The sequence below is a fragment of the Felis catus genome, chromosome B3, assembly GCF_018350175.1.
Source record: "Felis catus isolate Fca126 chromosome B3, F.catus_Fca126_mat1.0, whole genome shotgun sequence".
In the NCBI taxonomy this organism is placed as follows: domain Eukaryota; kingdom Metazoa; phylum Chordata; class Mammalia; order Carnivora; family Felidae; genus Felis; species Felis catus.
The window spans coordinates 51,438,980-51,500,000 of NC_058373.1; the positions used below are offsets into that span (position 1 = coordinate 51,438,980).

Sequence of the window (61,021 nt, forward strand, 5' to 3'; positions counted from 1 at the left end):
AAATGACCAAACAGAAGAATTCCCCTCAAAAGAATCTCCAGGAAATAACAACAGCTAATGAACTGATCAAAAAGGATTTAAATAATATAACAGAAAGTGAATTTAGAATAATAGTCATAAAATTAATCGCTGGGCTTGAAAACAGTATAGAGGACAACAGAGAATCTCTTGCTACAGATATCAAGGGACTAAGGAACAGTCAGGAGGAGCTGAAAAACGCTTTAAACGACATGCAAAATAAAATGGAAACAACCACGGCTCAGATTGAAGAGGTAGAGGAGAGAATAGGTGAACTAGAAGATAAAATTATGGAAAAAGAGGAAGCTGAGAAAAAGAGAGATAAAAAAATCCATGAATATGAGGGGAAAATTAGAGAACGAAGTGATACGCTAAAAAGAAATAATATACGCACAATTGGTATCCCAGAGGAGGAAGAGCGAGGGAAAGGTGCTGAAGGTGTACTTGAAGAAATAATAGCTGAGAACTTCCCTGAATTGGGGAAGGAAAAAAGCATTGAAATCCAAGAGGCACAGAGAACTCCCTTCAGACGTAACTTGAATCGATCTTCCGCATGACATATCATAGTGAAACTGGCAAAATACAAGGATAAAGAGAAAATTCTGAAAGCAGCAAGGGATAAACGTGCCCTAACGTATAAAGGGAGACCTATAAGACTCCTGACTGATCTCTCTTTTGAAACTTGGCAGGCCAGAAAGGATTGGCACGAGATCTTCAATGTGATGAACAGAAAAAATATGCAGCTGAGAATCCTTTATCCAGCAAGTCTGTCATTCAGAATGGAAGGAGAGATAAAGGTCTTCCCAAACAAACAAAAACTGAAGGATTTCGTCACGACTAAACCAGCCCTACAAGAGATCCTAAGGGGAATCCTGTGAGACAAAGTACCAGGGACATCGCTACAAGCATAAAACATACAGACATCACAATGACTCTAAACCCGTATCTTTCTATAATAACACTGAATGTAAATGGACTAAATGCGTCAACCAAAAGACATAGGGTATCAGAATAGATAAAAAAAACAAGACCCATCTATTTGCTGTCTACAAGAGACTCATTTTAGACCTGAGGACACCTTCAGATTGAGAGTGAGAGGATGGACAACTATTTATCATGCTACTGGAAGCCAAAAGAAAGCTGGAGTAGCGATACTTATATCAGACAAACTAGACTTTAAATTAAAGGCTGTAACAAGAGATGAAGAAGGGCATTGTATAATAATTACAGGATCTATCCATCAGGAAGAGTAACAGTTATAAATGTCTATGCACTGAATACGGGAGCCCCCAAATATATAAAACAATTACTCATAAACATAAGCAACCTTATTGATAAGAATGTGGTCATTGCAGGGGACTTTAACACTCCACTTACAGAAATGGATAGATCATCTAGACACACGGTCAATAAAGAAACAAAGGCCCTGAATAATACATTGGATCAGATGGACTTGACAGATATATTTAGAACTCTGCATCCCAAAGCAACAGAATATACTTTCTTCTCGAGTGCACATGGAACATTCTCCAAGATAGATCATATACTGGGTCACAAAACAGACCTTCATAAGTATATAAGAATTGAAATTATACCATGCATACTTTCAGACCACAATGCTATGAAGCTTGAAATCAACCACAGGAAAAAGTCTGGAAAACCTCCAAAAGCATGGAGGTTAAAGAACACCCTACTAAAGAATGAGTGGGTCAACCAGGCAATTAGAGAAGAAATCAAAAAATATATGGAAACAAACGAAAATGAAAATAGAACAATCCAAACACTTTGGGATGCAGCGAAGGCAGTCCTGAGAGGAAAATACATTGGAATCCAGGCCTATCTCAAGAAACAAGAAAAATCCCAAATACAAAATCTAACAGCACACCTAAAGGAAATAGAAGCAGACAGCAAAGGCAGCCTAAACCCAGCAGAAGAAGAGAAATAATAAAGATCAGAGCAGAAATAAACAATATAGAATGTAAAAAAACTGTAGAGCAGATCAACGAAACCAAGAGTTGGTTTTTTGAAAAAATAAACAAAATTGACAACCTCTAGCCAGGCTTCTCAAAAAGAAAAGGGAGATGACCCAAATAGATAAAATCATGAATGAAAATGGAATTATTACAACCAATCCCTCAGAGATACAAACAATTATCAGGGAATACTATGAAAAATTATATGCCAACAAATTGGACAACCTGGAAGAAATGGACAAATTCCTAAACACCCACACTCTTCCAAAACTCAATCAGGAGGAAATAGAAAGTTTGACCAGACCCATAACAAGCGAAGAAATTGAATCAGTTATCAAAAATCTCCCAACAAATAAGAGTCCAGTACCAGATGGCTTCCCAAGGGAGTTCTACCAGACGCTTAAAGCAGAAATAATACCTATCCTTCTCAAGCTATTCCAAGAAATAGAAAGGGAAGGAAAACTTCCAGACTCATTCTATGAAGCCAGTATTACTTTGATTCCTAAACCAGACAGAGACCCAGTAAAAAAAGAGAACTACAGGCCAATATCCCTGGTGAATATGGATGCAAAAATTCTCAATAAGATACTAGCAAATCGAACTCAACAGCATTTAAAAGAATTATTCACCATGATCAAGTGGGATTCATTCCTGGGATGCAGGGCTGGTTCAACATTTGCAAATCAATCAACGTGATACATCACATTAATACAAGAAAAGATAAGAACCATATGATCCTGTCAATCGATGCAGAAAAGGCCTTTGACAAAATTCAGCACCTTTCTTAATAAAAACCCTTGAGAAAGTCGGGATAGAAGGAACATACTTAAACATCATAAAAGCCATTTATGAAAAGCCCACAGCTAACATCATCCTTAATGGGGAAAAACTGAGAGCTTTTTCCCTGAGATCAGGAACACGACAGGGATGCCCACTCTCACTGCTGTTGTTTAACATAGTGTTGGAAGTGCTAGCATCAGCAATCAGACAACAAAAGGAAATCAAAGGCATCAAAATTGGCAAAGATGAAGTCAAGCTTTCGCTTTTTGCAGATGACATGATAATATACATGGAAAATCCGATAGACTCCACCAAAAGTCTGCTAGAACTGATACATGAATTCAGCAAAGTTGCAGGATACAAAATCAATGTACAGAAATCAGTTGCATTCTTATACACTAACAATGAAGCAACAGAAAGACACATAAAGAAACTGATCCCATTCACAATTGCACCAAGAAGCATAAAATACCTAGGGATAAATCTAACCAAAGATGTAAAAGATCTGTATGCTGAAAACTATAGACAGCTTATGAAGGAAATTGAAGAAGATATAAAGAAATGGAAAAACATTCCGTGCTCATGGATTGGAAGAATAAATATTGTCAAAATGTCAATACTACCCAAAGCTATCTACACATTCAATGCAATCCCAATCAAAATTGCACCAGCATTCTTCTCGAAACTAGAACAAGCAATCCTAAAATTCATATGGAACCACAAAAGGCCCCGAATAGCCAAAGGAATTTTGAAGAAGAAGACCAAAGCAGGAGGCATCACAATCCCAGACTTTAGCCTCTACTACAAAGCTGTCATCATCAAGACAGCATGGTATTGGCACAAAAACAGACACATAGACCCATGGAATAGAATAGAAACCCCAGAACTAGACCCACAAACATATGGCCAACTAATCTTTGGCAAAGCAGGAAAGAACATCCAATGGAAAAAAGACAGTCTCTTTAACAAATGGTGCTGGGAGAACTGGACAGCAACATGCAGAAGGTTGAAACTAGACCACTTTCTCACACCATTCACAAAAATAAACTCAAAATGGATAAAGGACCTGAATGTGAGACAGGAAACCATCAAAACCCTAGAGGAGAAAGCAGGAAAAGACCTCTCTGACCTCAGCCGTAGCAATCTCTTACTCGACACATCCCCAAAGGCAAGGGAATTAAAAGCAAAAACGAATTACTGGAACCTTATGAAGATAAAAAGCTTCTGCACAGCAAAGGAAACAACCAACAAAACTAAAAGGCAACCAACGGAATGGGAAAAGATATTTGCAAATGACATATCCGACAAAGGGCTAGTATCCAAAACCTATAAAGAGTTCACCAAACTCCACACCTGAAAAGCAAATAACCCAGTGAAGAAATGGGCAGAAAACATGAATAGACACTTCTCTAAAGAAGACATCCAGATGGCCAACAGGCACATGAAAAGATGCTCAACGTCGCTCCTCATCAGGGAAATACAAATCAAAACCACACTCAGATATCACCTCACGCCAGTCAGAGTGGCCAAAATGAACAAATCAGGAGACTATAGATGCTGGAGAGGATGTGGAGAAACGGGAACCCTCTTGCACTGTTGGTGGGAATGCAAATTGGTGCAGCCACTCTGGAAAACAGTGTGGAGGTTCCTCAGAAAATTAAAACTAGACCTACCCTATGACCCAGCAATAGCACTGCTAGGAATTTACCCAAGGGATACAGGAGTACTGATGCATAGGGGCACTTGTACCCCAATGTTTATAGCAGCACTCTCAACAATAGCCAAATTATGGAAAGAGGCTAAATGTCCATCAACTGATGAATGGATAAAGAAATTGTGGTTTATATACACAATGGAGTACTACAGGGCAATGAGAAAGAACGAAATATGGCCCTTTGTAGCAACGTGGATGGAACTGGAGAGTGTGATGCTAAGTGAAATAAGCCATACAGAGAAAGACAGATACCATATGTTTTCACTCTTATGTGGATCCTGAGAAACTTAACAGAAACCCATGGGGGAAGGGAAGGAGAAAAAAAAAGAGGTTAGAGTGGGAGAGAGCCAAAGCATAAGAGACTCTTAAAAACTGAGAACAAACTGAGGGTTGATGGGGGGTGGGAGTGAGGGGAGGGTGGGTGATGGGTATTGAGGAGGGCACTTTTTGGGATGAGCACTGGGTGTTGTATGAAAACCAATTTGACAATAAATTTCATATATTGAATAAAACAAAATAAAATAAAAAAAGAAACTTTTAAAAGCAGCAAGAAGAAAGAAAACACACACAAGGGAAACGCCATAAGACCATCAGATGGTTTTTCAGCAGAAACTTTGCAGGCCAGAAGGGAATGGCAGGATATATTCAAAGTTTTGAAAGAAGAAAAAAATAAAAAACCTGCAACCAAGAATACCATATCCAGCAAGGTTATCATTCAGAACAGAAGGAGAGATAAAGAGTTTCTCAGACAAATGTAAGTAAAAGGAATTCATCACCAGTAAACCGGTCTTACAAGAAATATTAAAGGGAACTATCTAAGTAGAAAAGAAAGATCATAAGCAGGAAGTCAAAAAGTAGTAAAATTAAGTATATCTATAAAAATCAGTCAAGGGTTTCACAAAATAAAAGGACGTAAAGTATGACACCATATACCTAAAAGTCGGGGCGGGGGGAGGGCAGGGAGTAAGAATTTAGTGCTTTTGCAATGGATTCAAACTTAAGCAACCATCAACTTATGATATACTGTTATATGCATAAGATGTCATATATAAACCTAATGGTAATCACAAATCAAAAACCAGTAACAGATATGCAAAAAATAAAGAGAAAGCAATCCAAGTATATCACTAAAGAAAGCTAGGAAACCACGAGAGAAGAGAGGAAGAGAAGAAAGGAACACAGGAGGACTACAAAAACAACTATAAAACAAGTAACAAAATGACAATAAGCACATACCATCAATAATTACTTTAAATTGAAATGGCCTAAATGCTCCAGTCAAAAACCTAGGGTGACAGAAGGGTTAACAAGGCAAGACCCATCTATATGCTGCCTAAAAGAGATTTATTTCAGACCTAAAGACACATGCAGATTGAAAGTGAAGGGATGGAAAGCATTTATCATGCAAAGGGAAGTGAAAACAAAGCCAGGGTGTGAATACTTATATAAGACAAAATAGACTTTTTAAAAAGACTGTAACAGAAAAGGAGTGCCTGGGTGGCTCAGTTGGTTAAACACCTGACCACAGCTCAGGTCATGATCTCACAGTTCGTGAGTTTGGGCCCCGTGTCAGTCTCTCTGCTGACAGCTCAGAGCCTAGAGCCTGCCTAGAATTCTGTGTGTGTCTTTCTCTCTCTGCCCCTCCCCTGCTCACACTGTCTTTCTCTGTCACAAATATAAGCACTAAAAAAAAAAAAAGGACCATAACAAAAGATAAAGAGGTAAAGAAGGACCCTATATAATCATAAAAATAACAATCAAACAAGCAAGAAGGTATAACAGTTGTAAATATTTATGCACCTAACATGGCAATACCCAAATATGTAAAGCATCTAGTAACAAACATAAGGGAAATAATGAATATAATAATAGTATGGGACTTTCCTACCTAACTTGATCAATAGTAGATCATTCAAACACAAAATCGACAAGGAAACAGTAGCTTTGAATGATACATTGGACCAGATAGATCTCACAGATAGGTTCAGAACATTCCATCCAAAAACAGAGGAGTATACATTCTTTTCAAGGGCACAGGAAACATTCTCCAGAATAGATCACATATGTGGCCACAAAACAAGTCTCAACAAATTCAAAAAGACTGAAAGCATACCATGCATCTTTTCTGATCACAACACTATTAAACTAGATAGAAATCAACCACAAGAAAAAAATACATGGAGGTTAACCAACATGCTACTAAACAATAAATGATTCAACCAAGAAATCAGAGGAAATCAAAAAAACATGGAGACAAATGAAAATGAAAACAATGTGAGGTGCCTAGGTGGCTCAGTCAGCTAAGCGTCCAACTTTGGTTCAGGTCATGATCTTGTGGTGGGTGAGTTTGAGCCCTGCATCAGGCTCTCTGCTGTCAGCACAGAACCTGCTTCAGATTCTCTGTTCCCCTCTTCCTCTGCCCCTCCTGCACTCATTCCCCCCTCCTCTCAAAAATAAATAATCATTTTTAAAACAAGAAAAGAAAATGGGGGCTCCTGGGTCACTTAGTCAGTTAAGCATTCGACTTCAGCTCAGGCCATGATCTCACAGTTCGTAAGTTCGAGCCCCGCTTTGGACTCTGTGCTGACAACTCAAAGCCTGGAACCTGCCTCGGATTTCATGTCTTCCTCTTTCTCTGCCCCTCCCCCACTCATGCTCGCTCGCTCGCGCTCTCTCTCTCTCTCTCTCTCAAAAATAAATAAACATTAAACTTTTTTTAAAAAAGAAAGAAAAGAAAATGAAAACAATGAGATGCAGCAAAACTGTTCCAAGAGGGAAGTATAGCAATACAGGTTTACCTCAAGAAGCAAGAAAAATTTCAAATAAAAATATTAACCTAATGCCTAAAGAAGCTAGAAAAAGAAGAACAAAAAAAAACCCCAAAACCAGCAGAAGGAAGGAAATAATAAAGTAGAACTAAACAGGGGCACCTGGGTGGCTCAGTCAGTTTAGCATCCAACTTCAGCTGAGGTCATGATCTCACAGCTCATGAATTTGAGTCCCACAATGGGCTCTCTGCTGTCAACATAGAGCCTGCTTTGGAACCTCTGTCTCCCTCTTTCTCTTTCTGCCCCCCTCTGTCTCTCTCAAAAATAAATAAACCTTTTTTTAAAAAGCAGAACTAAACAAAATAGAGACTAAAAAAACAATAGAACAGATCGATGAAACCAGGAGCTGTTTCTTGAAATGATCAGCAAAATTGACAAACCTTTAGCCAGTTTCATTAAAAATTAATTAATTAATTAATTAATTAATTAAGAGAAGACTCAAATAAACAAAATCAGGAATGAAAGAGGAGAATTAACTATTGACACCCCAGAAATAGAAATACAAAAGATTATAAGAGAATACTATGAAAAATTATATGCCAACAAATTAGACAATCTATACAACAAATGGATAAATTCCTAGAAATATATAATCTATCCAAACTGAAGCAGGAAGAAATAGAGAATTTGAACAGACCAACTTTCAGCAATTAAATTGAATCAGTCATCAAAAAACTCCCAACAAACAAAAGTCCATGCCCAGATAACTTCACAGGTGAATTCTACCAATCATTCAAAGAAGAGTTAATATCTATTTTTCTCAAACTATTCTAAAATACAAGAGGATGAAAACCCAAACTCATTCTATGAGGTCAGCATTATCCTAATACCAAAACCAGATAAAGACAAGACAAAAAAGAAAGAAAAAAGAAAAGAAAAGAAAAGAAAAGAAAAAGAAAAAAGAAAAGAAAACTACAGGTCAATATCTGATGAACATAATGCAAAAGATGCAAAAATCCTCAACAAAATATTAGCAAACCAAACCTAACAACACATTTAAAAACTTATTCACCATGATGAAGTGGGATCTTTATTCCTGATTTGCAAGGATGGTTCAGTATTCCCAGATCAACTAATGTGACACATCACATCAACAAGAGAAAACATAAAAACCATATGATATTTTAATAGATGCAGGAAAAACATTTGACAAAGTACAACATCCATTCATGATAAAAACCTTCAACAAAGTAGGTTTAGAGAGAACAAACCTCAGTGTAATAAACTCCATGTATGAAAAACCCACAGCTAACATCATACTCAATGGTAAAAACAGAGATCTTTTCCCCTAAGATCAAAAACAAGACAAGGAAGTACACTCTCACCATTTTTATTCAACATAGTAGTGGAAGTCCTAGCCACAGTAATCAGAAAAGAAAAAGAAGTAAAAGGCATCCCAGCTGGTAAGAAAGAAAGAAAATTTTCACTATTTGGAGGTGGCATGATAATATGTATAGAAAACCCTAGAGACTCCACCAAAAACTAGTAAAACTGATAAATGAATTCAGTAAGTCACAGGATACAAAATCAATATACAGAAATCCATTGCATTCTATAAACTTAATAAGGAAATAGTAGTAAAAGAAATTAAGAAAACAATCCCATCTCCAATTGCACCAAAAATAATACAATACCTAAGAGTAAACAAAACCAAGGAGGTGAAAGAACTGTACTCTAAGAAATATAAAATGAAAGAAATTAAAATGACACAACCAAATGGAAAAACATGCCATGCCCACAGATTAAAAGAACTAATAATGTTAAAATGTCTGTACCACCCACAGGAATCTACATATTTAATGCAATCTCTTGCATCAAAATACCAACAACACTTTTCACAGAAATAGAACAAGTAATTCTACAATCTCTATGGAACCACAAAAGACCCCCAAATAGTCAAAGCAATCTTGAAAAAAGAACAAAACTGGAGACATCACAATCTCAGATTTTGAGGTATACTACAAAGCCATATATTCAAAGCAGTGTAAATTGATGACTATAGTTGATAACACTGTATTAAATAATTGAAATTTTCTAAGAAAATAGAACCAAAATTTTATCACAAAAAATAATTAATGTGCATATTTTTGTGTATGTGTGGTGATGGATGTGTTAATTAACTAGATGGGAGGAATCCCTTCACAGTGTATACATATATCAAATTATCATGCTGTACACTTCAAATATCTTACAAATAATCTTTATTTGTTAATGATACCTCAATAAAGCTGGAAAAAAAATTCCATAGTTATTAACTGGAAAACTCAACAAATTGAAGATGTCAATTCTCCCCAAGTTGATCCACAGGTTTAATGCAATTTCTTTCAAAATCCTAGCAAGATTTTGAGGATAAAAACAAGTTTATTATAAAATTTACTTGGAACAACACAGGCTCTAAAATAGTTAAAACAGTCTTGAAAAAGAAGAATATCTTGGGAGAAACTATTCTACCCAATATTAAGACCCATGATATAGCTACAGTAATCAAAACGATATGGTATTAGCTGAGAGATAGACACATGGATCAATGAAACAGAATAAAGAACTCAGACATAGAATAAAACCAAAAAAAAAAAAAAAAAAAGGATGGAAGGAAGGAAGGAAGGAAGGAAGGAAGGAAGGAAGGAAGGAAGGAAGGAAGGAAGGAAATTTAAAAGAGGTGACTGGCTAGCTCAGTTGGTAGAGCATGTGACTTTTGATCTTCTAGTTATGAGTTCAGGCCCCACGTTGAGCGTGGAGCCTACTTAAAAAAAGGAAAAACAAAAGAAAGAAATAGACCCAAACAGATATGCCCAGCTGATATGTTTTTCTGTTTCTATCTTTGGCATTTTAACTACCTACAAAATACCTATCATGCATTCGTTTTTTAACTTTTATACTGAAATACAATTCAAACATCATAAAATTTATCTTTACAAAGTGTACAAGTCAGTTATTTCTACTATGTTTAAAAGTTATGTAACCATCACCACCATCTAATTCCAGAATATTTGCATCTCCCCAAAAAAGAAACTCCATACCTATTAGCAGTCCCTCCTCATTTCCTCCTATACACAGCCTGGCAACCACTAATCTGTATTCTGTCTATACAGATTTGTGTATTCTGAACTTGTTTACATAAATGGAATCATACAATATGCGGCCTTTTTTATCTGGCTTCTTTCACTTAGCCTATGTTTTCAAGATTCATCCATGTTGTAACATGTATCTGTGCTTCATTCCTTTTTATTGCTGAATGACAAACCCTTGTAAGGATATTTTATTTATCTACTAATAAGCTGACATACATTTGAATTGTTTCTACTTTTTTGCTATTACCAATAATGCTGTCACAAACATACATGAACAAATTTTTTGTGGACCTCTTTAGGATATATACCTAGAACTGGAATTGCTGGGTCATATGGTAACTCTGTTAGACTTTTTCAGGGATTGCCAAACTATTTTCCAAAGCAGCTGCACCATTTTGCATTCCCACCAGCAATATATAAGGGTTCTGATTTCTCCACATGCTTTTCAATACTAGTTATTGTCCATCTTTCTTATTATAGCCATCGTAGTGAGTGAAGTAATATCTCTTTGTGGTTTGAATTTACCTTTCTCTAATGATTAATAATGTTGAGCATTTTTTCATGTGCTTTCTGGCCATTTGTCTATCTTCTTTGGAGAAATGTCTATTCAAGTTCTTTGCACATTTATTTCAGAAGCAGAATAACCCACACTTGAAGACCAATTAATATCAGAAGAAAAGGAAAGGAAGGGGTTTGAGATGTATCTGAACCTTCTTTTAAGTGTAGTAATATGAAATTGCCATTTTTGTAAGTCAAAAATTATTGAACTTCACCAATTTAAAATGTTCCAAATGAGGGGCACCTGGGTACCTCAGTCAGTTAAGTGTCCAACTCTTGATTTCAGCTCGGATCATGATCCCAGGGTTGTGGAATTGAGCCTCATGTCAGGCTCTGAGCTGATTGTGGAGCCTGCTTAAGATTCTCTCTCTCTCTCTCTCTCTCTCTCTCTCTCTCTCTCTCTCTGCCCTTCTCCCCCACTCTCTCTCTAAAATAAAATGCATACATACATACATACATACATACATAATATGTTACAAATGAGAGACTCAGCAAATAGTTACTTTACAAAAACAAGATATGGCAAACCGATAGAAGAGCTATTTTTGAGTGAAGATATGATTTTTATTAAACAAAAGAAGAGAAGGATTAATTTCCAACTTTCAAAAGGCAGCCTTATAGAGATACTTTGTCAAATGTGAGAGGGAGTGTTCTGTAGCTCCTTTCCTTTAAATCAAAGGTGGCCTCAGAAAAGGGCAAAGGGTAAACTGCAAACTCAAGAATACAGTCTTTCAGAATGAAGAGACCTGTTTCATGTGTTTCCAGTGATCACCATTGTTCCCCTTCCTCCTGGACACAATGCTAAACACCATTCCTTATCATCCCTTGAAGTTTGGTGTGGCTGCCACCAGAATGCAGGTGGAATTGATAGGCATTACTAGACATGGCCCATAAGACCTCCATGGTCGGCCTTCATTCTCTTCCCTATCTCCCAAGCCAATGCAGAGGCTCCATCAGAGGGCACCAAGCCAGAAGTGGCCCATATCCCTAAGTGACCACAGTGAAGTCTCCCCATCAAACAGGAACATCCATATTAGACTTTCCTGAACAAGATATAAACATTTATTGGGATAAACCATTTAAATTTTTAAGTCTAAGTTTGTTATAGCAGATAGTCTACCCTGACTAATATAAGCTCTTTAATAAATAGCCAAGAACTTTAGACAACCATTTCTTTGCCATTATGCATCAGTATTGCTTCCTTCAAAGTCATAAGGGAAGAGTAAATCCATGGTTATGTTCCAGCAACAATTTCTCCTCATGAGTATCCTCCATCTGTTCTCAAAGTACAGGCCACTCTTCTTGTAAGAGTCTGATTAAGTTGACACAGTATAGCACTTCAATAAAATCCCTAAAAACAATAAGCAAATCATTTTAAATGTAGGGTCATTAGGAAAACAAACTAGACACAGAACACTCTATGATGATTTCATAATTCACTATATAAGTTCCACAAGTTTCATAGCATTAAACAGACCCATGATGGCTTTACTGTATTTATCATCTCTCATAGGAAGAAATGAGAATATATAAAAGGCTCTTCAAATGTAAAATGTAAAATAGGGACTCTGTTTTCTCTTTGCTCCACGCTCTCCTAAAAAATTCTGCTTTCACCCAGACTCCCCATCTCAGGAAATGGTGCTACCATTTGCTGCTTGAGCCAAACACCTAATAGTTATGTTTTAAACTCTTTTCCCTCACTTCTCCACTTTCATTTCATCTGCAATTGCTATCTGCTCCACTTCTAAGTGATATTCCAAATGTTGTGGTAAGAATACTGATCATGGATTTAACCTTTTAACACTTTTTTTTGAAAGGAAGAGAAAGCACAAGCAGGGGAGAGGGGCAGAGGGAGGGGGAGAGAGAGAGAGAGGGAGAGTGTGTCTTAAGTAGGCTTCATGCTCTGCCCAACACAGGGCTCAACTCAGGGCCTGATCCCACAACCCTGAGATCATGACCTTATCCAAATTCAAGAACCAGACACTCAATAAACTAAGCCACCCAGGTGGCCCCCTTTGTTCTGTTAATGTGGTATATCACATTAATTGATTTTCATATATTGGACCATCCTTGCATTCCTGGGATAAATCTCATGTGGCCATCCATGGTACATGATCCTTTTAATATGCTGTTAAATTCAAGTTACTAGTATTTTGTTGAAGATGTTTGCATCTGTGTTTAAAAGATGTCTGGTCACAAACTAAAATGTGTAGAGCAGGGAGTCCTCCCACATTCCCAACAAGCAATTATCTGATACTAGCTGGGTATCCTACAATTTGACTCAATTCTAATAATATCTACATAGCATCAGATCCTGAATGTCAAGAGTTAGTCCTACAACTCTAGTTGTAGGACTAGTGCCCCTAGTGCCCCTTCTCACTTCAGATGCCAGTTCATAAGTCCAGGTTGTTACTTGTGCTTCTGAACAACTGATTATAAATCAGCAGTTCCCACAACCCCCTCCTTTGATAAAATTAATTTTCTAGAGTGGGTCATAGAACTCAGAGAGACCTATTACTTTCTATATCAGCAGTTTATTATAAAATGATATAACTCAGGAACAGAGAGATGGAAGAGATGCATAGGGCAAGGTATAGAGAAAAAACTTGGAGGTTCCAGGCCACTCTCCTTGAACCTCCAGCCCAGGACCTCTCTGAATCCTCTTTGGAGGGGGTTTGTGGAGGCTTATTACTAGGCATAATTGATTAAATCATTGGTCATTGGTGATTGATTCAACCTCCAGTCCCTCTACCCTCACTGGTCGATAGGGGGTGGGACTAAAAGTTCCAACCCTCTAGTCATCTGTTTAATTCTTCTGGCAGCCAGTGCCCATCCTTAGACGGGGTCCACAAATCACCTCATTAGCATAACAAAAGACACGTTTACCATTCTCATTGCTTAGGAAATTCTAAGGATTTCTGGAGCTCTGTGTTGGAAATGGGGACAATGACCAAATATGTCTTTCCTATTATAAATCCCAATATCACAAAGTTCATTACAGATATTGGCCTGTAGTTTTCTTCCCTTTTGGTTTTTTGTCTGGTTTTGATATCAGGGTAATGTTGGGCTCATAAAATAAGTTTGGAAGTGTTCCCTCCTCTTCAATATTTTTGGAAGAGTTTGAGAAAAAACTGACATTCGAAAGTTTCATTTTTTTCCCTTTCCATAGTCACCACTTTAGTCCTACCCAACATCTCTCACCCAAAACTGCAACGGCCTCCTCAATTTCACTACTTCTACTCTTCAGCCTCTATTATTCATTGCCCATACAGCAGCCACAGGAATCATTTAAATATTTTTTTTTAACATTTATTTATTTTCAAGAGACAGAGCATGAGTGGAGGAGGGAGGGAGACAAAGAATCCAAAGCAGGCTCCAGGCTCAGAGCTGTCAGCACAAAGCCCAACACAGGGCTCAAACCCACAAACAAACGGGTAGATTATGACCCAAACCAAAGTCAGACGCTGAACGACTGCGCCACCCAGGCTCTCCAACCACAGGAATCTTTTGAAACACAAATAAAGTCTGGTCACTGTGTTAAAAATTCTTCAATTGTTTCCCATTGCATTTGGAATACAGTGTAGAAGTCTTTAACATTTTAGCCCCAAAGGCCCTTTGTGGTCTAGTCCCTGCCCAAGTCTCCAATCTTGTCTTGTGTCACTGTAGTAGTCAACTTCTATTCTTTAACTATCAAATTAGTCCATCTTAGCAACATGTAGTCCAACTTTGTTGGATTCAGCAGAGGGAAGGTGCCATACTGTCTATATCACAAACCAAAATAAATGATCATCCTGATATTGTCTCTGTCCTTTTTCTTTCACATCTAACATTTGCATTGTCTTATTTGTGCCTCTTAAATAAAATCATAAAAAATGAATAAAAATAATAAATAATAAAATAATTTTTTAAAAAAAATTAATGTTTATTTTTGAGTGAAAGAGACAGTGTGTGAGAGCAGAGTAGGGGCAGAGAGAAAGGGAGACAGAAGATCCAAGGCGGACTCTGCACTGACAGCAGAGAGCCAGTGTGGGACTCAAACCCACAAACCATGATATCATGACCTAAGCCAAAGTCAGATGCTTAACTGACTGAGCCACCCAGGCACCCCAATAATAATTTGTTTTTAATTTTTGAAACAAGGAGGCTTGTCAACTTCTTTGACAGTTGCAAAACTGAAACATACAAAGAAGTAGTTATGTATGAAATAGCCATATATACCTCAACTTAGATGTAAAGTAAATGTTAATGAACCTCAGACTATAATTCATCCTGCAGAGTAATATTAAAGCAGCATCAAATATACACCCATAATGCAAAGTCTTAAGAACTATCATGTTACATCTCTTACATTCATATTTAAAGAACCATGTTTTTTTTTTTTTAATTTAATGTTTATTTATTATCAAGAGACAGAGAAAGACAGAGCATGAGCATGGGAGGGGCAGAGAGAGGGGGAGACGCAGAATCCCAAGCAGGCTCCAGGCACTGAGCTGTCAGCACAGAGCTGGATGCGGGGCTCGAACTCACAAACTGGGAGATCATGGCCAGGGCCGAACATTTAACCAACTGAGCCACCCAGGCGCCCCTAAAGAACCATGTTTTAAACATCCACATCATTCTGTCTCTGAAAATTGTGATGATTCCAACTCAGACTATCTCTATAGAGCAAAATGGCATTTGTATTGCCACTATGGCAAAAAAAAAAAAAAAAGTCTCGAAATATATATTAATAAGGGACTGTCACTAATTTTCTAATGTCAAAAATCTAGTTAGGGATCTTCAGCATTTCAAAACAAGACTAAAAACTCAGAAAAACATGAAATATCTTCATCAATATGGTTCAATATTTAATTTTATTTGCTAAAATTTATTTTTTAAAGAGAATTTTTCATTGTATCTGTTCATTTATTAGTAATCACAGGATTTCATAAGAAAGAGGAGAACTAAATTACCTAGGGGTGCTGAGAATACTGCTTATGTATGCCTACTTGAGATTAAGAAAAAGAGTATTAAATAATGCTTTCCCATTGCTTTTGGAGATAAATTCTTTTTTTTTTTTAATTTTTTTTAACGTTTATTTATTTTTGAGACAGAGAGAGACAGAGCATGAACGGGGAAGGGGCAGAGAGAGAGGGAGACACAGAATCGGAAGCAGGCTCCGGGCTCTGAGCCATCAGCCCAGAGCCCGACGCGGGGCTCGAACCCACGGACTGCGAGATCGTGACCTGAGCTGAAGTCGGACCCTTAACCGACTGAGCCACCCAGGCGCCCCTGGAGATAAATTCTTTACACACACTAATTCATACACAAATTTTTTTATGAAATGGAGCTACTCTGTTTCACTAGGGACCAAAACCCTAAGCTCCACCTGCAGTAGCTCTCCTTTACTTCAGTTTTCCTAAGAAGAACCTGGAGTTTATAAGATTCCTGCTTTAAATCCTCAGAAGTTACTAGAATTTTACTTTTAGTCCTATTGAAAATGATGGATTTTATAACACAATTTGAAGAAGCACTGTGGTTTGGGACATCTGGGCAGCTCAGTAGGTTCAGCTACCGACTCTTGATTATGCCTCAGGTCATGATCCCAGGGTCATGGGAAGGAGACCGGCAACAGCCCCCCCCCCCCCCCGCATTGAGCGTTGAACCTGCTTAAGATTCTCTCTCCCTCTGCCTCTGCCCTCCCCCACTTGCTCAGGCTCTCTCTCTCTCCCTCTCTCTCTCAAAATAAAATAAAATTTAAATTTAAATTAAAAAAAAAGAACCACAGTTTGATTTTCTGCCTTGAAGTTTTATTTCTACTTCTATTCCTATTTCAAATTGCCTATTGTTCTTTCTCTCCTTATGTTTCACTCTGATTTTAGTCTATTTCTAGACACTACACTTGCAGTGACCGTGAGTTTTGAACTTTTTAAACACAAAGGGTAAGGAACATATATTTCAAGGAATAGATTCAGTATTCTCATGTACCAGTATCTTTTTTTTAGGAGCATTAGGTCAAGTAAGCCACAAGACACTGGCCATTGTAATGTGTAACCACACACCATGCTCAGTAACACCAACAAAAGTCAGTAGTTTGAAGCCAATGCTCCTGTGCTGAAGTAGGAACAGTAACAGAAAAAGGTATGTGGACACAGACTTTTACAGATTTAGGGATGTTGCTATTTGCGTCAATAAATCTGAATGGAAGAGGGTACACCACAACAGAAAAAAATAATAATAATGCTATAAGCTTCAAAGGAGACAGGAAGGGATAAATCAAACTCAAGCAAAAGAGAAACCCTTAATTGCATGCCTTGTGGACAAGGTCATTTAGGACAGCCTCTCACTAACCAATGCTTCATTCTCTTCAGTAGATGGATAAGTCTCCATCACTTTAAGCGTCACCTGAATGCAGACCTGCCTCAGAGACCAGCCCATTTCAGCCTAGAGAAGCAGACATTTTGGGTAGCATGGGTCTAGAAAAGTATTGCTCAACCCAATTAGACCCAATAACCTCTTTATTAACAATGCTACCCTAAAGTAAAACTAATTAATATAACTTACTCATGTACGTATTTCATAAGGCTTCAATAGTGATGTAAAGAAGATATAAAAATAAAGCATTTATCATTTCAGAATATATATTTCAAAATGTAAATGTTCAGAGATGAACTCCTTAAAGACCTAATGAAGTAATTAGAAGCTTACAACTATCAATAATAAATAAGTCTGAGTTAAGAAATACAAGAAATCCAAAGCCATTTCATATGAGAAACAGAGACAAATAAAAGAGAACATATGAATAGGAAGACATAGAATAAATACTAGAGTTAGGATAAGTAACAGGAAATCAAAATGTATCTGCATAGCAATAGGACAAAAAGGGAAAAAGCAATATTGCCATGACAAGTTACAGACTATCAAAGTGATGAAAATAAGGAAATATGTTTTTTGATTGATTAATAATGTCAATGCATTCATGCCAGGATTGTCAGATTTTACTTTCAAAGTCTGTGGGGGTTGTACCACTTAGAAATATATTTAGTTGCTAGTAACACATCTGAAATAACCTTGGCTTAAATATAATAAGGGCCTATTTCTCTCTTGTGAAAAAAATCCAGAGGTAGTACACAATTAAGGGCTGGAATGATGACTCTGTGATCATTAGGAACCAGGCTCCTTCTATCTTTCTGCCAAACCGTTTTTAACATATAACTTTTACCCTCAAAAATGCCTCATAGGTGCAAGATGATCACTGCATCTCCAACCATCGAGTCTATGTTCCAGATATCAGGAAAAAGGAAGAAGCAAGACCAAAGGTCACACATCCCAATTGATTCAGCGTCCTGTAAAGTACTTTTCTGAAAGTCTCACCATAAGACCCCCATTCACCTCTCATGGACCACTACCCTTTCTGCAAGAGAGATCAGGAGATACAGCTGCATATCTGAGCACATTGCTACACCCAACATTTTAGGAATTTCATTACTAAGGAAGCAGAGGAGAGACTTGGGAGGAAGAAGAAAGAGATGTCTAAAGTGGAATGTTAGGAATTTAAGATGTGGAAAGAGCAATGCAGGTCTTAAGATACTTCCAAGAAGACAGATAATGAAGATCCACGTTATTCTTCAAGGGTTTTGAATTGCTTTGTGTTTTGTTTGAAAGTGACCAGCTCACACTGCCCCTGAAGACAAGCTTCCGGTCCAGGAACAATAGTCATCCACCCAAAACATGCAAATCAAGTTCAATAGAGAACAACAAGATTCAAAGGCAAACCCAAAGTATGGGTTACTTACAATATTTCTTACAAAATTAACCAAAAGTAATAGTAAATAGAAAAATAATCACATTTACTCTCCTTACATAAATTTGATACTTTGAGCACCTGGGTTGCTCAGTGCTTAAGCATCCAACTCTTGATTTCACCTCAGGTCATGATCTCACGGTTCATGGGACCAAGCCCCAAGTCAGGCTCTACACTGACAGGGTAGAAGTTGCCTTGGGATTCCCTCTTTTTCTCTCTATGCCCCTCCACCACTCTCACATTCTCTCTCTCTAAATAAATAAATAAACATGTAAAAAAATTGATACTGATTTCTCTGTGATTGAATTAAAAGAAATGGAGAATTGGGAAATCATTTAATAAATTCAAGCTTTATATATACCAAGAGTATGAATACTAGTTTTGCTTTGGTTTGCTGTTTTGTCATTTTTATATTGGCCTTCCTGTCCCCAATCTCCTCTTTCTGCCACCAGTTATTTTCCTAAGAAATAAATCTGATCATCTCATTTGACTGCTTAAGAATTTCTCTTGATTCCGTGTTGAGTAAGTGATAAAATCCACGCCCAACTTGGCAACAAGGTCTCTCACAGGACCCAAGCTTTCTTCTTCAGCTGTACACCCTCATGCCTGCCAGACTGAACACTCAGACTGCACTGCCTTCGCATGTACTATTTATTCTCTTTGCCTCTGTGTCCTCCCCTGCATCCTCATCTTCACCTGCCCAATTCCATCTCTCCTCCTGAGCTTGAGGGTTTGCTTCCTTGAGTGAAGCCTTTAGTGACAAACTCCCTGCCCAAGGTAGCTACCCATCCTCTACTCTTACAGCTTTCTTCAGATCTCTGAAATAGCATCTAAATATCTGTCACTTCACTCAGATTAGGAACAAGAACAACTTTGTGTTTCCTCTGAACTCCCATGCCCGGCAAGTTGCCTGGCACTCACTGGGCAGTGGATGGCTAAGCAAATATTATGTATTCCACACCACCAATCACTTTCCACTGTTCCACAGAGCTTCAGGGACGACTCACCATAGCTTACCGCCAACAGGTCCATTGCCCTCACTCAGGAGGTCCAAGACGTGCATAATGAGAGTTCTCTAAGCCCACACCAAGCATTCTCCTAGAAGTAATGGTGTCCTCAGGAACTAACACTCTGGGACACACCTCTGGGAGTCAAAAACATTTCCCATGGGTATCTCAAAATAAAATGTTGGGGGATGGGAAGGGACATGCAAAAATGTTTCCCTTTCTATTTAATAAATCTTCACACAGTAGAAAGAAAAAATGATAGAAGAAGAGACTGAGAGCAAGAGAGTGGAAAAGCAGCACAAGGAAGAGAGAGTGAGCTATCCAATGCCAGCCTCTGCTGTGTTTGTCTATACCTCCTACTACTCTGCTACTTAGGAAGTCATCTCAGCCAATCCCTTGTCCCTTTCCCATTGATCTTTCTGAGTCTTTCCACTGCTAATCAAAAATAAAAAGGGAAATTTGGTTTGTACAAAAAATCTAAATGATTTTACTAGTATATTTACTATATCTAGATAAATATCTTGTCGATATTCATGTCTATATTACATTAAGTAGCATCTATTTTCTGCTGGCAAATAATAATTCAGGGTTTCTGTTGTCTCTGCAACCAGCAGCATCTAATAAGTCAATTCCATTTTATCAGAATAAGACAGCTTATCTTTCCAACGTTTTAAGTTTAAGTTCTCTGAAGTTTCTCTTCCTTTCTTCAGCTGTTTACCACCATGTTCAGCATCTGCAGATTCATATCCCAGAGTTAGATCAGCCCAGAGAGTTTCTAACTTCGTGAACTCTCTGTTCTTGGCTGATTCCTGCCCCCTGGGAAATATCAGGCTGCTTTTAGAATCTTTCTAAACCACATATGGACTGTTGTGTAAGGACATTTCAGTGATCAGTTTATGACTCAGAGCTTTTGAAAGTCAGAATCCTAGTATCTGGTTTATACAGCCTGCTGGATAGGGCTTCTTCTACACCTCACTTTCTCTCCACATTGTAGAAACTAGATCCAAGAATTGATGAGACAAACATTTGCAGATGTCATGTTAGATTATAACAGGATATTTTAGATAAGACAAGAATAAATAAAAGGGACAGAAAGGTTAATGAATATTTGGAAGTCATTTATTAATTAGCCCAATATTAATTATCTAATATATGACAAGCAATTTCACATATATTCTCCCATTTAATCTTAAAAGTAACCCTGTGGCATAGACATTAATTATATTCACATTAAAAGAGAAAACTGAGGCTCAGAGGGGTTAAATCCCCTGCCCAAGGGTCCCGCTACCAGTGAGTGCCACAGGATTTGAACTTATATCATTTGACTTGACTTTCAATTCTTTTCACTGCACCACTCTGTAGAAAAGACTAGTACATTCCACAGTTTGAAAATTGTCATCCATTATCTACAATCTACTTTTTAATGTAAGCCTTACCAAAATAAGTTTCTATTATAATACAACCTCAAAAGATTCCCTTGTCTAGAAACATGAAATTGAGAGGTTGTTCCTATTCTTAGGATTGTCTCACTTAAGCAAGAACTGAGAAAGGTGGAATCTGTAGAGACTTGATACTGTTCCCAGGATCCTTTACAAACAGGAATAAACCTCTGTCTAATGCAGACTACTCAATGCCCCCCTCCTCTTGGACTAAATGGGGCCCTTTTACCGAGGAAGCTGCTAATATGGCATCAGGCTATTAATGGGAAAAGCATTTACTTTAGATTAAGAACAGTGTAAAGTAGAGCGGGGCCCACTATGACTGGCTATTAGGGATGTTAATTAAATATTTATAATGTCTAAATTAGCATAGTGAAAGCTCAATTCATCAATTTGTTCTGGTCTGTTTGTAAGGGGAAAAAAATAACTCCAAATGCCCCTGAAGAAAGATGCTATGTGAGTCAATAAGAAGATGACTGAACAATTTATTATGATTGTGGTAAACTTTTTATTTTGATTTTATTTAAAGGTACTTGTTGCAGCACCTTACCTTAAAGACCATTTACCACAGTCAATATACTGGAGGGCCATGCATTATTCATTGATATCCAATGAAAAATTTGCTAAGGTGCTTCAATGCTGCATGTCTCATTGATTAATTGATTTCTTGATAGTTACTTCCAAAAAGTAGGGACTAAGGTTTAAAGTTGAGAACTGGGGCTGGAAGCCAGAAGCCCTGGGTCCTTCCTCCATTACTAACAAACCTACCAAAGGACCTACTTTTCCAAGCCTTGAAATGATATCTTGCTAATAGAGTTGTTTCAGGCTTCATGGTTAATAATTGAGAGGAATAGTTGGATCTTCCATTGATAACAGTTAAGTATGTGGCTGCTTTTCTTTCTGGCTAGTGTCAGGAAGCCAATAATATTAACACCTAAATGCCCACAGCCTGTGAATGCTTAATGAATGTATTTTCTGAATCCCATTAGTTTAAATTTTTTTTTTCTGCCTCATTTTATTATGGGAAAGTCCCAAAAGGGAAAGGTCAACTGTCCAACATACTTTCAAGTGTAGATGAGGCTGATTGCAATGGAGACTTTTCATCACCAGCACTTTAAATGGGGTTGTCTGTAGCTGGCTGAAACTCATCACCATTCACACGTTTTGATACACATAATTATGGGAGGGAAGTTTGGAGCTTTTACAAACCCATTCTTCCCACACTGGACCAGTGGTTTGTTTCATGATCATACTTAATGAATGCACTTCTTACCCAAAACTAAAAGGTAAAAAATAAAACTTTATGAACACGTTTTGGTTTGGCTATAAGGAACTGTCTTCCTTGTATCTTGTAGGTTCCTCTCCTATGGAGAAGCGACCAGAAATATTGGTCCCTCTATATATGGGGGTATCTGATCTCCTTCTTTCTTTCCTCCTTCAGACAAGCTGGCCTTCCTACCGAAAGGGCTGGAGTGAAAGGGTTAAAGGTTTTCTGGTCAAAATGACCCAACAGAAGGAGCCCGGCCCAGAGCTGAAATCTAAGTGCTAATGACCGCTGCCCTTCACCCCACTGCTGTCCACCGGCCGGACCTGCGGCTGGGCGGGGGCCAGGGCTGGGAGAGGGCACAATGTTCTGCATTTAACATTTGAACTTCTCCTATGCGAGGCAGCAGGCCGTTTTGTCCTGAGGTCGCTGACCCTGGCTCCCCCATCAGCTGCCCTGAAACCTTAATTGAATGACAGATGGTCATCTTCGAGGTCTCCAGAAGCTGCGCGCTGCCAGCCGCGTGGGGGCTACGGCCCCAGGCCCCAGCGGTCCTGCCCCGACTCTGCCAGCAAGGGGAGGGCGGCCCAAGCATCAGGCGCCCTGCAAACACGCCCGGCGCAGGAGAACAGCGGGGTCAGTGGGCCATGGCTGCGCTCCCGGTGGAAGCCAAGGCCTCAGTGGCCGCGCGGGAGAAACCGCCGGATCCTAGTGCCCCTGCCAGCCTCCCGGGTGGAGCGCCCACGCCAGGCCTACGGCAGGGCGTTCTCCCTGGCAGCTGGAAGCCTGGCCCAGCCTCAGGCCTTTGGAAGCGGCCGAAGCGGGACAAAACCGCGTCTTCTATGCCGAAAGGCCTAAGTTCCAACATCCTCGGGACCCGCAGCCTCGTGGTCGAGAGCCTGTGTGGCCTAAGGCCAGCAAGCCATTGTCCAATCTCAGGACGCCCACCTCCAGGCCTGGCCCTCCCTCCAGGGCCCGCAAGGAGGCCGGATTCCGGGCGGACCGCTCTACCGCACGCGGCCTGCCCTAAGCCGCAAGGAGTGCCTTCGCGCGAGCGCGGTTCCCGGCCGAAAGCCACTCGAGCCTCGCTGTTCCCGAGGGTCCCTGCGCCTCCCGGGCTAATACCTGAGAGCTGGAATCTCAAAACCATCCCACTGCGGGGAGCTTTCGGGGTAATAAGGTAAAAGATAGGAGCCCAGAAAGACGCCCGGCGGCACCACGCCTAGCCACGCTGCCTCAGCCCTCTGCCCGCGCCCTAGTGTCCTTTTATTATTATTATTTTTTTAAATAAAAGCTGCGAGTCCTACAATTACTAGGATTACAGTGAGCGGGTATTGATCTGTAGCCAGCATTGTAGGATCAAGCAGGCGGGCGGAGGCAGACATCTCCGCCCCCACCCCTCGTAGCCATCTAGTCCAGCAAAGCGCTAAAAAAACGTTTCTAAATGTTTGATTTCAGACGCACCGTCAACACCTGCTGCAAAAGAATGACCCTCCCCCCACCCTCTCCTACCCACCAGAGCGGCCACACCTCCTTCCCTCCACCCGTGGGCCTCCCAGGCCCGAGCCAGCTACGCCACCACCTTCAGCCTTCCCCCCCCTCCCACCGCCGCCGCTTTTTTTTTTTTAATTACTGAGGGAAAATATACACATAAGCAAAAAAAAAAAGAAGAAGAAGAAAGAAAGAAAAAAAGAAAAGAAAAGAAAAAAAAAACCTCTCTGGCAGGCGCGAGAGGGGGTGGTGAGAAGGCCAGGGAAGGCGGTAATGCAACCCTAATGCACAGATAGCTGACATCAACTTCCGTCAGGCAGCTCCTGAAGATCGAACCTTTCGATTGTAACTGGGACAATTTGCATAGTGATTCCCTCTCAGAGCTTTCCCGGGTCCATAACAAGCCCAGGCAGCTATTCAAATGCAAGTTGCAACCCCAAATGCGAGGGTGGCCTGACCAAAAGGAGCCACCCGGCTCCTGGGAGAAGCGAGACCCGTGCTCCGGTTCTCATCCTTCTCTGTTCTTCCTTTTCTCTTTCTCTTCTCCGGTTCCTGATTTAGCTGGGAGCTGTTTATTTATGGCTGCAAATGTGTGTGTGCGAGGGAGAGGGAGAATTGATCTTTGCCTGGATTTAAAGATGGAGACGAAGGCGCTGGAGGGAATTTGGGTTTGTGCGTCTGGCTCAAACCCTGCGCGCCAAAGGGGGCCGTTTGGCACGGAGCCCGAGGTCTTTCTTTCTCGCACCCCTCACCTCGCGACCCTGCAGGAATCCGCGGGCCCAGGAGCGGCCTGACTGACCCACCTGCCCCGGGCTGAGCTGTCGAGAAAGGCTTCATGGAGGGGGCCAACCCGTCCCGGTCTTTAAAATGAGCACAATAAAAGGTATCACCTGCGACATGTGCGGATTATTTTTTCTTAGGATTCACTGACGCGGGAGCGGGGTGGGGCGGCTTATAGGTTCTGAGGAGGGGGGAATTAGGGTGCCTGAAATTAGACTCCCCAGTTTCCAGGTTTCTTTCACATTTGAAATTATGCAGATTGACTCTCGTTTCCCTCCCTCCTTAGGGGGGCAAATCCTCCAACGCGAACCTGATCGCTTGTCACAGAAGCAACTTGCCATGAAATCCGCTAATGCGCCGCGACTCGCCCACCGGGGTAAGCCAGTCTCACAAGCGCGTGCGGGGGGAGGGGGGTGGGTAAGCCGGGGCAGGGGCTCCAGGGGCCCTGCCATTCAGGTCCACTGCTGAGCTTGTGGCCACGCAAACAGGGTGGGAGCCGAGTGCGGAGGGCAGAAGCCGCGTCACGGCCTGGGTGCCGAGCGGGGGCGCCCCCCTCCCGCCTGCCCTCCCAGCCACGACCGCTAACGGGTCCTCCTGGCGAGTTTAAAGTAGCAAATGAGGGCAGGGAGGAGGACTCCCAGGCAGGGAGTAAATATCCCGGCGTGCCCAGCTGGGTGGCCGGTACGCGAGCGCGTATGCGGTTTGTGCGCGGTTCTCCTGCGAAGCAGTGTGAGGATGCAGAACAGCACCTGCACTGGTGCGCGTTGTGGAACTGGACCCTCGGAATTCACATACGGGGGTAGTGGGGAATTACCCCGATTGGAACTTGTCTCCACATCCCTAGAGAGCTTCCCGCTTTCTGAATCTCCCAGGTTGCTCGGTTGGCTCTCCAAATTCAGCCCAAACCTGCTAAAGATGATCACAGGCCACTATTCTTGCAGCACTGACCATTATCTCAATGGCAGAACCGGCTTCTCTGGTGAGAGAGCAAAAAGCGGCGGCTAAATTTATTATCTGTCTTTTCTTTTCTTTCTTTTCTTTTTTTGAAGTTGTGAGAAATTGTAGGCTTCTTAAACCCATAGAAGCAGCCGAACACATATTGGCCCATGTTCTTTGCTTCTATTGGTTCCGGTGCTGGAAGCTGTCAATCCATGAGCTTTTTCGTTGTACTCGTTCTATGCAGAGCACTCGGGATATTTTTCTCATCTTTTAAACCTTTGTATCTTAAAAAATATATAGAATGCTCTCCTGATTGTTTCATAATAGGTTTCTTAAAGACTAGATATGTAGAGGGAGTGTTTGGGATTGAATGGTAAAAAAAGCAGACTGGAAGGTACAAATAAACCCAGTGCAAATTGAAAACAAATTGAACAAACGAAATGATTATGAAAGAAGATGAGGGAATTAACTAGGCTGGGAAGAATAGGTTTAAGGTCTGAAGTTTGCAGATTTAATGTCCATAGGTAACAAATTGAAAAGAATTAAATCTATGCCTTTGCCTGTGTGTGCACAACCAAAGAGCACACATCCTCCTGGGTATCTTGGTCAAGTGCACATTTATTTCAAGGCATTTCAAAGGGCAATTCAGCTTTGAGATGCTTTCCTGTTTTGGACAAACTACAACTAGTTAGGTAACCTTTAGTTCTGGGTGGAAAACAATTTAAAATTTATTTCCGGCTGTAGAAAAAATAAAATTTTTACAACTCTGATAGTTAAATTATTACAGGTTTCTAAGGAGTTAATTTGATGTAAATAACCTACTCTTCTGTGAGCACAGGAGTAACTTAGAGGCCTTGGCTACAAGAAGCTTCTGTCTGATGGTGACAGCTTTGTGTGTCTGAGGGGAGTGTGAGGAGGCTCTGAACCTAGCTTTGGGTTTGTTGCATCCCTCTCCCTCTCTTAAAACAGTAACTCAAGATGTAAGTAAAAGTGTTTTCATTTTTTATTGATCCTGCTAACATCTTTCATTATCCAGCATGTAGCCACAGCAAATTATTGCTCATTTGATACCGAGAATTCTATTGACCATCGCTTTCATTGGAGAGAGAATTCTAACTACTCTGCTGCTGTATAGTCAGTCAAAGCTAAGGCTGAGGACGTTCCTCTGCTAAAACTGAAGTAAATTGAGCCCTCTGCCTCCAGGAATTGATGGAGATATGTTCATTACATTGGGCCACGTGAACATGCATAGAAATCTGCTTTTTACTCTGCTGACCTTGCCCCCATTCATGCAAAAGGTCGGCCCCTTTGGAACAGATCTGCCGTCTTGGAGGGCTAGGTATTCGTTTGCCTCTCCTGGATCCCTTGTGACAACTTCTTTCCAGTTCTGACCAGGGTTGGAGCAAAGGAAATGATGCAATGATGCAAAGGAAGCCTGCTCCTGTGGTCAATCCTGTGCTCAAAACCAGTCCAATTTGGACACCTACAGAAATCATTAAACCTCCCCACCCTCACCAAAATAAAAATAAATCTCCTAAAATATCCAGATGAGTGACTTTATGGTCTGGATATGATTTTCTAAATTAAACTGAACGCCCCCCCCCCCAAACACACACACCAAGACCCCACCTTATCAGACAGGGCTAAGTAGGGGAGGAGGGAGCTCTGAGATCAGCATCTGTTCCCTCTTTGGTTGGCAATGGGCATCCAAAAGAGAATGATGGGCCAGGCGAATCCTGCGCTCACCTCACACCAGAAGCCAAGCAGGTGGAACCTCAAGCCTAGTGAAGGAGTGAAGGTCTGACCTTTGACCTGGAAACCCCAGCTCTGGGACTCTCAAGGCTGGAGACAGAGGCCAGTAAGGAAAAGAGGCTGGAGAGACGGACAGGGATAGGAGACTGCCGGGTTCGTTCCCTGAGAAGCTGGTAGATGAATCTGCCTTGACACAGGAAGGAGCTGGAGCTACCACACAGCAGAGGCCACCCAATGCCCCAATCCTCATTCGGCCTTCCTCCTTCCAAAGGCAGCCTCCTCTAGCCCTGCCTGTCAGGACCCAGGGCCTTCACCTCCTCTCTTTGGGCATCTCCCGGCAAGGTGCCTGACTCGAGAGTACGCTGGATGGGCCGGACAGGGCAGAGAGCAGCATCGAGCCCGATACCGAAAGAAGGCTAAGCTGGTGGGGCTGGACTGCTGCTAGCCCAGTTTCAGCACCCAGCCGGGCCTGTCAGATTTCCAAGTAACAAGCAATCCATGCCGGCTTTACCTTAAGCCCTCGACCGGGAGTAGAGGCCAAACGACCTTGGAGAAGCCACGTCCCTAGGGACTCCATAGAAGAGAGGGTTAGGTTAGGTTTCATTTCAGAAACCTCCAGGAGATAAATCCTCCAGGTTCCAGAACAAAAGGAGAGCCAATTAACGACTTTAACAAATGAATCCGCGCTTGTGCAACCCATTAAACAGAACCAGCTCCAAATCGGAAGGCGCGGGGGAATTCTAAGGGACCTGGCTTGGTAGTTATTTTCCTAATTGTGCTAAGTGCTCTTGAAGCTATTCACACTCTCTCGCAGGCCACGCTCCATGAACCTTAGTGCGCGGTTGGGAGCCACTTTGTTCTAGAACAAGGCAGTGAACGAGTGGGAGCCTGCTCTGGGCACGCTGGTCTCTGACCGAAGAGCAGAAGCTGAGAGATGAGGGTAGATTCTAACTCGGCTACTGGGGGTAAAGGTAAGGGAGAGGGAAATGAATTTGAGACGAGATTCACATGGTGGATTTTTTTTTTTTTTTTGGTTTTTCTTTTTGTTTTTAACGTAGATAAATACCCGCCGGCGTTGGTGTAACCAGCGCACGCCCAATACACTCGTATTCCTCGAATGCGCTCACCGCCGGCCACACTTGGAGAATCCAGTGCAGAGGTTTCCGAAACCCCATTTTCCTGATTGCAGCCCAGACTCTGGAAACCCACGAACCTTCGGGGGAAGGGAGCCTGTTCCGGGCCAAGCGGAGGGTCAGGCGCGAGCGCGGGCCAAGCAGAGGGTCAGGAGCGAGCGCGCACATGCACACACACACGCGCGCGCGCACACACATACGCACACGGATGTATACACGCACTAGGACTGCAATGGAAGATGCAGGGTGGCTGGACGAGGATCTGGGAGGCTACGACTGAGGGAAGGCTCTGACGCTGCCAGACCTGTGCAACCTCTAAAGCAGTGTCATCCTTAGAGTTATTTAGGGGAACAAGACCTGGGACATGGGTTTGAGTTAAAGAAATTAGGGGCAAGGTACAGATGGCCCAGCACATCTTTAGAATGAAGCAGAACTGAGAACTGAGGAAGCTAGACCCGCACTGCTGTAAACTGAAGGTTAGGAAATATAATACCCTCACACAGCAGCAGCAGCACATGTCTCTGATGGCTGGCGAGCTCATCCCTGAGCAAGGGGTCTCTGGCCTCACCACTGAGCTTCACAAACGCCCTTTCAGCCTCCTCCAGGTTTTGCCAGGCAAATGAAATGAGCAGAACACCATAGTAAATTATTTTGTTCAGCCCTCTGTCTTTTTATGAGAATAAAAGGCAACACTTTGTCATTTTTAATCGTATAAGCAGACAATAAACCTAATTTCGATATTGATTTTTTCCAGAATCAAGTGATTTTGTGCAGTGTCTGTTGTGTTTCCTTTCCAAGGAATGGCCGCTTGCTGGTAGATTGTGTGGGTATAATGCTGCATCTACGCAGCGGGCGATTATCTGTAACATGCAGTTGATGGTGGACTTTGAAGCCAGATAGGTGAGAGGTGGCTCTTCCCGGATGGCAGAAAGTTTCGTTTTTGTCTAATTATCTAGATAATGGTTTCAACTGGGCTGCCTCTAGAGCCCTAGGGTAGATTTAAGGCTCTCGGCTGGCAGTTTTACGAGTTATGGCCTCAGAGATTCACTTTAATTTTTTTCAAAATATAGCCAAATAAATAAAAGTAAAAACAACAACCTAAGATTCTTGCTAATATCAGGGGCCCAGATGGCACCCGGAGGAGCATTAGCAAGGGGAGCACACTCTCCCTGTTTGTCGAGTTCCAAGCCTGGGAAAGGGGTGCCACTGAGCCAGCTGGACATGGCCACTGCAAAGACTCAGCTGAAAGTGTCAGGGGATACCTGTTACAGCAAAAGGGCCTAGAGGGTGCTCCCTCTGCATTCTGGAGCTCACTTGCCTCTTTTCTTTAAAAAAAAATATATATATATATTTGATGTCTGTGCAGAATAGAGTGAGCACCTTTCATAGGAAAGTCTTGAGGTGCAGAGAAGTAGACCAGGCCTCTCTGCTATAGAAGGAAGAGAAGGAAGAAGGAAATGAGGGAAGAAAGCTTCAGAGGAAAAAAAATAATGAGAATAGAAAGGGAGAGGGAGAAAAGAAGGAAGGTAGCAGAAAATTAAAAAGGAGAGGAAAGAATAGAAGGAAGGGGGAGGGAAATAAAAAGAAGTGAAAAAGATGGTGAAGGACAGGAAGAAAAGAAGGAAGAAAAACAAAATTTAAAAGAACTAAAAAATACAAAAATACCCCATCCTTTGCAGGAAACTGTAGTTGACCTGGAACATTTCCTGTGGCTCCATCCAGGTGGCTCCTACTCCCTCCTGAAACGAGAACAAATGACTGGCCCAAGCATAAATTAAAAGCCTCCCAACTTCCTACTCTAATCCAGAAGACTAGACTCAAAACCAACCAGACTGAGTCATAAGGGGAGGACCCACCTACTATCCTAGCATCTTTTATAAGGATGCCCTCATAATTAGCAGGGAGGGGTCGCCCTCCCCCCACCCCCTTCCGCTTGCAAACCCCTGGGACGCTGCCTATGGGAGGGGACCTGGTAGCCCTATGCCCCCCCCCCCCCCCACGCAGGGTGTGGGGGTGGAACCTCGGGCCTGAGAGTGACCCTGGGGCTTTGACCTTTCCCTGCCGTCCTCCAGGGTCAGTATTTAACCTTTCGCTCCCTGGTTCCTGCCCTCGGCTAGGGAGAAAGGGAAAGTGGGTCGATATTTGGGACCAGCCAGGAAGAGAGGGGAGGTGCCCAGGCCGCTTTGCTGGAGGATGCGTCCCAAACCTGAGCGCTCACACCACTCCCCACGCTTAGGAAACCGAGCCTGAGGATCCTGCGCTTGCCCGGCGCTGGATGCCAAGGCCCAGTTACACCCCGTGCCTGGTAAAGAACCCCTTGAGGCATGGAGGAGTTGCGTGAGCGTCATTCCCAGTTTTCCTGCCCTGTTTAGAGCAGTTTCTCTTCAACCAAACTAATCCCTTCTTAGACAGGAGCCACCCGTTCGCATGTGGGGAATACGGAGAGCCTTAGCCAGATGGACTGGAGGCGACAGTGTGGAAATCAGACCTGTGAGCTCCCCCCCCCCCCCCCCCCCCCCGCCAAGCCAAAAGTATTTGACGCTTCTATGGGAACGGGTGCCAAGAGGACCAGTGAAGAAATCGGGCCAAAGTCCGGGCTTCCGGGCCCCAATGACTGCTTCACTGTCCCTGCTGGGACAGCAGAGGCCAGCCTCGCTCCTGACACATTCCACTAACTTCCAAAAGCGCCTGCGACCAGCGCCCCAGAGGGCTCTCCTGGCGGAGGTGGGGGAAGGTGGGCTGCAAACCGGAGGCTGCAGAGGCGAGCAGAGGGCCCTCCACTCCCCAGCTCCCCGCGGCTTAGGGTTTTCGCGGTCTCCCCAGCTGGAGCCGGGGCCGCCAGGAGCCAGAGCGTTAGGTTCAAATGCATCAAGACTCTGAAGTCATTTATCCGGTTTCATAAATAATTTTCTTATTACACTTAAGCCCGATTCCTGCCCCCTTCCCGTTTTTATTGCGGGGTTTCAGCGGCTAAAAAGTTTCTAAGTCGTGTGGGCCGTTGTTTTCCTTTTTCCATCATTAACATCATTAATATACGCTATCAATAACCCTGTCGTTCGGAGCCGAGTTTCACGGTATTGATCCACGCAGCTATTCATCTCTGCCATGCAAGACACGGAATAATTTTCGCATTACAGTAGCTTGGATTTGCTTTTAATTCATATTTAAAGCTGCAACCGGCTCGGTGGAGCGCTCTGCGAAAGACTAGAGGCGCCTAATTAATAATAAGTTAGAAACGAAGGAAGGCACTGGCGAATAAATAATTAATACAGACATCTATGTCTCTTTGAATATTGCTCCTTTAAAAATTTAGACTTACCAGGACCATACTGTAAGTCTGCAATTTATATTGCAGGGATGATTTAAGAAAGCTATTTTTTTTCCTTGAAATACTATGCTAAATTATTTACAGTGTTTTGCAAACCTAAGTTCCTTCATTAGCTAGCCCCTCTGGTTTGTTCCTTCCAGGTGGAAAACACCAATTTTTTTAAATAATCGTAATAAGGATCATAAAAATCTCCCAGCAAAAACCACCATTTGCGATTAGCTGCAAGTGGCAAGGGTGGAAGCAGATTGGCCCAGAAAGTCCAATATGGAGTCTCCAGTTCTCTGAGGTCTGGGGGCTGCCTCACAGGGGGTTTTCTTAGGGAAGGCAAACAACAAAATCCAAACTATTGACCAGTGACTTTAGGCATTTGCTGGTACCAGAAGAGACGGAGTTTGAGGTACACTCAGAATCCTCAAAGGGCCTCTGGAAAGAGGTTGGGCTTTGAGGGTTCCAGGTTCTACCTCAAGGCAAAAAAAAAAAAAAAAAAAAAAAATCAGGATTTTTAGAGAAAGGCCATTGAAATCCAGGATTGGATTCTAGGTTAGCCAGCAACTACAGTGGATGAAGAGAAACAGCAAAATTCAAGTGGGTAGAAGTGACTGAAAATCGGGAGCAGTTTTTGTGTGAGAGAGACTAGGATTTGTTTGCAATATTGTTAGCAATATTGATTTTTTTGTTACTTGGATTAATGTATGTTAAACAGGAAAATACAGGCATTAGTCAAGTACATTATAATCATCTATTGTTGAGAGCAAAATTTTTCAGGTGAGTGCCAGAGACTGGTGACTGTTAGGCACTCCCAGGGACCTCAAGACCACCGAGGCTTAGATTGGGGCAGCCGAGGCCCCCAGGGGCTGGCTGTGTGGGAGAAGGAGGGGGCTTCACAACTCCAGCTCCCTCTTCCTCTCCCCTTTTTAGAATTACAGCCTTATATTTAACCAATCCACTACCCAGGTGTGTCAGGCTTGACCTCTCTCCAAGGGTTAAATGATGATTAGACAAAACGAGAGGTGGAGGCACTCTTGGCCACCCGGGTCCCTCAAAATTCCTCACCTCGCCCTCCCATCTTCCTTCCAGCCTCCTAGCCCCGCCTCCAGGCATCCTGGCCCTGGTAACCAACCTTACAACCCTCCTGAATCTTGACCGAGGACTAGGGGCTCCCACATCCCAGCCTTGGTGGCCCGAGGCCGGGCGGGGTGCAAAGCCCGCGTGCCTACACAAATACATGCACGGACACACACACACACACACACACACACACACAGAGGTTAGGCCTGAAAAAAAAAGACACACGAGGTGGAGAGAGACACACGAGCAGCTATTCATGACCGCCTGCAGACCCTCCCAACCCCTTCCCTCCCCCAACCCTTGGGCGCCAACCCGGCTCAGAGAAGCAAGACTCGGAGAAACGACACATTCACACCTCTCTCTCTCTCTCTCTCTCTCTCTCTCTCTCTCTCTCTCTCTCCACCCCCCCCTTTCCTCACACACACACATACACAAACACACAAAACACCCCAATCCCTAGGGACGCCGCCCCCACCCCGCAGGCCCTGCCTCCACGGCCCGCTTTCGTGGGTTGGAGGCCAAGGTTGCGCTCTCAGATTTTCTTCTCAAGGCCCCTCCTGCGCCCTGGGTCACCATATTTATGTGGCAAGACACTGCGAGGCACGCACACCCCGCCGCCCAGGTGAAAGTCTTTTCCGAACTCTGGGGAAGCTAACGGGCACTCCCAGGACCCCTTGGGCCTCGGGTGGTCTTGGGTGGCTCGGGTGGCTCGGGTGGAGACGGGAAAGTGAGCTTCAGGGTCAGAGGGTGAAGGTCCGAGGAACAGATTTCTGGGCCCCAGAGATTTAATAATCCTGCGCCGGAATGGCGCGCGGGCCAAAGGCTGGCGCACTCGCTCAGAGCACGAGGGGTCCCATACTCCGAGGATGGGTTCGCGCGCAAGTCAGGGAGTGAAGGGACGAGGAAGCCGAGACTAGCAATGTGGACAGGGCCAGATGAGCAAGAAAAGAAAGAAGCGCGGAAAATATGAAGGGGAAAGAACAGATGAAGGAAGGGAGGGAACAGGGAGGCTCGGCCAGGAGAAAACAAAGGGCCCTGAGGGGGCCCGGCTGAGCGTGGAGGGAAGCGCCGTCAAGGGGTGGAGAGCCCGGAACACCGGCGTTTCATTTTTAAATCTTCTAGGTGTCTGCGGGTCAAATAAAGACAAGGGCAGTAACGATTATTCTGTTAAATCTATGGTACTTGACTGCGCAAACACTAATTGATTAGACACCAAAATGATTTGTTTAAAGAGTTTTCCTTCCCAAGTGCAGCTGTTCTCGGCCCGGGTAGACGTTATCCTGCGAGGCTGCGGAGAAGCCCGCCAAGTGGGCTGTGCGCCCGACCGCAGAGCCTGCAATCTACATGGTGTAAGGGTGGTTGGTCCCAGCCTCTCCAGTCTCAGGCTGGGCCGAAACCTGCGACTTTCACCCCTGTGTTCATCAGGCCTGGAGGCTGGTGCATCGGAGACCGTCGTGAGCCGACTTTGTCCTCCGCCAGCCCTCTTTGTTCGAGTTCTACTCACTTCGAGTCACTTTGCCTTGCACCGAAAGGGACCCTTCTTCCTTGTCCCGGTCCTCCCTAGCCCCCAGCACTGCTACTTTCTACCCGCACCCCCCCCCCCCAGCGTGGCTAATCCAGAAAGGGAAGAGGAGCCTTTTAAGCATCGTCCCAAAACTGAAAAAATTCGTCGTCCTCCTCAGCCGTTATAGGTCTCTCCTTGTGATATGCTTCAACCATACAGAGATAAGACCAAGGAAATCCACGGAAGGGTTGGCGAGAGAAGGCCAACTCTCCCGGAATAGAGCTGACCGCGTCCAGCGCCTGGTCCTCTGGCCAGAGCGTCACCCAGAAGCTTTGAACCCTTCCCGCAGCCCCACGGCATCAGGACACCCCTTTTCCCTTCAGCGCTCTGATGCCTTAATAAGCCCTCGCCGGAGTGGAATGGATTTAAGCCCATGAGAATCCGCCTCTGGTTTACAAGATGGCCCAAGAGAGGAAGTAATCAGAGATGCTCTATCAGGACCGCTGACATCCTGAGACCACTGCCTCTCGCATCTCCTGGAATACAACCCTTGAACCTTCTAGAACTCCGAGTCAGGAGGGGTTGGCACGGGCCCTTCTCCAGTGCATCTTCTCTTTGGGACTTAGAAGGAGTGGGTAGGAAATGAAACAAAGGCGAATGCAAAAGTACAGTTATATATATATATATATATATATATATATATATATATATATATACACACACACACTCATAGACACACATATTATATATTGCCATGGGCAAAACCCGTAACTTAGTTTGTTAGGTTTTCTTTTTCTTTAAAAGGGGAAAAAAGTTAACCTAAGAGATGAATAAAAACTATATGCTAAATAGAAGATCAAAGGTTGACAAAGAGGGCTAGAATAATTGGTTACCACTTCCTCAGCCCCCAGAGAGGGGGGAGAAGCCATTGACTAATTTAAAAAAAATGGTTTTCAATAGTGAATCACCAGGTCACTTCTGAATTTTTTGGTGTTCTATTCTAAACTAACAGCAATTTTCTGAATAAAATTCCTACAGAAGTGTAAAGGACAGGAGAGGCTGGCAGGAAGCATCCAGGGCCAAACACTTCACTCCACAGTTATCAAGTTCCCTATTGTTGCCAGACCCCATAGAAATGGTTCCTCACCAGGAGTTTAATTTTAGACTTGGTACAGGCATCAGAAATTCTGGTGAGTTACATTCTGAGGCTCTAGCCAAGGAGACAGCCTCCCCTGGAGCCCTGGATGGGAGAATCTGCCCTTGACACCAGGTTTGCTGTTTGTATGGTCAACAAATAGGAAGTAAACATTTAATGGCTCAGAGGGGCTAGAAACATTTTTTTGGAATGGTCCTAAAAACTAGAACTGAGCCAGGTTACATCTCTATAACTCACAAGAAGAACTAACACAGGAATTCTGAAACTTATGGAAGGTTCTGAGAGAATTTTGTGTGGCCAGCATTTGGAGAAATGGCCTTATTCCCAGTCTCTCTTCTAAGCATGGTAGAGTTACATGGCAAGCTGTGGCCCACTCAGTACAGGAAGGACTGTATCTGCCCAACCACTGCCACCCAACATTTACAAAATAAGCAGTCTGAAAATCTTGTTTCTGCACTAAAAATATTGCCACTAACAAACATTTCTTTCTTCTTAAATATATACATGTATGTAATTTCGTGGTGGTGATTGGCCCTATTTTTTTTTCATTAATTTCCATGCTTCTACTCAAAATCTAACCGGCTGACAGTAAGCCCTCCCCTTAAATTTCTTGACTGTCATAAAAAATTGAACAGCATCCTGTAATTGTATACACTGACCAGCCAAGTAGTTTTAAGGGGCCCCTCTTGAGCTCTAATTATTTCTTTACCCATAGTGCACCTGATGAGTACCAGGCATTGTGTTGGCACTGGAAGGTGGGGTGGGGGGGAAGCAAGAGAGGAACAAAATGATGAAAAGCTATCGCAGCCCTCCAGCAGTTGGCAATCCATCTAGTGTCTGTCACACACACACACACACACACACGTATATTCACCTTAACTACGCTTAAGAGCATCCTTCCCACTCATCACCCATCCTTAGTAACAGGAAAATTTTCCAAAAGGTCGAATAAGAATACAATGTTTCTTTAAAAATCATTGCAATTTGGGTCAACTACAGGTAAACAATGGTTATGAGAGGTGTGAAAAGCCAAGAAAGATTAGGGAGATTTGCAAACCAAAAGCAAGTCCTGTACACACATTACTTTAACATACATAACACTTCTACAGATCTTTCCTTTGACTTCTCCTTTAGAGACCAAGACTGAACCAGACCCTCTTTTTGTAGGGGGTGGGGGCCAATGTTGAGCTCACCTGATCCCAGCCCTCTTCATAGGCTCCAGGGGCCCAGCTGGGAACCACACATGGAGAGTTTCCAAGATCAAGTCCCTAATTACTTACACAAAGAGAAAACCATGAACACTTTGTGCACTTGGTGATATTCACTTCTTTCTTTTAACAAACTGTCTTTTGGGAAGAGAGTTGTCATAAGGGCAAATCAATCATTTCAAGGGGATTAAAATATGTGTGGGTGGGGAGGATACACAATGGTTTAGCTCAAAGGTTTAGCTCAAAGGCAGCCTGCTACGGTAAGCTATTGTCTGGTCTCATATGAGAGCTACGTACTCTGTGTTGTAAGAAAAGAGAACAGAAACAATAAGGAACCAAGGATACAGCTTCCCACCAATATATTGTGTTTCAGTAGGCAGAAACTGTGTTTTATGCTTTTGTGTGTGTGTGTGTGTATGAATAGTTTAGGTGTAGATATAAGTTTAAATAGAGTAACTGTGTTCCCTGACTTTCTTTATGTCAGTGTGTTCCCCCCCCCAAAAAAAAACTTTTCTTTTCTGGGGGCGTTAAATTCCTAAATGTTCACTGTGCAGGTAGACACTAAGTCCTCCAAGACGCATTCCCATTTCCTGGGCCTCCACAAGCATTACTTGGACAAGATAGGCATGCCTCTGGTGATGAAACCAACCAGATTAACCAATCCCAGGACATGACCACTTTCAAGGAAGTCAAGTTGGACTGTACCCACTGGCCTTAATCTACCTGGATCATGATGTTGCCCTGGTTTTGTCAGGGAACTAGATAAAGAGATGGGCCTGCTCATGCCTTAGCTGATTGGAAGTTTCTCCCAAGGATTGTGTGGCTCAAGTGTTTGCTTAGGGGACTCAGTCACTACTACTCCCCCTACCTCAGCCCTGGCCTCTCCTAGGGTCTAAGAACATTTTCAGCAGAGACACTGCTGGTGGGCTCTGATTAAGTGCCCCAGGAAAGGAACGTACAGTCTAAGTTTGGCCCAGAGAAGGCCACACACGCTTTGTTCCACATCCAGGTCCAGATAACCCAGGCTCTGAGAGCCTGTCCCCCATTGTGACCACTGCTTGCCTGGGGCTGAGGCTCGGCGCTGACCCGGTCGTAACTGCCAAGGGCTGGACAATGGGCACATCTGTCCTTTCTCTGAGGGATGAAAGCACCTAAGCAGACAAGGCTCTGCCTTTTGTTACGGATTTTTTTTTCTCTCTTTTGTAAATGAAAGAAAGCCTCGGCATGTGGTAGCCGGGTGTACGTCCCACACTGGGGGCCTCCCCACGCGTCCCCACCAAGCCCAAGGACCAGGTTCGATTCCAGATTGGAGCGTGATTGTGGGAAGCGGACAATTACGCCCGAGGCTGAATTGATTTTCAAATCTGGAGGCTTCTCTCGGGGACGCCGGGAAGAGGGCGTCCCTACGGGCCAAGCGGAGACCGGCGCGCCAGGTCCACACTGCCGGCGTCAGTTCTTCCCACAAGCAGCGTCCTCTGGGTGTTTCACCACGAGGGCCTTAGAGCAACCGCAGAACAGCTCGCGCCTCGGCAGCCCCACCAGCACCCAGAAGTTAACGTGGGAACCCACCAGAGCACTCCCTACCCCCAACACACACACACACACACACACACACACACACACACACACACACACACAGTCATTCGCGAAGTGGCACGCCGCCTTAATTATCAGCTGAGATGAAGAAGGACCCAGGCGGCGGCGGGGGACAGAGAGGTATGGCCGGGCCCGAACTCGTGGCACTGAGCGTTCTCCTCTCCCGCGCGTGTAAGAGGAAGGGTGGGCAGAGGATTATTAGGAAGGATGGAGGTTGTCGGGTTAACAGGCACCAAGCTGACCAAGGCATTTAAGATATTTGCTTCTACTCCCTCCAAAGAGGCCAAGCGTTTGAGGATGGGGAAAGCGCGGACTCCCAGAAGCCCTCTGGGGAAAAGCTTGGTAGACCAGAGTGTAAGGAGTAACGACACTGGCTGAGGCTCTCTGGGCAATCTACACCGAGAAGCAGCAACTGGACGGAGGGGTGAGGGCTCTCCAGGCGTAGCGCTCCTCCCGGGATGGGAGCCCAGGAAACGTTGCTGGGTGAAAGCGCACCCCAGCCAGAGAGCCGAGAGGGGTGCAAGTCTCCAGCGGTTGCGTTGGCCTCCCCAGGTCGCGGTCCACGCCAGGCCTTCGCACGTGCGCGCCGCTCCAGGGCCACCCAGAGCCGCTGTTAAGGCGCGGAGCCCCCCTTCCATCATTTGTATGGGGACGTCACGGGCCTACCGCGCGGTGGCCGAGGGGGCGGGGCCGAGCCGCGCGCCTGCGCGCAGAGCCCGGCGGGCGTGAGGGCGGGCCGCGGCGGCGGCGGCGGCGGCGGCGGCGGCAGCGGCGGCGGAACCGCGGCCACAGAGTCTGCAACAGCAACCGAGCCATGGCTGGAGCTGGCCAGCGGCGCGGGCAAAAAGCAGCCGCCGAAGACGCGCGGGCTGCGTCAGGGGAGCCGGGGGCCTCAGAATTCTAAGAAGGAAAGGGCGAGAGGGGGCCAGGGGCGGGCGGGCTGGGGGCTCCGCGCTCGCCCAACGGCACGGATCCTTTTTGGAAATTAATATTTAAAAAAAAGCCGAGGACGCAGAGGGGAAGGTGGGGGCAAGAGGGAAGGCGAGACACTCAGAGAGGGAGACAGAGCCCCACAGTGAGAGGAAGGCAGGCAGGCAGGCAACAGTCGCCGGCAGCCGATGTGAAGACCGGACTGCGTGCGCCCTTCGCCGCCTTTGCCCGGCCTCATCGATGTTGTGTCCGCCGCCCGCTCGCCCGGATCACGATGAACGCGCAGTTGACCATGGAGGCGATCGGCGAGCTGCACGGGGTGAGCCATGAGCCAGTGCCCGCTCCTGCCGACCTCCTGGGCGGCAGTCCCCACGCGCGAAGCTCCGTGGCGCACCGTGGCAGCCACTTGCCCCCCGCGCACCCTCGTTCCATGGGCATGGCGTCCTTGCTGGACGGCGGCGGCGGCGGCGGCGATTACCACCACCACCACCGGGCCCCCGAGCACAGCCTGGCCGGCCCCCTGCACCCCACTATGACCATGGCCTGCGAGACTCCCCCAGGTATGAGCATGCCCACCACCTACACCACCTTAACCCCTCTGCAGCCGCTGCCGCCCATCTCCACCGTCTCGGACAAGTTCCCCCACCATCACCACCACCACCATCACCACCACCACCCGCACCACCACCAGCGCCTGGCGGGCAACGTGAGCGGTAGCTTCACGCTCATGCGGGACGAGCGCGGGCTGGCCTCCATGAATAACCTCTATACCCCCTACCACAAGGACGTGGCCGGCATGGGCCAGAGCCTCTCGCCCCTCTCCAGCTCCGGGCTCGGCGGCATCCACAACTCCCAGCAAGGGCTCCCTCACTATGCCCACCCGGGCGCCGCTATGCCCACTGACAAGATGCTCACCCCCAACGGCTTCGAAGCCCACCACCCGGCCATGCTCGGCCGTCACGGGGAGCAGCACCTCACGCCCACCTCGGCTGGCATGGTGCCCATCAACGGCCTTCCTCCGCACCACCCTCACGCCCACCTGAACGCCCAGGGCCACGGGCAGCTCCTGGGCACGGCCCGGGAACCCAACCCTTCGGTGACCGGCGCACAGGTCAGCAATGGAAGTAATTCAGGGCAGATGGAAGAGATCAATACCAAAGAGGTGGCGCAGCGTATCACCACCGAGCTCAAGCGCTATAGCATCCCACAGGCCATTTTCGCGCAGAGGGTGCTCTGCCGCTCCCAAGGGACCCTCTCGGACCTGCTGCGCAACCCCAAACCCTGGAGCAAACTCAAGTCCGGACGGGAGACCTTCAGGAGGATGTGGAAGTGGCTGCAGGAGCCCGAGTTCCAGCGCATGTCTGCGCTCCGCTTGGCAGGTGAGCCGGCCAAGGAGCTGGGCGCGTGGGGATCAGAGGTTGGGGAAGCTGAAGGGGCCGAAGAAGGGAGGGAAAAGAGAGGGTTGGGCACGCTTCATCCCATTCTCCTTTCCCCCCCAGAAGGGAGGGGTGTTCCCTTGGGCCTGGAAGAGCCAGCACACGGCTCCCAGGTGCAGACCGCCTCCTCCAGAACTCAGTGCATTGGGCTGTGGTAGGCTCCGGGAGCTGAGCGGTACCGCCTGGGCGACTGCGGGGACGGGACGCATTTATGCTGGGAGACAGTGCTGGAAGCGCTCACCGCCGGAGGCGAAGGGAGACCCCGGCACCTGGCTGGATACGTCTGTGCGTCGCTTATCAGTTGGACGCTCCGGGTTTGGGAAGAGGAAGGCGACGAGTGCGTGGAACTGCGCGCAGTTTCTGCCAGGCAGTACTCCTGGCACACGCCCGGGTGTTGGGTAGGAGTGTGCAGCAGCTGCCCGCCCACGTTTGGCTGAACTTACGGCGGTGACCCCCTCCGGAGCTTACTCTATTGGCGCGAGGCAGGGGTGGGAGGGATGGGGAGCGCACTCTGAGAGTTTGGGTAAAGGTTCTGAAGCCGACGGAGGGTGTGTTTGGCGCCGACTCTGTGTTAAGAGCACGCACTCTACCCTAGTAACCGGCTGTGGAAGGGAAAGGAAGGCAGATGGTGCCGAGGTAAGGGTGAGTGCGGGCGGAGCAGCTAGGGAGCTTACAGCTGAGCCCACGGACCGCCTTTGCTGCCGGCTAGTTTACGACTTCGCATTTCGTTTTTGTTGTTTTGTTTGTTTGTTTCCTCTGCTTGGTGTTTCGAGTGAATCCCCATGCAAGGGGGTGAAAGTGTGGACATGACCCCCAAGTCTGCGAGCAGAGGTCTCCCAGGCGCGAAATCCGGAGGCCCGGTGTTTCTGAGTTGAGCAGGAACGTCTCCTCGGCTCTGCACAGACAGCGCCTAGCTTTCTCAGTTTCTCAAAGCCAAGGTTCAAGGAAAGCTCCTGGAAGCAGGCTGAGGGGACAGCTTAGCCCAGGCTGAATCACACTGGAGATTTCAAGCGGATTCGGCGACCCCGGAGGGCAGAGGACACACGGGAGGTAGAGCCAAGGGCAACCGAGGGCGGACACGGTTTGATGAGACCGGCAGACTTGATTGACTCCTGGGTCCGTGCTACTCCCCCCGCCCCAATCTCAGCCTGGTGCCCTGGCCTGAGTCCTGGCGAAGAGAAAGGTAAAAGCCGGAATGAGGGTTTGTTAATTAACTGATCGTTCTCCATTAATTCGTCCCTGGAGAATGAGAGACAGTCAATCCGCTCAGAGCCGGGGGCACTGAGGCGTTTCACAGTCTAAAATCAAAGCGAGAGGCCAGAGCCCCCTCCCCCACCTCGTGCGGGCCAATGAGAAGCTAGAGGGAGGCAGGTGCCGGCGTGCCAGTGAGCCTGCGGCGGGAGCCGGATGCTACCCAAAGCACTCCTAGGGTCTGGGCGCTCCTGGCCTCTCAGCGGTCCTCAGCACTGGCGGAGCCTGTGCCCCGCCAGTTTTTCCAGCCCAGCCCTGCTCTCCTGGTTCCAAGCAATGTCCCCGCGCAGGCTATTACAGCTTGCGCCTGGAAGTCAGGAGAGGGGGGGATAGGACAGGAAGGTTAGGAGAGAGAGATTGACAAGGTGCCCTCCGGGGTTCCCGCGAATCCGTTCCCTATCCCTGTGTGTATACACCATATCGCCTCCCACCCGTGTGAGCTGACCAAGACCCTAGGGCAGCTGAAGTTCCACAAGGAGCGGGAGAAACAGCTACCCTTCTCCCTGACTTGCTCTGCCTCTGCAGGAGCCCAAAGTAGTCAGTGCCTTTTCACACGCCTGCGTCAGCCTGGTACTCCGGCTTGAGGACCTTTTAACCCGCAGTGCTCTCACAGGCCCGCCTGTGGGGCAGAGGAAATGGAGGAACGGGGTGGAAAGGAAGAGGGATCCCCTCAGGGAAGCTTGGTACTCACCCCCCATCCCCAGCCTGGTGGAGGTGCTTGCTCGAGACGTCAGTGACCGCCTTTCCCTTCTGCGCCCCCCCCCCCCCCCGTCGCATCCTGGAAAATCAGACTGACAGGTTCTGCTCAGAGATGACCCCCAGCCCTGGAAACCCGACTTAGTACCGTGATCTGCGCGAGCGCCCTCTGACCTACACGCGTGGGCGCCGCAGTGCTGTTGAGGGAGTAGCGCGAGTACTGGGGCCGTCATGTGGGAAGGTTGGGCCAGCCTCACCGGACCCAGAAAGTTATCTAAGGGGCAACGGTCTGGCACCCAGCAGCCAAAGGCGAGTTAAGCTCGGCCCAGGCACGTGGCCTTTTCTTGGGGGGGAAAAATTTAAAAAGAGGAAAATCGGATACTGTGTCAGGACAAGCTTTGGTGCCCAACCCCAAGTGGAATCCATATCTTAGGACCCGGATGGAGCGCTGAATGTTTAATTTTCTTTCTTTAACTTAATTGAAGGGGTTGAAAAGGCTGGGATGGGGACGCTTGCAGAGTGAGCCCAACCGGGAACAATCCCATTATATTGCAGGAACCACGACCTATTTTAAAGTCACCGAAGAACAAAGAGCCATTCCTTTAACATTTGCATTTCCCGGGTGGGGTGAGGAGGGCGTGAGGCCTTTTCCTGAAGTCTCCAAATAATCTCTAGTAGGCCCCAAATGCAGATTTAAATGCATTGCAGGACACTTTGGTCGAGGCTGGGGACATTACCGCCATCATCAGCCTCCACGCACAGAGATGCCCCTTGCAGTTTGACTCGCTGTTGCACTAAAGACCCTCAACGTCGTCCCTATCCCACTGGGTGGTTTTTTTGTGATGAGTGGCTTCTCCATCCTCTTCCAGGTGCCCAGGCTCCACGAAGCCTGTTGCGGAGGGTCAAAACCTACACTGGTGTTCGGCCTTTTGGCTAAGATCAAGTGTAAAACCTCCACTCGTGGTAGTGTGTTTGGGGAGGTGCTTTCTCCTTACAATATTACATTGGCTTGGTGGAAGATGGGAGACAGGAGGAAATTCTCACCAAATTAAGTACCTTTAAAAAATCAATATGTGTTCCTTCAACCTAATACTTGCTGCTGCCCCATTAAAGTACACTGCTGCTTCTCATCCTCAGTAGGCGTGGGCGGGCTGGACTGTATGGGTGGGTGGGTGCCTATTAAGACCCCGAGATTAGTTTCCAGTTAAAGATTCCGGAAGGCTTTGGCCACACCAGAGGAGCTGTCAGCCTAGGAAGAGGCTGGAATGTGCACTACCCGAGGGTACAGCACCATGGACCCAGGAAGCAAAGCCCAGAGGCCCCAGGCTCAGGCAGGGATGGGTGCCAGGCCCCTTTGACCGTGGGACACCTGAAAGAAGGGAACCTCCAAACAATGCCAGCCAGGGAGCCTTCCAGATCTCCTGCATCTGGGACTGCACCCCCTTCTTGTCCAGAATTGGCCACAGAAAGACCTGGAGGAGAGCCTAAGTCTGGGGGTATGTGTGTAAGGGAGAATGTTCAGCCAGGAAGTGGCCATGAGAAAGTCTCACCGGGACCAACCTGGGCTGTGTTTGCCATAAGTGGCCTTGTGGTCTGGTTGATTGATAACTGGCCTCCTTGCAAGTCCATTTGCTTTTTGTTAATATTTATCCCAGTGGGTGACATTTCAACTGTCCCCTCACATCCCTGGGCCAAGTGAGCCAAGAAGGAGTGAAATGCTGGGCCTTGGGAACCTCACTTCCCCAAATCTCAAAGACTCCCAGGCCAGGAGAAAAACTAGGACTGGGCATATGCGGACATAGGAACTGGAAGAGTTCCTGGGCCCCAAAATAGGAGAAGGTACCAAATGGACTGGTTCTCTTAAGCCCCACTTCTCACATTGGTGCAGCTTCTCCCAGTCCACTGCAATTCAAACAAAGGGCCTGCGGGTGCGGCCAGCCGCATCTTCCTAGCAGCCCAGGAGCCAGTGGGACTGGGGAGGAGGGGCAGTGGTGGAGGAGAAGGGAGCATCTTCTCCCAACATGCAATGGTGGGGGCAGCCAGTTGTCAGGAGGAGACCAGAGGAGTCTCAAAGAACCCCCCATTCCCTAAGGGTGAATAGTGGCCATGTGCTCAAGGAGTTGACTGTTGACCCCTCCCCAGCCCCACCCCCCCACTCCCCCTCCCCCACACCAGCCCAGCAGGAATCCAAAAGTTCTCATCCTTAGGGACAGTCACCAAAAAGCTCTGCATGGGCCTTTCTCTCAGCCTGTACCTGATCCCTTGAGGGTGTGGGATCCTTCTTATAGTCCCCACTAGGGAGCACAGATGCCAGTGAAGAGAGGAAGGAACACTTGGTGTTAAAAAGTGTGCATACGCTGTTGGTGGGAATGCAAATTGGTGCAGCCGCTCTGGAAAGCAGTGTGGAGGTTCCTCAGAAAATTAAAACTAGACCTACCCTATGACCCAGCAATAGCACTGCTAGGAATTTATCCAAGGGATACAGGAGTACTGATGCATAGGGGCACTTGTACCCCAATGTTTATAGCAGCACTCTCAACAATAGCCAAATTATGGAAAGAGCCTAAATGTCCATCAACTGATGAATGGATAAAGAAATTGTGGTTTATATACACAATGGAATACTACGTGGCAATGAGAAAAAATGAAATATGGCCTTTTGTAGCAACGTGGATGGAACTGGAGAGTGTGATGCTAAGTGAAATAAGCCATACAGAGAAAGACAGATACCATATGGTTTCACTCTTATGTGGATCCTGAGAAACTTAACAGAAACCCATGGGGGAGGGGAAGGAAAAAAAAAAAAAAGAGGTTAGAGTGGGAGAGAGCCAAAGCATAAGAGACTGTTAAAAACTGAGAACAAACTGAGGGTTGATGGGGGGTGGGAGTGAGGGGAAGGTGGGTGATGGGTATTGAGGAGGGCACCTTTTGGGATGAGCACTGGGTGTTGTATGGAAACCAATTTGACAATAAATTTCATATATTAAAAAAAAAGTGTGCATATGGTGAAGATTGGAGCCAACTATTTGACTGGTATAGGAATACCTGTTATTGAGGCTTGAGGAAGCCTGGTGGTTATTGTCTGTAACCCTAGTGTTAGCACATGCAGGATGGCTGCTTGAGACAGATAACCCCATTCTGATGGCAGCTGGCTGTCCCACCAGCAGGTGCAGCCTCAGCGCCTTGGAAGTGCCCAAAGGGTGATCAGGATCAGCCAGAGTGATCTGCTGGCCCCAGGGATGTAGTGGTCACTAGAGAGACAGACCCTGTCATAGCTGTTTTGCTACTGGCACTTGGGACAGACTGTGCCAACAATACCTGTGTTGTAACAACAAAGCAACTCGGAGCCCAGGCCGCATCTTTCTTTACCTTCAAGCATTGAGCCTCACTGCCCTGTGCAGAGCTGGAATCCTGCCCTCCCAGATGCCCTCCACTGGGCGCAGCTTCCCCAGGTGGCCTGATGGGTTGTGTGCGGTGATAGCTGCATACGCCCCCTGCAGGCTGCTGCAGCCGGCCACCAAGCAAGCCTCCAGTGGTTCAACATGCTGCGGAGAGGAAAGGGATACTTGCCATGGCTTTGTTTTTAGAACATCGTTATCCTAGTGATTTGCAAAACAGTAATTATTTTTTGATAGGAAAAGGGTGTGAAGGAGGAAGAAAGGGACACATAGTAGATCTATCTTGGCTCCTGACAATGTCTGGGTGTTACTCCACTAATGAGACAAAATTGCCATGCCCCACAAAGTGCACCCCAACTCTGACCTCTCGAAACAAAATTCACATTTGGATTTTCTATCCAAATTATACTTTTGCTGGCATGTTTTTGTTTGAGGAAAGCAGGTGACCCTGGTGGTGTGGAGTAGGAGGCTGGGGCTGGGAGATGCAGTACTGGATGTGTGGATTAGAGGTTCCTTTGTTTTGTTGTTTCCCCTTCTAGCTAACTGACGGGAGTCTGGAGGCAGCCCTGAGGCTTTGAGCTTGGAGGTCTTTGTTTCCCCTAGTGTAGGGTGGGTGAAAGGGCCTACAGAGGCCGACCGGCCTGGAGTCTTGGTGCGGCGTCAGGACCCTGGACAGGGCCCCGCCTGGCTAGCCTGTTCCAGTTTCTCTTTGCTGCTGGAAAGTGGGTAGGATGCCTTTGAAGAGTTGTAGTAAGGAAGTGAAAACTAACAGCTAATATTCTGAAGTTTATGAGAAATCTTGAGGCCCTGCCAGGAATATACACTGGCACAGTCAAGTAATCAAAAAGATCAAACCTGTCCTCGTCAAGCTGGTGATTGATCTTTTCGTCCCTCCCCGGCAGCTTTCTGTGTGTGTCTGAGTACACGTGCACACCCGCTTACAAAATCAGAATTCGAGTCCCTATGGGTGTGACAGGGGTTGGATCATTAAGCTAAAACGTTCAATTCAGTCCCTTTGATCCGTGCTGGGGAAAATCTATAGTCATCTCTAATCTACGAGGTCCTTAAGAAGGTTGTTACATGAGCTGTTTTGATGTCATCATTTCCACATTCATGGGAAATTCAGCTAATCAAACAGTCATTGCTACCCAAAGTTCTCAGAGGAAATAGCTCTTACGGGTATATCAGTAAAATTTATTCTTGATTTCCTTGTAAGAAAGAAAATCCTCAAGCCTGATGGAGGTGGGTAATTTAAAAAGAGGTTGTTTTTGTCTTGCTCCTCAAAATCCATAGCTAGAAGCCTTGTCCTCCAAGTAATAGTGCTCAGTGCTCTTTGTAAACTCCACATATTGGAATAGTTAAACACCAGCTTAATGTTTTAAATCAACCAAGGAGCCATCATGGATTGGATGAGAAATGCCTAGTTTCATTTCAGTTAAAACAGCAGAATCTCCACACTCTTGCTAAAATTGAATGGTCCCCAGCCTAGGGTAGCAATAGAAGGAGGTCTTATTGAAGTAATGGTAGTTAGAGAATAGATTTCTCATCATTCTGGATAAAAGCATTCATTAAATACTATTTTCATCATGTCTCTACTTAAGTAAGATGAATAACCACCTTTGGGAGAAGAAAGCCACATTATTTCTCCATGAAAAGTGTCAGTTTCATAGAGTTCAGTTAAAAAAAAAACTGATTTCTAATAGGTATGAATTTAGTGCACAATCATAAATTCCTGTCTTCTATCAATAGATATGCACAGGTTTTTATTTTGTGACAAGTATGTTAATACTAGTGAAGCTTAATTTCCTCTTTTAGTGATAAGATTGGATTACATGACTACACCAATCACAAGACAGTCTGATTATTTTTTTCTGCTTCATTATAATATTTTTTCTTTTTTTTCTTCTTTTTTTTCTTTTACCTAATAATTTATTTATTTTTTATAATTTACATCCAAGTTAGTTAGCATAGGTGCAACAATGATTTCAGGAGTAGATTCCTTAAGCCCCTTACACATTTAGCCCATCCCCACTCCCCCAACCCCTCCAGCAACCCTCTGTTTGTTCTCTATATTTAAGAGTCTCTTATGTTTTGTCTCCCTCCCTGTTTTTATATTATTTTTGCTTCCCTTCCCTTATGTTCACCTGTTTTGTATCTTAAAGTCCTCATCTGAGTCAAGTCATATGCTATTTGCTTTTCTCTGAGAAAGTCTGATGATTTGATATAAACATAGGAATTTATGTTTTATCACTGAATCTTGCTACAGAATCATCTACACTGTGTTCTTCCTAAAGGTGTTACATTATCAAGTTGGAAAACAGCTTCTAGAATTTTTCTTCTCCTTTAGATGAGACAATTTGGTAAACCAACAGCTAAACAGAACCAACCCCTGAAGTACTACCCATCCAATTTGTCATGGCAATTAATAAAGAAGGGGCTTATGTCTGTTGTGTATGTTCTATTAGTCAAGTACTGTGTGAGGGCATAGGTGTTCCTATTTAATATTCACTGCCTATTTGAGTGGCTCCCAAATCTTGCTACATGTTGGAATCACTTAGGGATCTTTACAGATATGATTCCTAGCTAAAACCCTAGATATTCTGGTGCAATTAGTATAGGACATGACCTGGGCATTGGGATTTTTAAGAGCTCTAAGGTAATTTTAATGAGCAGCAAAGTTGGGGAGCCACTAGTTTAGTAGTAGTTACTATTATCTTCTCTATTTCCATGTTCATTGAGGTTACATAATTTACCTGTGGTAAGCACTGATGTCCTGAACTCAGCTTTCCCAGCTCAAAGCCCAGAACCCTCTTACTCTCCACCCTGTGCCTAGTACAGATCCACCAGGTCAGTGGACCTAGAATGTGGAGATGTCTAATTTGCTGTCATAAATACCCCATCTGGAAAGTGTCTGCATAATAAAGGTCTTGAAATTGAAGAGTGTGTGTTTCCTCTAGACTCTCAAGGAAGTTACTTATGGAAACTTATGGCTTTTTTACCAAAGACTTATAAGTGAGACTCTATTGCTCTCTTTTGAAGAAGCAGCCAGAGGGAATATAAGGCAGTGTGAAAGCTAGACATGGAACCCAAGTCTCCCTATCCATTTGTTCATTTAAACAGTTATTGATGGGCAAGATCAATCATTAGATGTGTTCTGTGGGTAGGACTGGTCCATTGGGACTCATGCCTGGAGGAGGGCCCAAAGGCCCAATCCTCCTATACTTTGAGGCATTGGTGTTCTGATCTGCACTTGGACAGCAATTACATTTCTTTGCTTCAGATCAGTACCTGTCTTGCTATTTCAAGCTTGACTGTTACTCATATTTTAGGACCCTGCACTAAAAAATAATAAATGAAACTAAGACTCTGTGTGTAAGTTGGCAATCATCCAGAGGACAACTTACAACTTCCCTCAAACACTATGTGTTTCCAGTTATCCGTGTGTCTCTCATCTTCCTTTGCATATGCCATAGGGTACTCAGAATCGACAGTTTCTGAAATCACTGCTTTCGTTTTTGCATCTGGTGATGATCTCATAGTCCCAAAGAGAGGTTATCAAAGGAACACAATAAACTATGAGCTTTTCACTTTCTTTCCTGTTGTCTTCTAAAACAGATCAATGGAGGGGGGTGGGGAGGGGTGGGGGGGGGGGGGGGGGGGGGGTGGTGGCGGAGAAGGATTAAATAAATAAACGAGCGAAGCGCGCCACCTAGTGACCCCCGTGTTCACTGCAGGTGAAGTGCGTGAGAGGAGTGGCTAACGCGATTCAAGTATTGATGGAGTCGCAAAAATCGTTCATTAAGGCAATTTAATCTTTGCTATTAAATGTCCTTTCAATTCATTTGGGATAATTAAGATGCAGTTAAAGTGATTAAATTCTAATTACTTATGCTAGACAAAGACATATTTGTCACGCTAATGCGGTTAACTAAGGACTCAGAAAGAAAGTTAACATTTACTTCAAATGATGCAACTGGAAAAATCAGTTCCTCTTTTCATCATTAATCCAGCGAGCTGGGTGATTATGTAATGGCACTACAAGCTCATTAAATAGGGGAAGTGCTGATTAAAATGACTGCTAGGAAGAAAACCTGAACCAGGAGCACCTCAGCAGTTTGGTTAGCATTCCTAGCAAAATTTCTTGGTGTTCTTTCTCTCCAAGCCCCCATCCCAAAATAATAAACACCTTTTGAGTTTTAGCCTGACATTAGAAAAAAAAAAAAAAGGATATCTCACAGGAAGCCTTTATTGCCAGCCTACAGACATTGTTAAACCGGAAGATATTTTATTAGTTTATTAATTAATTTATTTATTTTTACAGAGAGAGCGCGGGTGCTAGTGGGGGAGGGGCAGAGAGAGAGGATCCCAAGCAGGCTCCATGCTGTCAACGCAGAGCCTGACACGGGGCCTGAACCCCAAGATCATGACCCTAGACGAAGTCCGACACTTAACCGACTGAGCCACCCAGACGCCCCAATCAGCAGACATTTTTAAGTGGTAAATGGATTCTCAGTGTAGGGAGGAGCTAGGCAGATGAGCCAAGGGAGGGCTGGTGAGGGAATTCCCTGAAGTGAACAGCTCCAGAATGAACATATCCACTGAAGGCTTCTGAGGCCACTTTCCTTCACATAAGCACCCTTCCTAGTAAAGCAGTCCTTCTCCGTCTCCCTAGTTGCACTTGTACTGCTTTGATTCAAGAGGACAGATTCCTCTGCAGGGGATCATGCCATGCTTGATTGTTATGCACACTCTGAATGGTGCTAAGTACCTCAGCTGCAAATTGGCCTTTTTCAGTATTTTTCTGCATTCTGATATTATAAATTATTGAATATTAAAGCCATCTGATATTATAAACCATCAAGTTACTGAGGCTATCTTACTATAATGTTCACAAACAGCTCCCAGACTCTTATGATAGCTTAATTATCAATGCTCATAAGAGACAGAGGAATTGAAAAACTGAATTTGAAGTTTGCCTTCCTCACAAAAAGTGACTTATAAAGCAGTGTTTAGCATTTTCTGGGGGGGGGGGGGATGAAATGATCCAAGGATGAAGATGGTCAGACATAAATAAAATTGAGGATTATTTTCCCCAGGAGATAGGTGTCTTTTAGTACAGTCAAATTTACATACTGACAACTGTAATTGTGGAGATTGCGTTTTCCCCCTATTTATCCCAGTGGAATTCAATATTATCCCTGTTTTCTTCATAAGCAGAGAAGCTAAAATTAGTAAATTCATCAGTCACATAAGTCAAACAACTACCTTTAAAAAATAAATTGGCATTTATTTGGATACTTACAGTTATTTTTAATTTAATAGATCATTTTATGCCACCTTACATTACTAAAACAAATAAAGAAATTAAAATTAAAAACCCTGGACTAAGAATCAAAAGCCCCAGAGACAAGTTCTTGCATTAACTAACTCAGAGAACTTGTCATTTACCCTTTCTGGGGCCTCAGTCTCCTTAAATGTAGAATGAAGGAATTGACTGTAGGGTCCTTTCAGGTCCCACATTCTATGACTGATTGCCTTCTGGATGACTGTGTATCCACAGCAAAGTCTTTTGTCTCTACTTAGTGCTCTGTCCCAAAGTCAGGATTCAACATTAGGTGTAAGGCCCAGGGGCCCATCTCTTGGGCAAAGACTCAGGTCAGGCTCTCCTGTCAAACTGTCAGGAGAAAACAACTTATCCAGTCAGGAGTGCTGCCTTCCGGCACAAATATGCTGCAGTTTGAGATTCCTGTCTCCTAATAATACAAGCTGTTGGTGAAGATTTGGATCAACAGGAATTCATACACTGCTGGTTAGGAATGTAAATTGTTACCATTGTTTCAAAAGATAATTTGGCATTGACTTATAAACCTGAACCTACACCTATCCAGTGATTTTACTCTTTGGTATATACCCTAGGTAAACTCACATCTCCAGATGCTCCTGGAGATGTATACAAGACTGTAGCAGCACTGTTTATAAGAGCAAAGAAGTCAGAAACATCCAAGTGTCCATTGACAAAGAGTGCATAAGTTGTGATATATTTATCTAATGCAGTCGTATACTACGATGATATTTTGCACCATATATAGCTACAGCTATATACAGCAGCATAGTTGAGTCTTAGGAACAATGTTGAATTAAGGGGAAAAAAGCTATGGAAGATCACATCAAAGCATTACTACTTTTGGGCACCTAGGTGGCTCAGTCGGTTAAGCATCAATCTTCATTTAGGTCATGTTCTCACAGCTCCTGAGTTGGAGCCCTGCATCAGGCTCTGTGCTGACAGCTCTGAGCCTTGAGCCTTCTTCAGATTCTGTCTCCATCTCTCTCTGTCCCTCCCCTGCTCTCTCTCTCTCTTAAATATAAATAAACATTTAAAAAAAGAACAATATCACCTTTACAAAGCTCAAAAGCAAGCAATGCTGAACAATTTATTGTTTAGAGATGCATAAGTATGTGATGAAGCTATTAAAAAAAAAAGAGGGGTGCCTGGATGGTTCAGTAAGTTAAAGCATCTGACTCTTGATCTCAGCTCAGGCCTTGATCTCAGGGTTGTGAGTTCAAGCCCCACATTGGGCTCCATGCTGGACATGAAGCCTACTTAAAAAAAATGAAAAAGTGAATAATAAACTCAAATTCCAGAGTGTGGTTACCTCCAGTAGGGGAAGGTCAGAAGATAAGTAGCTTTACAATGCAACTGCTGTTTTAGTTCTTTTGTTGGATGCTGCCTTCACAAATGTTCATTTTGTTACTAGGCTTCCTAACTTAAATATACATATCGTTCATGGATGTAAATGTTATTTAATTTTAACATTGGGGAGGAAAAAGATTGATTTTTTTCTGGTTTCCCAACTCAAACAGCTTGGACCAAACAAATCTCACAGCATTATGGTCATTTACCCTGTTCCTAGCCATGTACTAAATGTCAACCCTCTTAGAAATTATATTCTGCCAATTGTGGACAGGACACAAGAAGTGAAAGAGGATGCCTTAGAGCAACATTGTCTACAGTAGCTGAATTATGGAATCAGCCCAAGTGTCCATCAACTGATGAATGGATAAAGAATATATGCCACACACACACACGCACGCATGCACACACTCACAGTGGAACATTACTCAGCCATAAAAAAGAATGAAATTTTGCCATTTGCAATGACATGGTTGAAGCTAGAGGGTATTATGCTAAATGAAATAAGGCAGAGAGAGAAAGACAAAAATACCATATTATTTCACTCATATTTGGAATTTAAGAAACAAAACAAATAAGCAAAGGGGGAAAAAAGAGAGAGACAAAGCAAGAAACAGACTCTTAACTGTAGAGAACACACTGATGGTTACCAGAGGAGGGGGGGGTGGGTGAAATAGGTGATGAAGATTAAGGAGAGCACTTGTGATGAGCAACAGGTGTTATATGAAAGTAGTGTATCACTATTGTACAGCTGAAACTAATACTCCAATGTATGTTAACTGGAATGTGAATAAAAACTTAAAAATAAAAACAAGTGAAAGAGGAAATTGTATTAGATAATGGAAAGAAAGACTTGCTTTTCATTCATTTGAGCACCAGCTACAGCACGTGTGCTCAGTACTGGGGATGGCATATTCAGCCAACTTGTCCCTTAGGACTTACAGTCTAGTGAGAAAGAGAGACAAATAGCTGTTCGTTTCCTTCTTTTTGATTTGTGTGTGTGTGTGTGTGTGTGTGTGTGTGTGTGTGTGTGTGTGTGTGTGTGTGTCTGCATGCATGCCAAGAGAACTTTGGGGTGTGATGAAAGGACAAGTTTGAAGATCTGGAAAATGAATAGGACTTGGGTCAGAAATGGAAGAGATTACCAGGCAGAGGGAACAGCAGTATGTGCGGAGGCCCAGGCTGAAATGTTTTCGCAGATGTCTTGAATCTGAATTATTATACAGCTGAAAGCTTGTTTCTTCCCTGGCACAGCTGAGTGACATAATACCTTCCCATCAATAACAAAAGTGTTCTCCAAGGCTGTGGTTTTCAAGGCTGGGGAGGAGTGGGCAGAGGGTTTTATATTCCTCTAAGGGAACAAATTAGGTTGGTGGAGGAGAGGTGGGGAGAAAATAGGTGCTGGCTAAAAAGCTTCACAGGTGATTTTAATATAATTACAGGTTGAGAATTAGAACACTTATATGGAGGGTTTAAGGCAAATGACTTTTATTTTTGCCCCTTTATTTACCATTTTTCTGGAATAATCTATAGTTCCATAGTTTTATATTTGTAGACAGATAGAGATATAATACATAGTGGAATGAAGTCAGCTGTGTGCTTTTGAAAGCAAACTTGAGTGAGCTAGTAGGAGAATAACAATAGCAAGGAACTAGCTGGGAGGTGGGGTGAAATAGATGATGAGGGTCTGATTGTATGTCATCGTCAGCAAAGGTGGAGAAAACGGGTAGGCAAAACTTGAGAGATATATCAAAAGTAGAGAAGACATCGTGGAGAACAAAAATGAGAGAGGAACTGACTCCTATGGTTCTGGTTTGGGATGCTGGTGCTTGGATACACCATTAGCCCTACAGGGTGGCTGTGTTGATGTAAATATAAAGATACAACATTTCAGAATAGCCCACCCACTCAAGCATATTCTTTTTTTTTTTTCAACGTTTATTTATTTTTGGGACAGAGAGAGACAGAGCATGAACGGGGGAGGGGCAGAGAGAGAGGGAGACACAGAATCGGAAACAGGCTCCAGGCTCTGAGCCATCAGCCCAGAGCCGGACGCGGGGCTCGAACTCACGGACCGCGAGATCATGACCTGGCTGAAGTTGGATGCTTAACCGACTGAACCACCCAGGCGCCCCTCAAGCATATTCTTAAGAGAGGTGGGCTCTCTGGCCTCCACACAGATTTGAGATGTAAAATCAAGTAGTCCTCACAGGAACATGGTACTGAATGGGGAAGACATGATGTTAGCATGCTAGTGAGGTGAAGATTGTAGGTTCAGTCCTTTAGGTCTGGTTTGTATTTCCCAGTGTTGGTGGGCAGTGATAGGTACTTTCATTCCAACCAGCTGCCTACCATTGGGCACACAAGAACCATGAAGAACGAGTGCCAAAGGTTAGCCCAAATCTGTTCCTGCTGGTAAAGAAACAAAAGCATGGGGCACCAGGATGACTCAGTCACTTAAGTGTCCAACTTTGGGTCAGGTCATGATCTCATGGTTGGTGAACTTGAGCTCTGCATCAGGCTCTGCACTGACAGCTCAGGGCTTGGAGCCTGCTTCAGATTCTATGTCTCCCTCTCTCTCCGCCCCTCTCCCACTGGCGCTCTCTCTCTCTCTCTCTCTCTCTCTCTCTCTCTCTCTCTGTAATCCTCTGTAACAATTGGTCAGGAGCCCTGTGTCTATAAGTGAAGACAACAGAGGAGGGTATAGAAGCACAGGTGTATTGGAGGGCAGACAGGTACTGGCAAGTATTGGTTTTTGTCACTTTCACCAGAATGCAAATTTTGCTTTTCTAAAACTAGTCTAGTTTACACAGTTGTTCCCCCACGAGCCCCCAATTTTTTAAATAATTGTTTTTAATTAATAAATGTTTATTTTTGAGTATGTTCTATGGGCACATTGTGTTTTAAAAGTTAAACAACACGCTGGGGCGCCTGGGTAACTCAGTTGGTTAAGCATCCTCAGTGACCTGATTTTGGCTCAGGTCATGATCTCATGGTTCATGAGCTCGAGATGCGTTGGGCTCTGAGCTGACAGTGTGAAGTCTGCTCGGGATCCTCTCTCCGCCTCTCTCTCTGCTCCTCCCCTGTTCAAGTGTGCATGCATGCGCACTATCTCTTTCTCAAAATAAATACACAAACTTCTAATTAATTGCTTGATTAACAAAAGTTAAACAACATAGAAAGGTATACAGAGAAAACCAAGTTCTCCTCCTAATCTGTTCCCTCAGTACCCAATCCCCCTGCCCTAGAGACAACCCTTGTTACCAGTTTCTTGTGTATCTTTTAGAGATAGTCTATGGCTTTTCAATTGTGTGAGCATGCATGTACATGCCTGTGCATGTGTGTGTGCATGCATGTGTATCCCTCTTTTAAAATAATCAAGGACCTCTTCCCTCTCCCAAATAACTTTCTGGGAAAAAGATTGAATGCTTCTTGCTTCCTTTATTCTGCTCTTTTGACTGACAGTTGCCTTCCTGTAAATATAATTATATGCCCAGCAAGGTACTGCCCAGTGCAATTATCTGAACACTGAAAGTAAGGACTAGCGCCAGGAGGGTGACCACCCTTCTGGGTATATTGAAAGTGGTATCAAGTGTTTCATTAAAGTGCTTTAATCCAGTTCTTTTATGAAAGACAACTTAATATAGGAAAGTTGTTGAAAATTTAAGCTTATATAAATATATGCTATCTACCACCCAGCCTCCCTATTTTAAAGTAATATAACACCCGGATGCAGCTACTATATCATTTTAGAACACTGCCTTCAATACAATGATAGAGGTTTTTAATCAGTTAATTATTGTACTGTATATATATTTAATTTTAGACCTTGGTTTTGTCATGGCATAACCCTAGTAAACATTTTTACTATTTGTTGCATACCTACCATGTCTAGGCACCCTCTTTTTATAATTTTTTATAATTTCATTTTTTAAATAATTTTGTAAACTTTTTATAATTTAATTTTTTTATAATTTCATTTTTAATTCCAGTGCTCTAAAAAAATAACTTCTTTGTAAAAGAAAATGTTATTCAAGAAAAAAAGATGACAAGGGGTGGACTGGCTGGCTCAGTCGGTGGAGCGTGTGACTCCTGATCTGAGGGTTGTGAGTTCAAGCCCCACACTGGGCTTAAAAATAAAAATAAAATCTTTAAAGAAAAAAAGAAAGAGGGGTGGCTGGGTGGCTCAGTCTGTTGGGTATCCAACTCTTAATTTTGGCTTGGGTCATGATCCCAGGGTTGTGGTATGGAGGCCCACATCAGGCTCCACGCAGGCAGGGAGCCTGCTTGGGATTCTTTGTGTCTCTCCCTCTGCCCCTCTCCCTTGCTTGTGCTCTCTCACTCTCTCTCTAAAATAAAAAAAAAAATTAATCTTTATAAAAAAAGAAGAAAAAAGATGATAAGAATCACCCATAACACCCCCCACACAGAGATAACCCCCCTTTTAAAGAATATTCTTCTAATCTTTTCTCAATGGGATGATACATACAAACTATTTTACAGCTTTTAAAATTAAAAACTCCCATATTATTACATTTATGGTAGAACATTCAAAAATACATAAAAGAATAATGGAGACAATAAAAATTCCTGATAATTCCATCATCCCTCCCCCCTCCCAAATACCTCATGACTAGCATTCATTCATTTAACAGATGTGAATAGATAAGGTGTTTATGATTTGCAGGACAGCAGAGATCAACAGAGAAAAACAAAGACAGTTCCTTCTACTCCTAGAGCACTCTATGTCAGAAAATATTACACATTTTGTGTTTTATAGCTATGCTGTCATTTAAGCAATCCCCTATTTTTTGAGCACTTGGGTTGGTCCATAAATTGATTGGGTAAGCATAAATTTATATGACTTTATTATACCTTAAATAAAGTATCATAACTGATATAAACTTTCTGACAACCTTTTCTATCACTGTACCTTCAGTGATTTTTAGGGGTTTTTGTTTGGCTTCGTTTTTTCAATTACTAAGGAATGACACAGCAGTCAGCCACATTATACATAAAACTTTACTAAATATCTGTTTTATTCATTCAAACTTAATTTGTAATTATTAAGGTAATACATGCAGGATGTAGAAATTTTGGAAAATATGAAACATTATAAACAATACAACAGAGTCAAATTATCCATCCCATAATCCAGAATGATACCTGGGTATAGTTTCGTTTCCCTCTGGGTTTTTAAAAGTACAAAAATAAAGATACATTAAAAATTTTTATTTTTCACAAAATTGAGCTCATAGAGAATTTAAAATTGAACATATTTAAGTGCCATTAAATATTATCCAAAGCTTGATTTAAAAATTTTTTCTTTGGAAATTATTTCACAAATTTTAAAAGGTACAAAAATAACATGGTACCAAGAACATCCATAAATCATTTTCCCAATTGTTAGCAGGACCCATTGACCAGTTGTTTACATTTGGCCCCACTTGCTTAAATGTACACACATGCTCAAGCACTCCCACTCCCACTCTGTGTCTGTCTGTCTCTCTCTCACATATACACACACACAGACATTTTTTTCCATGAACCATTTGAGGTTAAGTTATAAACATCTGGTCTCTTTCCCCTAAATACTTGAGTGTATTTCCAAGAGCACAGCTATTCCCTTATGCAGCTACACTTCACTTTTGTCAGTTGACCCAGTAATGTCCTTCATAGCATTGTTCTCCTCCAAGACAGAATCCAGTCTCAGGCTGAGCTGTCTCATATCTCCTTTTTTTTTCTTTAATCTGAAACAATTCCACAGCCTTACTTCACCTTTTATAGCATTGACATGTTTGAAGCATACAATCCCCACTTTATTTTTTGTTTGATATTTCCTCGTGATTGGATTGAGGGGATGCTTTCTTACCCAGAAAGCTGCATGAATGAAGTGTGTCCTCTCAGAGGATCACATCTCGAGGCCACAAAGTCTGTCTGTCCCTCACCTAACTGGTGAGTTTATTTTGATCACCCAGCCAAGCTGTTGCCAAGTTTCTCCGCTGTATAATTGCAGTTGTTTTTTTTTTCTTTCTTACAACTAATAAGCAATCTGTATAGAGACACTTTAAGGTCATGCAAATAGCCTTGTTTGAAAAATTCCCCATAGATTTGGCTTCTACTGATTCTTGCCTGATCTATTGTTTATCACAATGCTTTTATTTTTTTATTTTTTTTAACGTTTTATTTATTTTTGAGACAGGGAGAGACAGAGCATGAACAGGGGAGGGTCAGAGAGAGGGAGACACAGAATCCGAAGCAGGCTCCAAGCTGTCAGCACAGAGCCCGACGCGGGGCTCGAACTCACGGACCGCGAGATCATGACCTGAGCTGAAGTCAGCCGCTTAACCGACTGAGCCACCCAGGTGCCCCTCACAATGCTTTTAGAATGATATTCCATCTCCAGCATTCCTGCCATATTTAGCAGCCAGCTCTCAGCTTTCTTCCATGAGCAAGAGCTCCCTTCAATTTATTACTGGTGTAGCTTCAGACATTTCCCCTACACACACACTGGTTTATAATTCATTACTGTACTCACCTATTTCAGTGCTCAAATTATCCCAGACTTGACCAGTGGGAGCACCTTTGACCTGCCTTCTATGTTCTCAGGACATTCTTCCATCTTTTTTTTTTTTTTTTTAACTTTCTGGTGTTATAATAAGATGGACCAACCCCGTCTATTACCTACCCTGTTCTACTCCTAGAATCTGCCATTTTCATGAGCCCTGGTATATTTTGGTGGGGAATGATATTAGCGACCAAAAAGTCCTAGGTGTGGGGTTTGGCTGCTAGGGTGACTTTGTTATGGGATCATTCAGAAAAATCCAGGAAATATATGCATGTATATTTACACGCACACACAAATGTGCATACACACTCATACATATGTTATATACGTGTATACATAAACATGCTTATGTATGTACTTTTTAAATCACGAGTTCACACCAATACCTGCACATCCAATTACAATATATACCCATAGGATTTTTTCTTCCTTTTCCCATTCCGTATTTGTACAGGCATTCCTTGGAGATATTGTGGGTCCAGTTTCAGACCTCTGCAGTAAGACAGATACTGCAATAAAGTGAGTCAAGTGAATTATTTGGTTTCCTAGTGCATATAAAACTTATGTTTATGTTACACTATAGCTTATTTTTTAAATATACTTTTTATTTTATTTGAGAGATAGAGCATGAGCAGGGGAGAAGGGCAGAAGGAGAGGAGGGAGGGAGGGATGGAGAGACAGAAAGAGAGAGACAGAGAGAGAAAGAGAGGGAGAATCTTAAGCAGATTCCATGCTCAGCATGGTGCTCCATGCAAGGCTTGGTCTCACAGCCCTGGGATCATGACCTGAGCTGAAATCAAGAGTTAGATGCTCAACTGACTGATCCACCCAGGTGCCCCAACTATAGCCTATTAAGTGTGAAATAGCATTATGTCTAAAAAAGGTGCAAACCTTAATTAACAATACATTATTGCTAAAACATGTGAACCATCATCTGAACTTTAGCAAGTCATAACCACTGATCACAGATTACCATAACAAATGTAATGAAAAAGTTTGAAATATTTTAAGAATTACCAAAGTGTGACACAGAGACACAGAGTAAATGCTGTTGGAAAAATGGCACCAATACACTTGCTCCATGAGGGTTGCCATAAACCTTCAATTTGTAAAAAAAATAAATAAATAAAAATAAGTAAAAATAAAAATAAAGCAATATCCACAAAGCACAATGAAACATTGCATATCCCTTCCTCTACAGTGAGAACCCGGCACCCATAACATCTCTATTTTTGTTTTTCTCTCCCCCACCCACACTTACTCATTTACTCAATCGTATCATACATCTAAGGTAATTTCACCCATATCCATAAAATAAACAAATCTGCTATAAAAATTTTTGTTAGGGTTTATTTTCAATTCTTCTCCCATACATATGCCCCAGCATCCCTTGGGAACTTGTTAGAAAAAGTCCTACTGATTCAGTCCTACTGATTCAGAAACCCTGTGGTAGAGCCCAGTGTTTTTATAAGCTCTGGAAGTGATTTTAAACCTAAAGTTTGAGAGGCATAGCTGGAAATGTGCACCATGGGTTTATGATATGTATATGTGTGTGTATGTGTGTGTGAACACACATAACCATGCATTATTATGTAAAGTTATACTTTAAACATATCTTAAAATAGGGGAGCCTGAGTTAAGCATCCAACTGTGGCTCAGGT

The 61,021-nt window shown here is 44.0% G+C and overlaps 1 protein-coding gene and 1 long non-coding RNA gene across 2 annotated transcripts in view; both read left to right on the top strand.

The window, feature by feature from the left end:
- The first annotated feature begins 24,181 nt into the window (after positions 1-24,181).
- Positions 24,182-29,274, top strand: LOC109500668. The gene is made up of 3 exons (XR_002158368.3): positions 24,182-24,809; positions 24,993-25,082; positions 28,456-29,274. It is a non-coding gene; the product is annotated as an uncharacterized LOC109500668 (long non-coding RNA).
- A 9,865-nt stretch (positions 29,275-39,139) lies between these two features.
- The window catches only part of ONECUT1 (one cut homeobox 1), a 43,785-nt gene continuing 21,903 nt past the window's right edge, over positions 39,140-61,021 (top strand). The window contains exon 1 of the mRNA XM_003987131.5: positions 39,140-40,699. Coding sequence (XP_003987180.1) covers positions 39,595-40,699 — 1,105 coding nt within the window. The 5' untranslated portion in view covers positions 39,140-39,594. The remainder of the gene's footprint in view (positions 40,700-61,021) is intronic.